This window comes from Malus sylvestris, chromosome 2 (genome assembly GCF_916048215.2).
Source record: "Malus sylvestris chromosome 2, drMalSylv7.2, whole genome shotgun sequence".
NCBI lineage: Eukaryota > Viridiplantae > Streptophyta > Magnoliopsida > Rosales > Rosaceae > Malus > Malus sylvestris.
This window is the reverse complement of record NC_062261.1, coordinates 15,703,987-15,776,075: the sequence shown is the minus strand read 5'-3', so window position 1 is coordinate 15,776,075 and position 72,089 is coordinate 15,703,987. Positions and strand designations below refer to the sequence as shown.

Here is a 72,089-nt window from a genome sequence, read left to right as displayed (position 1 = left end):
TCGAAACCAAGCCCTTCTCATTTTTTCTGTTATCTTCCTCAGCCTTACAATAAGATCTTCGAGGGTCATCTCCTTACGTTTGTGCTTGAGATAATTCTTGAACTCCTTCCAAGAAGGTGACAATTTCTCTATGAAAGACACCACTTGAAAAGACTCATTGATCACCATCCCTTCAACATGAATGTCATGGATGATTTTCTGAAGATCTTTGGTTTGAGAGACAACGGACTTGGAATCCACCATTTTGTAGTCCAAAAATTTGCCCATGACAAATTTCTTTGAACCAGCATCCTCGGTTTTATATTTTTTCTCAAGTGATTCCCAAAGTTCCTTGTGTGTCTTGCATACCACATAGACATCATACAACAAATCATCTTGCATTGAGAATATAATTTATGCGGAGGAAATCATTATGATTCCAGGCATCTATAGCCCTCAAAATTTCTACATGAATATCATATCCTTTTGCACTAGGCACAGTCTCACGCATGACATTAGCCAGATTCAAAGTTGTCAAGTAAAACAACGTTTTCTCATGCCATCTTTTGAAGTCTCCACCCTTTTCTCAGGCTTTTCAGGATAAGGTTTAGTTCTTGATTGTTCCACACTGTTCGAAGATTGTTGGAGAACAATTCAGAAATAAATAAAAATAATAGAAATAACAGAACTTGAAATACTTTATTGACGAAAAATACTTGCTATACAGAATGAAATAACATGAATAAATACAATAATTAAATTGATACTAACTTGATTAACCACAGGTAGAGGCTAGCACAAAAGTTATGTCCTTCGAACAGTATTTTCGTCCCACTCTTGTGCTTGTAGTTCTACAACGTCTGCTCGACTAGGGTACAACTACCTAATTCTATAACCCGCACTAGATTATAGAATTCTAGCGAATTGTTTTGTGTGTTTACTCTCTGGAAATTTTTGTGCGGAAGAGAAAGAGGAAGAAAAAGATGATCCTATTTGGAAATTGTGGTTGCAAATATATAGGTTGTTTCACACCTTTTCAATTACCTGTTGAGCGTATTTGAAAACACATAACTCTTTGTAAGAGCCGTGTCACTTAATCAAACATTTCTTAATTAATATGTTAATTAAAAAACTTAATTCGAAATTAAAATTAATGAACTTGGATTAATTTTTACTTCCTAGGCCCCAAGTGCCCCAAGGCCCTTGTCTTGATTAATTAATATTAATTGTATTAAGCTATATTATACAAAACTAATCCACACAACCATAAGACCCAAGCCTTCAATCCATTTCCAAATTGTCCAAGTTCTAATTACGAGGACAAAGGACTAGACCTATATAAATGGTGATGGGAACTAAAAGTTCCCCAATGTGGGACACTATGAATCTCAAAACTCCAGCAATAATTGAAGTTTCAATAGAAAACGTCCTAATCCAAGGCATAATATGCACCCACCAAGATGTCCCAAAGTCCAAATGAGAAGCACCATAACGAGAAGGTAAAGCGATGGCTGCTTAATGCTTATGGAGGAAAGGACGAGGAACAAGAACAGAAAAAGAAACACTCACACACACCACTTGATCGTACTTTGCAAAAAATTTAGCTCTCACACCGTTATGTAGAGTTTTTAGTTCATGTGTTATAATATAAGCATACAAATCATATTTACGTTTTAAGCTACAATATCTATAAATAAACCCACGTGCTAACATGAATGAATTGGTTACATAAGGTGACGGTAAAATGTCGTACCCAGTGCACAAGGCTCCCGCTTTACGCAAGGTCTGAGAGAGGTGAATGTCGGCTAGCCTTACCCCCATTTATGGAGAGGCTGCTCCCAAGTCTCGAACCCGAGACCTACCGCTCATGGGCGAAGGCACTTGTCATCGCACCAAGTGCGACCTCTGGTTACATAAGGTGACGGTGACCTAGAGAAAACTTTCTTTTTACCTTTCTCCATTTATATGTAGCTTGCATTGCTCTCGTTCTTTTTGGTGCAAATATGCAAAACCCACGTAGCAAGTAAACATCGGTTTCATCATCATCATTATGCAAAAGCAAATACAACCACCAACCCAAAAGAAAGAAAAAAGAATTCCCCGACACCACCGAACCACAAAGTTGAAAGTTCATCCGCACATAGACTAGTGTGCTACTATTACTACTACGGAACTAATCATATATATACACTAGCTTTCATGCATGTGCTCACACGGGTACATAAGATATTTTTTGAATTACGGCATGCTACGTGTGATTTACACATTTTAAATGTATTTATATGCGTGAATTGACTAAAGGAAAGTCAAATAATATCGTTTGTTAAAAAAAAAATCATTTGACAACTAATTTAATTACATTATTATGCGCGTGCGAAATACTTTTTATAACCTTGCATTACACGCCTCTTAAAATATTTTGAACGTGTTTAAAAATAGAGAAAGTAATATTTAATGAACAACTGATTGAATCATATTATTGCTAGCCTATTGTGAGATACTAATAAATAAAATAAAAAACTGCACACAAAAATTAATTATTAAAAATACTGTTAAGTTGACGAAAATACCCTTGCCACATTTAATGCATTATTTTGGATTGCTTTTGAAGTTTTTTGTTTGAGGGGCATTTATGTCCAATTTTTTTTGGTGAAGCATGTGACACCAAAACTCACTGTTCAAAAGCCTGCTAGCTTAATATATATATATATATATATATATATATATATTATTTTATTTATTTATATAGGGACGAATTGGTGGCAATATTTTTTTACACAATTTTGTACATGTTTTTGTGGGTCCTACTTCGTAATGTAGGTTATCGATCCTAATCACCTATCATTTGGTACATCATTCATGTTTATCCTTGCATAAAATTAGACAAACCGAAAACCATTAAGACATTCATTTGCAGTGAAGAAAGTGTATGAATACGGTTCTACCAAGAAACTCACCCTTAATCCAACGATCGTATGGTTTTAAATTTGAGTGATTGTTTGTAGACATGATCTTTGGGGGAAGGCCTAAAAGATGAATAGTTCGGATCATTAAAATATATTACAAAGTAGATCCCACAAAAACCTACATCAAAAGTTAAGTAAAAAAATGGTCCATGAATTCGTCCCTATTTATATATAAATGTTTGTTAAGTTATATGATATGTGCATCTTGTCATACAAGTGAATATGAATGTGACATTAGTACTAATACATCCCATAAATTTAGAGTCTAGTCAATATCACAATGTTGATAATATTCCCACTACCCTTAACCGGAAAGATACTAAATAATTAGAACATAATTAACGAAAAAGAGAATTAGGAAAAAGGACCCCCTTCTCCTACCTAGCATATAATCAAGGACAAATGATATGGTATAATCAAGGCTCCAAAAGTGATTTGGGAAAAAGCTTTAGTTATGCTTATATGCTTTCCCAATTTTTCTTTTGCATGCACAAATTCAAGAGGGATATTCCAACAAGGGTCACATAGCCTAAGATTTCCTCGTTGATAAACGACTCTACCCACTTTTGGATTTTCTCTTTATGCACACTTTGTTTTTACTCGTTAATTTTTTTATTTGATTTGATTTAACGATAACAAAAAATAAGAATAAAGTGTGTCGAAATCAATTCTGTTCTGAATCGCATTTTTGGAGATTGAAGAGAATTGTTGTTTTGGAAAGTTGGTAAAGCAAAACCCAGAAAAGATAAATGAACCCCACAAGAAACCAAAGGCTGCGTTTGGCCAGAAGAGGATCTAAAAAGCCACATCAATTTACAAAAAAGATACATTGGCTAACAAAAGGAAAATACAAAGTTGAGGGGATTGCATATTCCATTTTACAACTCAAAAAAAACCCCATATCCTTTCCTCTTCCTTCATCTCTTCTATTCCCACCCCCAACATTTGCTTAGTCTACCGACCTAGGGCCACAGGGATGTTACAATGGCAACCCCAAAATTTAAAACCCAAAATAAAATTGAAAAAAAAAATAAAAGGATAAAAGTTGGAAACTAATTTGGATTCTTTACGGAATTAGATTTCTCTGGGGTCGACAAAAATAGACATGCCGGGTGGCGACTTAGTCCAGTCACCGACAGAGCCGTCACCGTAGTCTTCCCCTAGCCGCTTGATGCACCACAAATCCTCGGCGCACGACAGACTCTTCCAGTGCGGGATTCCTAACCTAAGCGGCTCCCGGCTCGACACCTCCGTCGCCACAACCCCGCACCCGCGCTCTTTCGCCAAGTTGTGCGCGTGGCCGCACAGCGCCTTCACGAACTTCGCCGCGAGTGGGCCCTCCCCTCCGAGCCCGTACAAGAAGTGGACCCCGAACGGCCTGAAAATGTCCGGCACCGACGGCAGCTGCATCCACGGAAGGGCCCGATCCACCAACCTCGTCGTCTTCGCGAGCATGCGTTTCACGAGCGGCACGCCTTTGACCTCCAACGTGAAAACGTCCTTTGAGTTCCATACGCTGAGGACGGCCCAGGACTCGGGCGGGTCAGCCAAAAAGTGATCCGCGCCGGGCCACGTCTCCGCCGTCACGCTTCCACGCGGCACGGCTAGGAAAGTGCCGAGGCTGAGGCGGTTGCTGAGGACGGAGTCAATGTCGCGGGGGAAGAACTCTGTAGTGGAGAACCGGCGGCGGTAGAGTGCCTCAGAGTCAGAGGGGGACAGGTGGATGACGGTGACGCGGGAGGAGAGCTTGACCCTGTGGGCGTAGACCGGGTTGACGAGGATGGTGGGCGTACGGAACTTGGCGTAGCCGCATTTGTCGACGAAGAGGTTGACGGAGGCTTGGTTGTCGTTCTCGGTGGCCATGTACGAATACTCCGCCCCATTTTCTCGAAACCACTCCTCCACTCTCTGCACTAGCTTTAACCCTATTCCCATCCTCCTGTAACAGAATAAAAATAAATAAATAAATAAATAAATATTTTAAAAATAGGTACACCCGCCATCAATAACACAATGTCACTTTGGAACGTTATAATATGACGTTTTTGTAATCGTGTATCTGGTCTATCTAAGTCGGGTGGGGCGAAAAAATAGGTGGGTGTGTAGAGTGGTAAGTAGTGTACCTGTGAGAAGGAGAGACACGGAGGCCCAAGATGTAGGCGAGTTTGGTGTAAACAGGGAGGGGCTTGAGAGTGACATCATCAGCGGTAACGTTTTTACCATTTCTAGAGAGTTTCTTGCCGCATGTAACGGTTTTGATGCAACCTCTTATCATCCCCACTATCTCCTTGTCTTTGTCCTCCCCCACCAGCTCTGCCACCTACAAAAACTCAAATAATCAGCACCAAATATTTGTAAACTAAGTTAAACCAATCAATTCTTTGTTTAATTTTTGGGAAGAAAAGAAGTTGATGAAATACGGTTGGCCGGTTGTTTGTTATTACATACCAGCATGAGATAGGCAGGAGAGTGGCGGACCCTGCAAATCGGGTCGCCGAGGAGGTCGGTAAATATGGAGAGTCCGCCGCTGGGACCGACCTCGCACCGCCTCTCGACGTTTTGTACCATTTCGCAGTCCTTGCTCGGGTCGAACTCCCTCACCACTAAACTAAAAACCCTTCCGCCGTTATCCTCACCCATATTTAATGATCGAATTGGGGTGCGTATATCAGAACGAAGTCGTGCGGATTAGTTACTCGGCGCACCGGAGTTTTTCATGACGGAGGTGAATGGAAGGGGAAGAAGAAGGTGTGTATTTATATAGGGGGAGTGAGAGAGCGGAAATAACGTGAGTTGTAAGCAAGAAAGTGTAAGCAGAGTAGCTGTATATCTCACCTCCATCATCACAATACCATATATAGGCTTCAGGTTTCTGCGGGCCCCACTTAAAATCCTCCAAAACATTAAAAACAAATCCCCCATAATTTAGAATTACATTTCGGAAAATCCCCACTAATTTAAGGTTAGATTTCGGAAATTAATCTGAAAAACGAAAAGTTGGGAATTTGTTTTTGGAATTGGGATGGAACTCGGAAGAGGAGAGAGAGAGAGAGAGAGAGAGGGCCGTTTTTAGTGCATGATTGTGGAGATACAAGTGCCCTTCCCATTCCCCTTCCCTTTAAATACCTGATTTTTTGGGCTTTTCCTTTCCCCTATTTCCCTCTCTCTCTCTCTCTCTCTCTAGAATTTCATCTCTCCACCATCTCTTTTTTTTTTCGTTCTACTTTTTGGATTTTATTAAATTAACAAAAGGCACAAAAGGCAGAAAGCTTTGTTAAATTCGGTGCTGCTAAGTGCTGTCTGTTTTTATGTCTTTTTATCTCCCCTTTTCTCTTCTGTCCCCGTCCATTTTAGCTTTTCCGTCTCCTCTCCAATACAAAAAAAACACACTAGCACTAGTTCTATACTACATATGATAATATAAAAAATAATAATACTAATAATAACTCGTACTTCATTATTGTCATCCTGTACTTCCTTGTAAACAAAATTTTCATTTTTCTATTTTTAAAGGAAACAAAACTTTGGTGGTTGTTTTTACAAATTTTCATTTCAAAATGATATGGCCAGATAATAAGAGTAATAATGATGTTAAACGTAAAAAAGAATAATGGGGGGGTTAATAAATAAGAAATCCCAAAAAAAACAAAAATCATAACAGATAAAAGAAATAAAAGGGAAAATGGCGGCTTTGGCTGCGCGCAGTCTTGGTTTTGTTTTTTCGAAGTTTTTATCATTTATTTCTTCTGGAAAGGAGGCGTTTGCCATCATCACCCCATTTCTAATCATTATCCCTTCAATTTAATCCCCCTTCTCTCATCCATCCATCCCATCATCATACTTACGTACGTACATACATACATACATGAGTCTAATGTAAGAGAGCTCAATTTAAATAGAAAATTATTATTGGCATTAAAAAAATCTCATTGTACATTCTAAATTTTTATATTTGGAAAGATAAATACACTTATGAAGAGTGTAAAATTAGATTTTTGGAATGCCAATAACACTTTCCTTTAAATAAAAAAATTTATTAATTCGATAATGTGTAAAGTCTTTATATCCTACAAAAACATAAATTATTGTAACAAAATCATCAACTGATCTTCTTTTTAAAGAATAAAAAATAATTTATTATTATACAAAGAGTTATTTACATAATTAAATGCATTATTAGAAAAAAAAAATACCACGAAATAATAGTCCGTCGCATGTAAATCTTTTTCGACGTAACCTGACGAGAGAACAAGCGAATAGAATGAATTGGTTTTTTTTTTTTTTTTTTGGGAAACCGAATGAATTGGTTTTAGATATTCCCAAATCTAATGGAAGTGAAACTTGACGACGTGGCGCATTTGATGCCCTCTGTTTAGGGAGGCAACTTCCTGGATTTTGGGCCGTCGATTGTACTTGCTGACTTACTACTGACGAGAAGTGGATGAGTAGTGCTGCTGCAACTCCTGCAAAAGCGGCTTTCACTTTTAACAACCACATCAATATCATCATCATAACATTTTATATTTTCCAGATGGACGGCTGAGATAGTATCGTTCTACGGGCAGCCATGCGACGCCGTCCTACTCATTGATAGGCAGCCACCATCCTACGCCGATTCTAAAAAGATATTGATATGTGATTTTTGATAATGTGATCATCTCGCAGCCGTTGATTCGATTTTTTTCGAGTAGTGTGCACCGTGGTGGATGGGACGCGGCAGCATCCAAGTGCTGCCGTTTCCAATCCATAGAGAACGTTAGATTGCATGCAACGGTTTCGACAATGATTGGGAATTCAAAAGAAGTGGGCACGTCGCCTAAATTTGGCCAACAAATTAATACATATTGGGTTTATTAATCATTTATATTCAATCATTTTCTCTTAAAACCTAATAAATGGGTTAATAAACCAAAATTATATTTGGACAAACTTGAAAATTGATTCAAGATTTAGGGTTTAGGGAATAATTTTGTATATATACCATGACAGGTATATATTAAGGTCTTTCATAATTTTACATAAGAATCAAACATCTGAACTTGATACTTATCACAGTATTACTATATTAGTGTGAGTTCAATATATTGATATCACACTCATAAGTTCCATGTATTACTATCATACTCAAAATTTTCAGCCTACACTTAGAGTGATTCCTATATGAGTTTATTATATTAGTATCACACTAACTTTTTTTCGAGCTACTGTAAAGGTCTAAGGCATTCCACAATAATTCATGTGAGTTTAATACCTATATATAGGAATCAGACATCTTGAATTTGATTTCTATAACACTACTCCTACACTAGTGTGAGTTCAATATATTTGTACCACACTCATGAGTTTGATATATTAAACTCATGAATTCAATAAATTGGTATCAGACTCAAGTTTTTGACCCACTATAGAAGTGTGATTCTTATATTAGTTCAATATATTGGTATCACGGTCACTTTTTTTTTTTTTGGCTTACTACAAAAGTCCTATGGGCTAAAGGAATAAACTAGTATTGAACTCGTCTTGCATGTTAGAATTAAACTTAAAGACCACTCATTTTATAAGTGAAAGAAATATTGTTAAGTCGAAATACTTAGTGATTATAGAATAACTATTTCAAATTCATTTAGACTACAATGTGGGTACTCAACTTTGGTATAGACAGTGAAGCACATTTCTCTATCCTATTTGGCTCAACTTAAGATTGCGGAGGAAGAAGTTAAAGTGCGGCATAAAAGAACTCTTCAAATTTGTTTTGTTTGCTATAATATTGTTACTTTTGTGATAATGGGCTAAAATTATTGAGCACATTAAAATTAAAAACATGGGAAAGAGGAAAAATGTGAGAAAAGCAAATAATAGACACGCAAGGCATAGAGGTAATATCTTATACACATTATTTTGTACACTATACTTAATTTATACTATAGACATATATAGACATTTTTTTGTAAGTTTTTATAAAGCCAACAACCTTAATAAAAAAACAAAATAGTGGCAGAACCCTAAAATACTTAAGGTAGTGTTATTCATGCACATTTTTTTACTTTTCACATATCACTTTCAATTTTCGGCCACTAAATTGAAAGACTTGAAGAAAATCAAATGACAGAAATTAATAAAGAGTGTGTGAGAGGTAAAAAATGTGTGTAGATAGCACCACTCAATATCTATGGTCAATAAAAATCTCATTAACAATCAATTAAATATCTTAAAGACAATTCAGTTATTTTAATAGTTTGAAAGTCCAAAATACCCTTACTTAATAAAAATCTTAAGAATAAGAAATTATGTTAAGGGCAAATTACTCATTTTAGTAAAAAGTCTTGACCTTGGGTCATTTTGTCTGCAACAACAAACCTCAAGTCGCCCTTGTTTTTCGATTTTTTAACCAATAATTGTAACTTGGTTTTGATTTGTAAATTCCAGTAAAAAGACACGTTGCCCTTGTCTTTCAATTTAAAAGTTTTTTTTTTTGAATAAATTTAAAAGGATTTTATTTTAATTCCTTCTCTTAATATACTCTCTAATCACAAAGCAAATTGCACACACCGAACTTGTGCGAAAGGCTGGCTTTTTTTTTTTTCCAACAAACAATATTATTCACACTATGAGAGTACATAAGTGGGCTAAGCCCTACAATAAGCCAATAAAAATGTGGTTTAAATTTGCTTTTGACGAAAATCGAATCTAATACCTCTCACTTACAAATGAAGAAGAATACCACTAGAAATATATTATTCGATTAAAATAAAAGAAATGGATTATTCGATTAAGATGTAGTGGGTCCCTACTTGTGTGGGTTTGGTTTAGAATATATGTGGGGCTCTAGTTTAGGGTTTGTGGAGAGGAGGTTGGCTTTGAGATTATTAAGGTTGATTTTAGTTTTGGATTTGTCTACCATTGAAAACCATCAATTATTGTTATTAGCACTTTTAAGAAAAATGTTACGATTGCCATAGACTATGAATTATATGCAGAAGGGGTTTCATCCCTTTATAAGCTTGTGACTAGATTATAAAGAGCAATGACTATTTATGTAAAAAACGGTGTGGGACATGATTTTTTGGAGCTGAAGTAAGACGAATTGGAATACGAATACTTTAGAAGTTCGGTTATGGACTCAACAACTCCGATTAAATTGAGCTGCACAAACGGACCAACGGTGCATAGTTGCGGGATTTGCTAATAATCTTTTGGGGCTTCCAAATTTTCGTTTCTCTTAGGAGTTGTCTTAATTGAATTTTGTTTCTAATAGTTTTCTTCATCTTGTTAGGGTAAGGCTTCATGTCTCCTCTAACTTATTGTATCTGTTTTTTTACTCCTCTAACTTATTGTATCTTTTTTTTTCTTTCTTCAAAACATTCACAACAATATTTTTTTTTTTATGATAGTAATATTGGAGTTGCAAGTGACATTGTCATTTTAATTAAAAAATGGCTAGATTTTTCTTCTATATTTTGAAGGATGGATGACGTCAAGTGCAAAAATTAGACTGACTGTAACAACATGCATCTTTTGCTGCTGTAATTGGAAAATTATCGAGTGATTTTTTTAAAAGAATATTATTCATGTGTTAGAATATATGAGAAAATACTAGTTATTTTACTATTTTTAGTGAAATGCTGGGGAGGCTACATTCGTATACTAAAGTTTGTAAATAAAATGAAATTGAAGTTGAAGATTGGATTATTACTAAGTGTTGATTAACGTGCTTATTTTTTATTGGTGACACGTCATTTAGTTTGTAAATTTAGTCTATAAATTTAGTTTACCTAGCATTACTCTTTTATTTTTTATTCTTTTATATGCAAGTTGTGATGGAAAGTTGAATACAACCTCGTGTGAATGGGTAAGTATTCTTTGGCTAGTGCAAAATTAATCCTTCCAGAACCATCAACGACCTCCATGAGACCATGAAGCGGATAGTGGCAACGGGGTTTTGGAAGGAGTAGTCGCACATACACATTAGCTATCAGAGATCCATGAAACGGACACTACAACACAGTATCTGAATCTAAATGTAGAAAACAGAACTAGAAAATGAACACGACGTTACAACGTTTGAATCCAAATGTAAATATAGGAGTCGCACGAGGTGTGAAGTGTGGAGGCATGTGAGTGATGGAAAAAAAAATAGAACCAAGAAACCGACACTGCGTTGAAGTGTCTAAATTCGTGTTGACCTATTCCTAAATTTAAAAAATATGAAAAATGAGGGTGTTAGTTGAAGTGGGTGTCATTCGTAGTGGAATATTTTGTAATTTTTGTTTATTTTAAATGTATTTTAAATAACACCTACATAATTGATGATCTATTTATAATTAACATAAATCTTGTTGGTATATTGTTTGTATTGTAACTTTTATTGATTTTATATAAAATCACTCTTAATGTAAATATATTTTTGTATTAGAAAAAGAAAAAAAAAACTTAAATTTGAGTATGTGCATTAGAGATGGTTAGAATATAACTTGAATGTTACTTTTCTTGTTAGCATATTTCCATGTTGGAGTGGGCTAATGGAAACCCAATGCAAGTTTCAATTTAACGGAAATTCTATGTGTAGGTTTTAAATTTTTCAGTTTGCAAAGGGAGAAATATTATAAACACTCTCGTCCATTATAGACAACTTACCTAAAAGCACATTGCACTACACGATCGAGCTACTATTTGACACTTAATTTATCTAATAACAAATAAGAATTTTAGGCTATCTCCAATGTTTTTGCATAAATTAAAAGTGATAAAGTCATACTTGACTTTAAATTAATTTGGAAAATTATACCATCTCCAATGTACATTTTACTTTAGCTTTTAACTCTTCTTCATTGGAATTGGTTGAACTTAAAGAATTTTTTATTTTAGTTTTATTTTATTTCGAATCATAAAACACTATAACACGTACATTTTATTCCATGACATAAAAATCCGTCTTTGACATTCTCCTTGTTGATTCCACAAAGAAGGAGCATCTGGAGTGATACAAGTCATGCCTTACAAGTAGCAATATCTTCTTCATGAGAAAATTATAGACCTCTTGGCTTCTTTGGTTTCCTAGCTCGAGTATTAGTGTTTTTCATATTGCGTGTGATGAAGCTAATAGGATGAAATGTACTTTGAATGAGAATAAAGTTAAGTTGAGAATTTCTAATATACATCATTAATCTCTAATGTGAAGTATATATAAGGATTACAAGTATTGTTACATGGGTCTTTCGCTGATGTGGGAGAATAAACCTATTTACAAATTTACTAATATATACATACAACTTGCAATAATCCCACTCAAGTTGGAGCAAGGATGTCACGCATGCCCCATTTGTCAGGCGAACTCACTACTAGACACAACCTTAGTAATTAACCATAGAATCATGTTGCACCGAACTAGAGCTAGGAAACCAAAAAAGCCATGAGGAGCAACGTTGGAGCACATATGTCACATATGCCAATCAATATCCACATGTTTTGTACGATTATATTGCCCCGAATTATGAGCAATATCAGTAGTCACCGTTGTTTTCACAATAGCGATTCATAGCACCCTTGGGTTTAAACACAAAATCCCTCACAATTTCTTCAACCACAATAACTCAAATACACCATGAAACATACTACGAAACTCAACTTCTGAAGTTGATCTAGCAACCATTTGTGTTTTTTGCTTCTCAATGTAACCAAATTACCACCCACAAAAGTAAAGTATCCAGATGTAGATCGATGATCAATGACAGAACTTGCCCAATCTACATTTGTATACCTTCTACATTCAAATGAACGTTTTGGAGAAAATCAAGCCTCCGTTAAGAGCCATCTTCAAGTACTTCAAAATACGGCACCTATATAAGCCTCACTAGGTGAGAGCATAAGCTAACTTACCACACTAACTACATAAGCAATCTTAGGTCAAGTGTGAGATAAGTAAATTAATCTCCCCACAAGAATCTGATACCATTTTGTATGAGTAGGAAGTTGATCCGTAAATATGCCCTGATGATGATTTAGCCCAATCGGAGTATCAATAGGTTTGTAATCTAATATACCTGTTTCAGTCAACAAATCAAGAACATGTATTCATTGAGACAAAAAAAAAAAAAAAAATACCATACTTGGATCGTGCAACCTTGATTTCAAATTTATAATTTAGTTCACGTAATTCCTTCGTCTTAAACTCATTAGCTGGGTACTTTTGAAGACATTGTACCTCATCTTGATCAACATGAGTCATTATCATGTCATCAATATAAATAATCAATGCATTTAGCTTGCTAGCCATATGATTTTGAATTTCTCTCAGAGCGTCCCTAAGGTCGTCACAATTCAACAGCCTGCACTGCTCTCATTCTTTAGATGACTCTGATTCATCAAAGTCAAGATGTTAGGGTTTTGTGCATTGATCTCGTGCAGTGTCCAAGGGATCGGAGTTGTGTCAGATACAAATCCTGCTTGCAGAGGTATGATTGATAATTTGGCCTTCATATTTGCTCCGCGTTCATGTTTGAATTAGCAATCTTAGCTGGGATCGAAATGGATGTCCACGTGGTTGGATGTGCACTTGGAGCTATGGTACTCAATTGTCGAAAACAAAAAAGATAAGGACATAAGTTTGCAGAGTAGTCCCGCTAAAATTCTCCAAGACCTTCATTTGCCTTTCGATGTCCATGAAGTTAAGTAGTTCTCTACACGAATACCATGTAGGTTTTTGAAACTCTTCAACAGGCGTTGATCTTTAGTAAGGTCTCCCATATCTGATCCATGATGGGAGGGATTCCAGCAATGAGAGCATCGTTGTTCCTTGGATCAGTTGATGCGTCATGGACTTGATTGCTTGCACCTAGGGTAGCAAAGACATCAAGAAGCGGATTATTTCTTATCATGGCGTTAACTGAACTTTCTTCGACAAACATGATTGTGGTAGAGTAATTTGGTTGGGAGAATATAAGTTCACTCTCATTGAAAGCACCAATTGTTGGAACCAAAAGTGCACTCCACCGTATGTAGAGGATATGCACAAACTCGACTACCTGTAAAAGAACAAACGATAGTAAGATCACCATGGCACTGATGGGTGTTGACCAAAGGTTCTCTGAAGGTCAAGTTAGTGATATATACGAGACTTAAGCAGTAGGCAAGAGAATAGAGTATACGATAATTACCTTAGCAGAGATGTACCCTAGATGGGTGTATTTATACTAGTCGAGAGAAAGACCTTTTAGGATATAGATACCGTATTAAACCAGGAGAATCTAAGAGTATATCTAGGAGTATATCTTGCATTCTTTTATGAATCATTACCTGTAACACACGCCAATCACTAGATTGTAAACATCTCCAAGAATATAGGAAACTTATCTGATCCCAAATTGGATCACGTTTACATATCTTTCGGAACAAGAATGATCAATCCCCGCGAAGTTGGTTTCTTGGTTCTATTTCTTTTTTCCATCACTCACATGCCTCCACACTTCACACCTCACGCAACTCCTATATTTACATTTGGATTCAAAAGCTATAACATTGTGTTCGTTTTCTGGTTTTGTTTTCTACATTTAGATTTAGACACTGTGTTGTAGTCTCCGACAACTAATGTGTACGTGCGACTGCTCCTTTCGGAACCCCATTGCCACCATCCGCTTCATGGTCTCATGGAGGTCATTGATGGTTCTGGAAGGATGAATTTTGCACTAGCCAAAGAATACTTACCCATTCACACGAGGTTGTATTCAACTCTCCATTACAACTTGCATATAAAAAAAAAAGTAATGCTAGGTAAACTAAATTTATAGACTAAATTTACAAACTAAATGACGTGTCACCAATAAAAAATAAGCACATTAATCAACACTTAGTAATAATCCAATCATCAACTTCAATTTCATTTAATTTACAAACTTTAGTCTACAAATGTAGCCTCCCCAACATTTCACTAAAAATAGTAAAATAACTAGTATTTTCTCATATATTCTAACACATGAGTAATATTCTTTTCAAAAAATCACTCGATAATTTTCCAATTACAGCAGCAAAAGATGCATGTTATTACAGTCAGTTTAATTTTTGCACTTGACGTCATCCATCCTTCGAAATATAGAAGAAAAATCTAGCCATTTTTTAATTACAATGACAATGTCACTTGCAACTCCAATATTACTATCATAAAAAAAGAAGTTATTGTTGTGAATGTTTTGAAGAAAGAAAATAAAAAAGAAAGACAAATAAGTTAGAGGAGACATGAAGCCTTACCCTAACAAGATGAAGAAAACTATTTGAAACAAAATTCAATTAAGGCAACTCCTAAGAGAAACGAAAAATTGGAAGCCCCCGAAAGATTATTAGCAAATCCCGCAACTATGCATGGCGGACAAGAATCCCACCAATGAACCTCAACGTGATCAACAATAAAATTTGCAAAACAATCCACCACCTAATTTCTTCGCTATAAATGTGAGGAAGCCGAATATGCATGGAAGATAGAATGGTGCAACAATTTGCCCAATCAACCAATAAACGCCAAGGAGCCTGAGAAGAGCCATTAGAAAGTAAAAGCATTGCCAAATTAGAATCACACTCAATCCAAAGAGAATACCAACTTCTCTCTAAAGCCACATAAAAATCTAGATTTTGCTTGTAGTTAAAGGCAGAACATTTCCACAAGCCACATATACTACAAATCCTAATAGAATGCGTACACATGCGAGAACAAGCTCCAATGGACAATAATATTCAATTTTAATCTTGACATATGGCCACTCATCCTGTCAAAGGTTCCAATTTGGATGTATAGATATCAACTATTCTTTAGTTATCAATTTTGGTTAGAAATATAGTAATTAAATCGTTAAGACAATTGATGCTAACAAATTAACAAAAATGAACTTACGATCTAGAAATATTGAAGAAGAAGAAGATGACGACGACGTGACTATTTGGTAGAATATCAGTCACACACAGCCATAAAATATGAGTTAACTATTAAGATTTGTAGCTAATTAAAAATATTTTAAATGATTTTGAGTTTGATTTTCCTAAATGATTGGTGGTCAAAATAGAAGAAGCATATTACAGTATGTCTTTTGAAAAAAAAAATGTCAATAAATATGTGTGGGATTAGAATAAAGTGACAATGATGTAAATAAATGGGATTCTCTTGCTCTTGAACATTAAATTATCTCTTGTAGCTCAATTAAGTTGATCCTAAGAATCCAACTATACATATATATGTAACCACCATATTATTCTGTCAATGCGATTGTGGAGACTCTATTGGAATATTGGACTGATTTTCATCCTAATAAAAAGTGTTCAAACTTTTGAATTATTGACTAATTAAGTACTTAATCTAAGAATAATTCTTTTTCACAGGATTAATATCTTTTACTTTGAATTTTATATAGAATCTCATTTATTAGTGAACAAACACGAATTGGGCTTTGATCCGATCTCGATAATTTTCATTCCATGATGAAAGAAAAGATCATGAGCATATTATAAATGTAACCATTGTATAAATGTGGACACATGATTCGTGCGAAGTTTTTGGCTTTTGTTGCATATTAAACTCAATTAGTTCCTTGATTAAGCATTATAATTTTGATTAGGTCGATGAATGATGGCAAAACCAATGTTCATTTCAAAACAGATTGTTCAAGTTTCGCCAATCAGCTGTAAATAATAACAAGAGTTAGCTACTAGCAGCTAGGGCATATATAATGCAGGACCACATTGTTGTTTGAAGAGATATAATGCCCTCCTCATGGTTCATGTGCAAACTACAAAATCACTTTGTAAAATATATACTTAATATATTTGATTAAATATTAAGCTAGCTGGTCAAAAAAAGAAGTACATGGGTCTGCGACACGTATCGTGTTTGTATGTTTCACCAAGATGATAAAATATTTGGAGAAAGAAAACAGTTAGGGACAAATATGTCAAGACAAATGCCTCGAAAATATTTGTGTTCAGGGATCTTGTTCCCTTCCATTGTGATCAATCTTAGGCATCCGTACGTGCCTTTTTACCCTATAATTGCATATACAATAGACTTAGGGTTGTGAATCACAACCAATATTGTAGGGCCGGTGCCAAACAAGTCCTATCAGAACTAGATTATGTCTCACCTTGGATATCACATGGGGGAATTGGAGCCGAGAGGGACGAAATCGTGTCAAAATTTTGAAGCTTTAAGTGATATTTAGCAGCATATTAAATTTGTGCAACTAGGCAAATAAGTTCAAAATTAATATTTCCAAATTGTCTTTTGCCCCAATGCGAGCGACCAAATAGCAAAATTGTCATTGGGGTTAAGTAAAAAAAATATAATTAAGACAGTTGGAAAGTAGAATTTGAAGTTGACCCTTGATGCTGTAGTGGAGATGTGGCTCGAGGAATATGGATGTCCTGTTTGCCATGCAGCCTCACTGTCCTCGTTTTATTATTGTGTGCTTGATCATTTGGGTAAATTCTTGGTCAAGTTGGTCAACCTAGCTAGCTAGGGTTTCTTTGGCATCGAGACCTTAAACATTGAGTCCGGCAAAACTGGTTTTCTTGGTCTAAAGATCCATGAAAATGCAAATTTTATAAAGCCATACCTTAAACAGACCCTTGTCCCCTTCTCGTAACATGTGTTTTAGGGTCGGTGACGTGCAAGCTAGAAGCTTGATCTTCTATCTGTAAATATGATGACCTAATATGATCTAGCAAAACCCAAGGAAAAAAAAATTAGTATCTTATAAACTAAGATTTAAGATTTTGTATTAAACCCTAATCATCACCTAAGAAAATTTTGATGAAAAGATTATACCGGTCGCTATACTGATATGGTTTGTCAACACTAACAAAGAGAAAAATTCAGTACGTACTATTGCGATATGTAACAACTCTGTACATATTTGTCGCTCAATATGATAGTAAACTCTGCATTGGTAAAAGATGATGGTCAAATATGACATGCTTAAATAAAAACTATTAAAAATTTACTATAGTTTTCTTTCTCAAGTCATAACTAGTAACACTATTCTTTTGACCTTATCTAAACCTTTGCCTGTCATAATGCCATGTCAATTTGTTTAGGTTGCAGCTTTGGGTGGTGGATCAGATTGATCGCGCGGGTGGGTGGGTGTGTGTGTTGGGGTGCATGTAAGGGTCGGGGTACGTATTTGGATGGCTGAGGAGCTGTAATTAGTTACAAACTATTGACTATAGATATATAAACAAAAGGATTGAAAAATTCTAGACTTAACTTTCAGGCTGTGAGTTGTATCCAAATGTATTATTTAGATTCATAATTTAATAACATAATCATTTATATAGCAGTAATGTTGAGAGCAAATCCCATATCGGGAAAATGAGAGACTTTGTATGTGCTTATAAGAGAATGGCCTACTCCTTTTATTGTCAATTTGTTTTATGGTAGAACTCCAATTCTTTCATGATATCAAAGCATGTTATCCCATATGTAAAGCCCGACGACCACACGTCATCCCATTTGTGTTGTCCACGTACTAAGCTTGAAACACCACACGATGGGGCGTGTTAAGAGCAAATCTCACATCTGGGAAAGGAGGGACCTTACATGTGTTTGTAAGAGATTAAATTACTTTCCTATTACCAATTAGTTTTACAATAGAACTCCAATTCGTTCAAGTATAAGTCTTAGAAGAGAACATTTATGTATATTCACTCAGATTTAGAATTGATTCAAAATTCCTTCCCATTTACCTAGGGTAGATGTGGTTCACTACATTATATAACCTTTTCATCTTCTTACAAGCAAGAGAAATGACAAAATTGTAAAAACAAACACGCAATGCAGCTGCTTTTGCTAACCTCAAGTAATTGAAAGAAACTGAATCGATAGTCTGTCCAATCAAAACGTCTACAGCTGGAGAAGGGGGTTCATTTTGACTAGGGCACAGCAATTCAGAAGCAAAAAATTCCAGATCACTTGATGAATGATAATTATATTATTACTGCACTCTGCCAGTGACAGCTATTATTGTCTTCCTTTCTTTTCAATAACAATAATTGTTTATGCAATAAGTTATATGTGCTCACAGGTGAATCCAAAGTGTGATCCGAAAGACATGCACGCATACATGAGGTATGGCTGTGCCTGTAAATACTACTGTTTCCTTTTATCTTTTGTGCGTTTATCAGCTGACAGGTATAACATTCAAACAAAACGAAACCTACTTCTGAAACGGTAAGCATGGAACATGAGACATTGAGTTGAGACATATCTGTATCTGGATAAGAACAAATATTAAACCTTGCATCCATGCACACCATCACCATCAGCAATACTCGTGCATCATCATCAGTTCCCATGAATGGATAATGGATACTAGACACCCTCATCGTCATCACCACTGTTCATCAACAATGATACTCATGCATGATCACTGCCATGCATGACTATCTATATCCATGCATGGAGATAGTGGGGATGAATGACATGGGGTAGGTGCAAACAAATTTAGTCATAGCTGCTAACTTTCATTTTAATTAACGTTAAGTCTCGATCTACCCATTAATCTAGGGTTTTATCATTGTTTCACCGAAACATGCATAAATTACCCTAAATAAACAAGTAAGTTACATATTTAACTAGCTTTTACACCAAATGATGGGATTTTTAACACATTACTTGTGAAACTTCATGTGGATTTACCCAAATATCCAACCAGTGCTTGACCTTTTGGACAGTATAGTAATGCCCACAAAACAACTACCTAACCTTATATTTAATGGAAAATTGCATTGCTCCAAGAATTGTGTTACTATCTCATGTACATAATTATAAGATACGAAGTATTTTTGAACAGAAAATTGGCGACATTGCCTTGTAGTTCCAACTTGGCAGTCTTTATACTTTGACCTAATTCAAATGGAAAATGAAAACAAATTTTGTGCTTCTTCTTTTAAATTGGTTTGGTGTATAGCTTTATGCCTTGATCCTTAATAATGTCATGCATTGAGTATCATCTGAAAACGAAAAAATAACTACTCACCGAATTAAAAATAGAGATATTGTAAAAAATAGTGTGACAATGAGTTGTAATGGTGTATGGTCCCCTCTATACCAGTTCCCAATATCGGATTATATGCCAAATGTTTCATAAGCTTAGTTAAGCTTAAGTCCTATGTCTTAACTTTGTCTGCAATTATTAGGTTTTGCTCCATCCCCATTCCCCACCCTCAGTCAAGGTGGGTATTATACACCCCATTTGAGGTTTACTGTAGTCATTTTACTTTAATTATTTTGTTGTAAGATTGGGAAACAGTGACTCTGAAAGAGGGAAGAAATATATCCTTTGGAAAACATTAAATTGGGACAAATCCCTTGAGCTGGTGGATTTGTGGGAGGGGTTGGAGGACCCCAAAACCCTAGAAACAGAAAGGAGACTAGGGGTGGACCCCAAGGCTTCTATTTTTCTAATGTTAGTTTGGTGGGAAATTCTTGAAAAAGACACCAAGGACCCATCAAACTAAGGAGACTTGGGACACCATGCATGCCCCTCAATCTAAATTTGGGTTAGATATATGATGATGTTCTTTCACTTTATATTACTTGGTGGGGAATGGGTGGATCTTTGTCTTTTCAGGTCAATGATCATGTCCCTCTATTTAACTTTTCCCTTTCTTTTCAAATTTGACCAAAATGTCTTTAATAGGAAAGGAAGAATTATCTGATACTTTAAATTTTAAAATCATTAAAATTTGGTTAAAATACAAAATCAAGATCTAATTGTTAAATTAACTTCCAGAGCACCAAAGATTTTTGTTGGTAGGAGGAATGTTTACACTTTCTCCTTCCTTTAGTTGTTGAACTGATTATTCTCCACAGTATATTTTTTTTTCATTCTGAATTTTTTTTACTGTTAGATTTTAGCCATTGTTATATCTTTAACTAAGAATCTAAAGACCAAAAAATCTAAAATATACAATATCTTGAAGCATATTAAAAAATCATAAACTGCAATATGCCAGAAAGTTAACTACAAGAGATCATTTATAATGTACATATGATGTTGATGATAACGGAAGTTAAGAATTGTAGATAATGTAACAATGTGCAGAGAAAGTAATCAGCAAAGAAGAAAGAAGAACAACTCTTGAGAGAGAGAAGAAGAGAGAAAGCTAGAGTGTGACCCCTAATTTTACAATTTTAGTAGTGTTAAAAGCATGAATTGATGAAAATGCCCTAGAAGCGAGATTTTTGACTTTCGTTGACCGTCCTTTCGCGACATGTATAAGCTACTATTTTAGCGTATTCTCGAAGTACTCGACGATATGAACGCGTAGGCGCAAGTGGGATCAAATTTGGAGCTACGACTAAGATTTTACGGAATTATGAAACTTGAGGATGTTTTATGAAATTTGAATTTTGGGTAGTTTATTATTTTAATATTGTCTTTAAGCTTTCTGTCCAGTGCGACCCACCCAAGTGGGACTTCCCACTCCTTCCTCCAATCCTGTGCCCTATTCTTTCCACTCCCCGGACAAATCTCTTTCACCTCACTCTCCCAATGGATGACTACCACCTCACCACTCAACTCTCTCTCCTCACTTATCTCTCTTAACTCTCTCTTTCTTCTTCCTCGGCAAGCACCAAGAGGGTGCAATCGCTTGAACCATCACCACTCGTCGTCTCCGGCGAGCCAAACCTTCAAGCTGCCAGCAAATCTCGCCACGTTGATGAAGGTTATCAACATTCCAGCCCAAACTAGAACCAAGGTTAGAACTTGACCACCATATTTTTCGACGAGGACTTCTCGGATTTCAGTGTGGGTGAGTCTCGAAAATAACCCAAAACTTAGTGGATCGTGTTTTGGTTTTTATAGCTTTTTCTAAGGTTTTTGGTAGGAGTTTTGGTGTAGAAACGATGCGGGGGAAAACTCCCCAGTTTTCTGACGAGACTGATGCTCTATGCAGGCCATTTTCGACCATTTTTTGTCACGACTCAACCCCAGATTGGTATAATTTGATTCCCTAACTCCTGAACTTTACTTTGGCTTTTGAATTTTTGATTTTGGTTGAGAAATGAACATAATATAGCCCCTTGAATTTTCCCGGCCAAATCTTTCCTTAGAATCCAGAGATTCGCCAAAGAAGAAGAGAGAAATTAAAAAAAATAAATAAAATTGGGGCCTTAGGCCCAAAGCCCGGCCTAAATCCTTAGCCTAGCCTGGTTCCAATTGGGCCAGAATATTCCTTATATTATCGTTTTCAAAATTTCTCGAGAATCCTCATAGGCTAATTTCGACGTCCCAAGTTCGTTTTTGACACCCATTTAGTGAAATTCTAAAGTTTTAACATAGTTGACCACTGGGGCGTCTTGGTTGACTTTTAGGGTTAACCGTTGATTTTTTTGTAAAATTTGTCGGGACCCTCCTTAGTGTATTTCGATGCCCTGATTTCAAATCCACCATCCGTTTTCCAAAATTCGACCGTTTTAAGATAGTTCCTTTATTAGCCGTACTTGTATGAAAACACGTGATTACATTAGTATGTTATAATTACCTAAATGGTTTTGTTGCTAGGCGAAACGCTTCGCAAAGACTCTTGATGCTACGAGGCGGGTTCGACTCCATGACATGATTTGTTAGTGGGTCTTTTCTTTGATATATATATATATATATATATATAAGTTAGTTTCCTTATATACAATTATTAATAAGTTCTCTATGTGATTGCCATAATTAAATTAACATTCGTAAGAAATGCCTTATTGTTGGGAAATGATGAAATAATCTCACGGGATGCACATGTAAGCTTACTATAAGGGGATGCCTTAATTATATTTATGGTCATGAATAGTATAATATTGGCTAGAATTGTTGAATGGTTGTGGCATGATTATAGTTATGTTATTTGCTTATCATATATTGTTGCACCCGGTGTTATTGCTCACCCAAGGCCAAGGCCAGTCTTTCACGTGTATGTTCACATCTGCACCGCACGTTTTCCTTGGATCTAAGTAGGTGCCAGTCCTGTCGTACATGTTGGAATAGGAAACTTCGACTCGTATTTGACTGCGAATAACACCAGTCTTCACGTGATTGTAGCACTAGAGTGTATATTATGATTACATCCAGTCCTGTCGTACAGGTTGCATTAGGCAACTCTGACTCGTGTGTCAGCATAGATTGATAAGCACATGATATGATATGTTTGCTTAGGCGAGATTATGTGTTATGGGTTGTTATATGTTCATTTACGTAATATTGCGGCGTATGGCAATGTTGTGATTTTGTAGGCTATGGTAGGTATTTTCAAACTATACGTAGTATGTATATTTTGGAAACTATACTGGTTTTACGGTGAGGGGTTATAACATTTTGAAAAGGTTTTTATAAAACTTTATTTTTAGGCCCACTCACCCTTGTTTTTCGCCTTTCCAGGTTTTAGTAGCTGAGCTTTTTATCGACGAGGATTCTTGGCAAATCTTGGTGTAGATGATTACCTTTGATGGTATGATTCTCACTCTATCTTACTTTATGGCTTCTTCACCTTCCAGGTGTCGGCCAACATAGCTCGATTCGAAGTCCAAATGGACATTCTGGGTTGGGGTGTGTTATAGAGAGAGAATATGAATTGTATTTCTATATTACTTAATGAAAATGATCAGTTATTACATTGTTTATATAGCCACACATGGCTTACACTCTAATATATCTATTTTAACATAACTAAATACCTAACAGCCTTTTGATAATAGAGTTAACAAACTAACAGCTACTAACAGCTTTCTTAACAGTCACTTAATAGCTTACATCATCTTACATCATTCATCATCCCCTCTTAATCTCCACTAGGTTTCCCAACTTGAGATTGAAACAATGCTTGACAAAAGTAGGACTGTGAGACCTTTGGTGAGTACATCAGCTGTTTGTTCATCAGTTGGAACATATGTGACTTCCAAATCTCCTTGTTGAACCCTTTTTTTGAATGAAATTGTAATTTGTATCAAGATGTTTAATTCTTGAATGGAACACAGGATTTGCACTTTATGCAATGGCTGACATGTTGTCACAAAATATCACAGGTGGATTAGGTAGAAAAACCTCAAAGTCCTTCAAAATATTCCTCACCCAAGTAATATCAGAAGCTGTATGTGCAAAAGCTTTATATTCAGCCTCAGTAGAGCTTCTAGAAACTGAGCTTTGCTTTTTAGATTGCCAAGAAATAAGGTTGTTACCAAGGAACACAACATATCCAGTCATTGACCTCCTTGTAGTAAGATCAACAGCCTAATCCCAATTAGAAAACGCACTGAGACATGGTTCTACAATGGCTGAATAGACAATACCAGTTTGAATTGTACCCTAAAGATACCTTATAATCCATTTTACTGCCCCAAGGTGTATATTAGTTGGACTTGTCATATATTGGCATACAAAGTTTACTGCAAAAGCAATATCTGGCCTAGTAACGGTCAAATACTGCAACGATCCAACTAAACTTCAATAAAGACTGGGATCTGCAAGTAGCGTTCCTTCTGTTATTAATAATGAACTATGAGGTTTGAAAGGAGTTAGAGCAGGCTTGCATAAATCTATTCTTGCTTTGTGAATGAGATCTTTGATATATTTAGCGTGATTCACAAATATGTCTCTATTGTCTTGATATTGAAATTACAATCCTAGAAAATATGTCAACTTTCCTAGATCCTTCAAGTAACAAACTTCAGACAATTCCTTGATCATTAATTGAATTATTGCAGGATTAGATCCAGTCAAGATTATGTCATCAACATAGAGTAAAAAAATGACAATACCTGAGTGATCACTCATTCTTTGTAAACAGACTTGTATCAGACAATGAGGTAGTGAATCCCATAGCAAGGAGATAACTTATGAATTTTGAATTCCAGACCCTTGGTGCCTGTTTTAGACCATATAAAGATTTTATAAGTTTGCATACATATGTTGGATGTTGTGGATCAACAAATCCCTGAGATTGTTTCATAAAAACCTCTTCATTCAAATCTCTATGCAGAAATGCATTCTTAATGTCCAATTGTTTCAATTCCCAGTGATTCATTGCAGCCGATGCTAAAATAATTCTCACAGTTGTATGTCTAACAATAAGGCTAAAGGTTTCAGAGTAATCTACTCCATGCTTATGAGAAAAACCTTGAACAACCAGCCTAGCTTTGTATATAGACACACTGCCATTTAGATTCTTTTTCACTTTGTACACCCATTTGCTTCCCACAATTGACCTATTTGAAGGTGATGGAACAAGACTCCATGTTCCCTGAGCTTGAAGAGAATCATACTCCGCTTGCATGGCTTGTTGCCATTGAGGTATACTAGAAGCTTTTCTGAATGAAGAAGGTTTTATGCAGTCACTTACTTCAGTAACAAATGAGAAGCCACTAGAGAATGGCTCATCTTTAGTAATTTGTAAGGATTATAACTTAGGGAATGTAGCCAAATAAGCTGCATAATTTTTCTTTATAATAGTTCCACTCTTTAATCTTGTTACCATTTGATGCTGAGAATTTGAATTTGACACTGGAGAATTGATATTTACATTAGTAGAATTTGAAGATATGGGAAGAAGTACCTCAAGTTGTGAGTCATGATGGACAGGCAATAAGGGTGATATATTTGTTATTGTAGTAGAGTGATGGTGATGAGGACGAATATCTGCCATTAATGATGATCCAGATGCTGTTGAAGTACCAGAATTGATATTAGTATACTGCAATTCACCTTCTATTATAGATATGGAACCAGAATCCTGATTTTGAACTGTATTGATTACTGATTAAGACTGATGTACACTTAGAATTGGCATTTGTATCATAATAGGAACTTGTTTATTAGAAACTGAATTACATTGATTACTGTTCTATGGCTTTACTGCATACTTATATGGAAATACTTCTTCATCATGTATAACATGTCTTGACATAATCAATCTTCCAGTTTGTTTCTCATAGCAAATCACCCCATTATAACCAATGAAAAATCCCAATAATATACATTGAATGGATCTAGGTTGAAATTTGTTACTATTGAATGGTCTCAAGAATGGACACACTACAGACCCAAATATCTTGAATTGTTGAACATCAGGATTATGACCAAATACATAATGATAAGGAGATTTCATATTTAGCACCTTGCATGGCATTCTATTAATTAATAAAATAACATATGCACATGCATGATACCAAAACTTTGGAGATAAATTGGCTTGAGACAGTAATGTAACTGCAGTTTCCACAACATGCCTATGATTCCTTTCAGCAAGCCCATTTTTCTATGGGGTGTGAGGGTAAGAAATCATACGAGTAATACCCTTACTTGCTAAGAAATCAACAAATGCTTTGCTTATGTATTCACCTCCACCATCAGATTGCAAACATTTTATAGTGGCATTAAACCGATTCAACACAAAAGCTTGAAACTTGACAAAATTTGAGAAAGAATTTGATTTATTTGTCACGGGAAATATCCACATGAACCTTGAATACTCATCTACAAAGTTTATGTAGTGTCTATAACCTTGTACAGATTGACTTGGAGAATGACCCCATACATCACTATGTATTTTCTTATATAGATAACTAGCTCTATGTTGTCTAACATGAAATGGTTGCCTACTCATCTTTCCTTGAATACAAGAACATATAGTTGGACATGTATCTATACTAACAGATATATTTGATGTCTTCAACATAGCTTGTAAAACCTCATCTGAAGGGTGTCCAAATCGTTGATGCTAAATTGAAGTACTGACCTTCTTGCCAATGAATGCAGCACATTTACTCAACCTTGTACGAAATGAATCTGAAAAAGTGTTGACTGGAATTCTAAACAGATCCCCATCATCACTTATTCCTTGGTATAAAATCTCCCTTGTGGCCTTGTCCTGTATGAAAAACATCACATCATCACATATGAACCAACAACCATTATCCTTGCATATTTTCTTGACAGATAATAAGTTGACAATTATCATTGGCACATGTAAAACATTTTTGAATATTAAAGAGTGGTTTGAAGTAGTAATGGTTGAGGAACCAATGAACCTTTACCATTGCCTATAATGATCTTCTCATCTTCGTTGTATGGTGCAGCTTGATTCAAGTTGATAGCATTGGCAGTCATGTGTTGCACCAGTGTCCATAATCCAAGTTTTAACAGCATTAAAACCACTGTCATTAACTACATTGGTATTTGATTGCCTCATGTTGGTCTGTGTAGATAAAGCAGTAAGAGAAGGTGCTGGTGGATTACCTTGATAGAGAAATTGTTCTTGTGATAGCACTCAAATGCAATATGGCCCTTTTTCAACATATTTGATAGATCATAAAACCTGAAAATTGTCCACAGTTTGGAGCAGTGTGCCCCCTCATTGAACAAATTTAACACTCGGGGTGAGATAGCATTCTTGAAGTTAGTATTGCCATTCTAAGATCCTCATTTTCCAGAATTGTTACTAGATAATTAAGAACTTTTTCCATTTCCAAAGAATGAATTATTTCCATAACTATTTGAGAAATTTCCAGAAAAAGACTTTGAGTTGTTCTTCCCAGAAAAATTGGCTCAATTGCTCCCATTAAATATTCTGTTATTGCTTGAGAAATTACCTATTTGTTGAAATCTGTCCCCATTGCTCACATAACCAGATCCTCCTTGGAAGTTTAAGCCATTGTTATGCCCTTGTGAATTTGAACTCTCTCTATGCTCATAATTCTGATGTCCTCCTTGAAATTTGCTAGAACTTGCCTCATTTCCTTGCACATACATGGAATTGGATAAAGATTGCATTCTTGACTCAATGCTAGCTTTTGCACCCAACAAGTGTGCTCTGAAATCTTTAAATGACATCGTAGAGTCCCTTGCAAGAATCATTGTCTTGATTACCTCAAAATTAGTAGGCAATCCAAATAAGACAGCAATGATATAATTATTATCTTATATATTTTCAACAGCAGAAATTAACTGATCTTTAATCCCCTTGAGTCTGAGCATGAACTTGTCCACATAATCTCCTTCTTTCTATGCAGTGTGGAATTCTGTCTTCAGTTGATTCACATGAACCATTGATATTGAAGCAAATCTTTCTTATAACCAGTTCCAGGCTTCTTATGAACTCTTACATCCAATGACATGCTCTATAGCATCATCGGAAAGAGTAGCGATAAGCAAGATTAATAAAGCAAGATCCTTCTTCACCCAATCTTTGTAAGTCGTAGTAATTTCCTTGGTAATTCCAGTCTTTATATTGATCAAATACTTCGGTGGACATGGTGAATCTCTAGTAAAGAAATTGAACAGCTCATAACCTCTTAAAACAGATTGAAATTGAAAGGTCCACTTCACAAAATTATCTTTTTTAAGCATAACTGTAAGCATTCCTAGCAACCCCTCAATTTTCACAGACTCAGACATTATGATATTTCAAGAATCTTTAAACAAACTGCAAATTATATCCAGCACCCAATTGAACCCAAGATTTATTAGACAATACAATTTGGCTATTGGCCTTATAAAAGTGCAACAATCCAAAATTTATCGAACTCTTCAGAGAAAAATGGCTATCGGCCTTATCCAACTCTCAACTTTACATACTTAATCTTGGCTATCGGCCTTATCAAAAACTCACTACTTCAAAGACTGAATCTTGGCTATCAACCTTGAATTTTAAGCAATAACTTATGAAATATTTCACTTGTACATTGATACAAACAGTGATGTGCATTGTAGAAACCAAAAAAGAAAAGAACCTAATGGTAGTCGAAATCTTAACCCAAATCACAGAATAGAACAAATCTTGCTCGAAGAACTTCCAAGAACCCAGCGGAAGACCGGCACCAAAGACCTTCTGGTGATTGATACCATGATAACAGAAGTGAAGAATTGTAGAGAAAGTAACAATCAACAAAGAAGAAAAAAGAACAACTCTTGAGAGAGAGAGAGAGAGAGAGAGAGAGAGAGAGAGAGAGAGAGAGAGAGAGAGAGAGAGAGAAGAATGGAGAAAGCTAGAGAGAGAATGTGAATTGTATTTCTGTATTACTTAGTCGAAATGATCAGTTATTACATTTTTATATAGCCACACATGGCTTACACTCTAAGATATATGTTTTAACAAAACTAACTACCTAACAACCTTTTGATAACAGAGTTAACAGACTAATAGCTTTCTTAACATACACTTAACATCTTACATCATCTTACATCATTCATCAGTTGAATGAGTATCCATATTCAATACATATGATAAACATGATTAACTGTAGGGTATTGAAGAAAGGCCATTGAACCTGAAATAGACGTGCAATCATATGCAAATTACACCTTATATAAATTGGACTACAATATTAGTTCGCTCTGCATGTATATAGGGCAACACTACACTGAATACACATGCTATATGGTTCTAGATAATTGATTCCCAGTTAACAACTATAAGAATACATGCGCAAGCAGAAGTGATTGCGATGAATACAAATATATATATATGGGTCAAGAAGTATTTTATGGTAGCAGTTTCACCAAATGACAAGTGTGGAGCCTAAAATAATCCCAAAAATTCTAGAGGCAACACGTGGACTTTTATTCAAGAAAGACAAGATTGGCCATAATAAATGGGCAAGCCTCTCAGATGCTCCCACGCCCAGCTCACATCCTTGAAGGAACTCAGTAGCTGAACACAGCTGCTCACAGCTCACCTGCCCTTGGCAAGGAATTAAAGATAAGGATTAATTACCCAAATCCTATCTTTAATACATTCCCAATTGAAGATTGACTCCAATCAAGTAAGTAATCCTAATTTATATCAATTAGGGATAATTACACTATTATCTCAAGATATTATTTCCTATTAAATATCTTAGGAATATTTAGAGAATATCTCTCTATTAAACACTTTAAATACCCCATAAATACCCCATATTCTACCAAATTTTGAGAGCTTTTGCAACCCTACAAAAGACCTAAACACTTTACTCTCTTAGAGAAACTAACTTAGGCATCAGAGATCCGTTGACCTAACCCCCACCACCACCACCATCGTGACCCACTAGGTCACGACACCATTTCCACCCTTGTAGCGCCGTACTCTACCAAACCTTAGGCAGGAGGCCTAGGTCCATTTCCAAGCCCATGGGCACGAGGCCCAGAACTTGGCAGCTGCCACGACAAACCCTAAGCAGGAGGCCAAGCCCAATGAAACAGCAGGTGTTGCACAGCAAACCCAAACTCGAGCCCAGACTGCAGCAGCTGCTGCCAGCCAGATAGCTCAACGGGCCCAAGCCCAAGTCATCTAGCCAGCAGGCCAAGATGTGGTAGCCCAACGGCCATGTAGGCCCAAAGCGAGTAATTGCCGGTCTAACGGGCCCCGCAACCTGCTCCGACAACCTACCATGTGGCCCAATCCATTCTAAGGCCACCTCTAGCAATCCAGATTCCGACCACATGTCTCGCGATTGATTCAAAGTTACTTACACCCCACTTTTATGTAGGAATACCTGTTTGGGCTCAAGCTTTGTACCTGCAGTCCACTATATTTCTACCACACTTGGAGATGCCCATTTTCCAAGCTCTACCAATCCAAATGGCGAGCACCACTTACCTTAGCAGGTCGCCAATTTGACGAACACCCTCACACAACAGACCACCTTGGTGAACCAGCTCATTGAGTGCATCTAGATGCAGCGTGCCCAGATGAGGTGTCCCGAAGCAGGACAAGGGCGGAAGAACGTGACTCATTCCATTGGCATTTTGACAAAGAGCTATTCAGCCCACCATGAACCGTGTGTTCGGGTAGTGTGCACTCTCGTTTGGGCCATCAAGGAAACGTCTTCTCCTGCCTAAATGCACAGAGAAATGTTCATTCCCAACTTGACTCATGAGTCAGTGCGCATTCGAGGTTGGGTCTACATTACGACGAGCATTTAGGACATTCCAGGCGAAGTGTCCACACGAGGCTAGGCCCATAAGGAAATCCTTCTGTGAGGTAGAATAGTAGGCAGCCACATGACACTCAGAGGAGAGCACGAGAGCAGTCCAGCTCGAGCTCCACTGGTAGCCCCTTCCAAAACGATGATAAGCAGCACAAGGTGAACCACGTGCATCGCAACCGCGGCACAGACGAGCAAGACATGCTGAAGAGCAACAGGGACCTGCAGGTCAGCACTGGGGGCAGTTGGAGGCTCCACTGCCCCCACTAGGCACAAATCTAAGAGAAAGTACAAAGGCTCGTAGCAAAGCAGCAGTGCGAATTTTAGCGCATTGACACTACCGACGATGCCCTCCATAGAGACGTGGCTAACCTGAGCAGGTCACCATTTACAGACGAGATAGAGGCAATAGAGCCACCGCAGAAGTTCAACCAGCCATATTTCACCTTATTCAAAGGAGATGAAGATCAGGACAGGCACTTGATGCACTACCGAAGTGTCATGGCCCTCTACACCAACGTTGACACTCTTATGTGCAAGATCTCTGCCACGATGCTCTAAGGCGAGGTGCAAGATTGGTTTCACACCTTGCTGCCACGTTTAATCCGGAATTTCAGCAAATTTTCCTTGGTTTTCACTAAGGAATATTCGTTCTACCGCTTAATAAAAAAGAAGTCTGACCACTTCTTCAACATGAAGAATGACTTGAAGGAGTCACTCCGCATTTGTGTCAAGAGATTTAAGGCAAAGATGGCGAAGATTGTCGAATGCGATAATAACATTGCATACTTAGCTTTCCGAAAGATGCTCCGAGTAGATCACCCATTTTTCGGAGAATTGATTATGGGTGAAAACTTATCCTTGGCAAACTCTTATGCTTTGGCAAAAAAGCACTCCCTCTGGGATGAGGAAAAAAGCTCCCAGAAACCGTGCAAAGACGCAGAATTGACTCAAAAGAAGGAAAGCGATAAATCGCTCAATAACAAAAATAAGCCAGGAAATAAACACAGGGACCGATCCCCAACAAAAGGAGGCATGGCACCCAAGTCGTACACCAAGTTTTCAAGGAGTCGAAGAATAAGTGTTTCGACCCAGTAGTGGCAGCTGAAGTGCAGAAAGACGATTCTACCTCCATCAAATAACAGGCAGGTCAAGAAGATGACGTCAAGGTCAACAATGCCTTGGCAGATGAATTAGGATGGAAACCTGAAGAAGACGTCAATCACATCTTTCTTAACCCTAAGCAGTGGTCAGACCAGGCTGAACACACATCCAAAAAACATCTGAGCGATCCCAGATATGGAGTCCCTCACTACTCTAAAGGAGATCTAAGGTTTGACCTGACGAGCAGCTGTATTCAGCCAATTCATCTCACGACCTACCGATCGATCCAAGCCGGAAGCAGCGGAGGATCTATGTATCTATATGGCGGTATCTGAGTAACAATAATCTTTACCCTCATACGAGAAGAGTTGAAGGCCCATCGACCTGTATTCCATAATTCAAAAGCTCTCATCGATGCAGAAACCAGATACTTGAAAATCAAAATTTTGATTTTGGCGTTAGTTGTTGAAACCCGGAAGCTCAAGTCATACCTTCAGACGTACGCAATCATCGTAATGACGTGATATTCCGCACAATCTAAACGCACGATGTTAAAGGCGCAAAAAATGGTGAACATTCTGATGAACGCAGCAACTCAGCCCAGAAACGCCTCAGAGGCAGTCAAGCACACCGTAGCCGCATCAACCCTACTTGTAGGAGATTTTCGATGCTTGCACATCGACGTATCATCCAACTACCAAGGAAGCAGAGTACGAAGCCCTACTAGCAGGTCTTTGATTGGCAAAATACCTAGCAGGTTTTTGATTAGCGAATGACCTAGCAGGTCTTCAATTCCCAACTGATTACCAACCAAACTTTAGGGGATTACACAACAAAGTATCCAAAGATGGCATGATACCTTCAAAAGGTACAAGAGCAGCTAGCGACGTTTCAGGCATACATACCCACTCAGGTTTCAATAGCAGAAAATACTCATGCAGATGCACTAGCAAGCCTAGGCTCCGCACTAGACCATCGGCTTAGGCACTTCATCTAGTCAAGTACTTGGAAAAGCCAAGCGTAGGTGAGGAATCAACAGTCTAGGTGGCGCAAATTAACATAACCCAGAGTTGGCAAGATCTCATCATCAACTACATAGTCAATGGAACGTTCCTCGCATACAGACTTGAGTCTAGGAAGCTCTTTATGAAGGCATCCTCGTTCGAATATCATTTTCAGGACCACATCTCCACTGCCTATCGCCTCCCGACAACCTGAAGATTCTTAGCTCAATCCACGAAGACTGTCTGTAGAAACCACTCTGGAAGCCGTTCGCTGACGTAAAAAGCTGTTAACGCTGGCTATTACTGACCAACCATGCATTAAGACGCCAAGAAGTATATACAAAGGTGCGACAGCTGCCAGCGCTTCAAGCCTGTGCATGTATTACCTGCCAACGAACTTCACCCGCAGACGAGCTATTGGCCATTCATGTAGTGGGCGATCGACTTGGTAGGACCAATGCCGCTTACCACTGGAGGTAGAGGCATTATGATCGTAGCAACCGATTACTTCACAAAATAGGTTGAAGCCGAACGCATGACTACAACTACCAGACGAACATAGAATGATTCATATGGAAGAACATCATCTGTCGATTTGGCATCCCACACTCCATTGACACCACAATGGTCCACAGTTCGTGGGCAAAGACTTGACGAAGTTCTTCGAACAATATGGCATTAAGCAACGCATGTCCACACCCCGTTATCTGCAGGGTAATGGGCAGACTGAAGCGTCCAACAAGACCATCCTCGACGAGTTCCCCGATGTTCTATGGGCATATCGCACCACCAAAAGACAAGCAACAGGTGAAACTCTATTCTCTCTGGCCTATGGTTCTAAGACGATCATTCTTCCCAACGTCGTAGTGCCAAGCATCAGCACTGTACTGTTGAACTTTGAGCAGAACGAAAAAGAGATGGCTACCAACTTATACCTGGTAGAGAAAGAGCGCGAGAAGGTTATCACCTGCATTGCGGCCTATCGGCAGCAGCTTCTCTCCAACTACAACAAAAGGGCAAAATCCGGCAGTTCCAGCTATAAGACTTAGTCCTCAAAAAAGCCTTCATCACCGCTCGACGGGAAGGCTCCAAAAAGATGGCTCCCATATGGGAAGGTCCATACAAAATCAGCCGAGTAGGTGGAAGAGGCAGCTACACCCTCACCACTATGAGTGACAAAGTAATTGACAAATAATGGAATGCCTACAACCTAAGGAAGTACTATGTGTGACCTCCAACCATTTCTTGGACCCCGTTCAAGACGAAAAAGTTCAAAGACTCAAGCAGCTCAACGAACAAGACATCGCATGCTGAGAATTATCAGTTGTTATGCCATTACTGCCTACGAGGAAGGTTAATAAAAACCTTTATCTTAAGGGAAGATTGCAGGATTTATTCATAAACCTGATGAACAAAATGACCAACTCCTGCGATAAACAGAAGACACCCGCTGCCCGGCATAGATGCTGCAAGACACTTGCTGCCCGGCGGACATGGTGCAAGACACCCGCTACCCTGCATACATGGTGAAAGATGCCCGCTACCCGGCAAACATGGAGTGAGACGTCCGTTGCCCTACGGACATGGCGTAAGATGCCCGATGCCCTGCAGACATGGCATTACCACCCTTGCGACAAGCAAAAGACGCCCTCTGCACTTTCAGACATTGTGTATCAAGAATATCCAGACGTGGATGGGTGGTACGATTGCTTAGTTTCCCCTGATGTCAACGACTATCTGAGCCGGATGACTCCAAGATGGTTCGCCCTCGACGCGCAAATCTTCATGAAGTGGCTTGATTTTAAAGTGTTGCAATACTAGTTAAGCGACCTGCAAGATCAAAGCTACGACTCGGAAGGATATGGCCTATGAGGAGCGATTTCGCCTACACCTCACACCAAAAAACGCTTCCGAGAGCCAAGGATGACACTTGAAGTGGTTACGCAGGTCATCTGCTTCTGTTAGTAACACCTGGCCGACAACTTGATGACAAAAAGCCCAAGGCATCCTGTAAGCCGAAACTTACTTCTACCATAACTACGTGGACTCGCCTGCTTATTTACAAGCATCACTTCCAGCCAACGATCTATGGTTTAAGTTTTGCTGGGATAAAGTCGAGTGTCACGACTATAGCAGCTACGCAGACCTCATCTACTTCTTACGAGAAGCACAAGTCCGCCCAACGACTCTTTAAGTAAAAAATCTCGCAACATGCCCCGGGAGGGCCGAAGTTCAAAAAGCCACTAAAGTCGAGTGTCACGACTATAGTAGCTATGCGGACCTCCTCTACTTCCTACGAGAAGCATGAGTCCGGTTGACGACTCTATAAGTAAAAAATCTTGCAACATGCCCCGGGAGGGCTAAAGTTCACGAAGTTACCTAAAGTCGAGATTCAACTATAGTAGCTACACGAACTCGCCTACCTCCTATGAAGACAACAAGTTCAGCCGCTAGATCTATAAGTTAGAAATCCCGCATTTCTTCCTTTTGCAGGTAAAGCTCTAGAAGTCTCAAAGCCAAAACTGAAGCCTAAAGTGACCGTATGAGTCAATTGCTCATTCGAAGTAGCCAACTCAACTGCACATCCTACGACAAAGTTTTGCAAAACGCCTCAAGCAGGCAAGGCTCCCAAAGCCCCGAAGCTAAAACTAAAACCTAAGTGACGACTTGGGATCAACTACTTCGTTGAGCAACACACCCAACCGCTTGTCCTACGGTAAAGTTTCACAAAAGACACGGAAAACTATAAAGATGAAGCAAAAACAAGGAAAGTTGTTTATTAAATTTCTAGCAAATTGATAAACTGGCTCGAAGGCCAACAAAGTTCAACCAAAGCAGAACAAAAAGGAAAAGAAGAAAATTCCTAAGTCTAAGCAATAAGACTACTTCATGGAAGCCTTCGCAACCATTGGTTCCTCGACTGCCACGCCTTTAACAATCGTGCCATTCCCAGCAACCAAAGCTTCCATCAACTCATCCTTAACCGCCTCTACCTAGATTGCCTGACCCTCAGCTACTCCACCAAAGGCAACCTCAAACGAGAAATCAAGCAGATCAACTGGAGAAATGGAAAAAGTCTCGAAATCTTTCTTGGAAAACTCATAATCCGACGACCTACCTTGAAGATGGTCTACATAGCTAAGCTTGTAGAAATCAGCCTGACAAGAAGCAAGAGCCACTTCGTGACTAGCTTTCTCATTCTTCAACTGAGTATTCTCATTAACAAGCCCAGTGTAAGCACTTTGCAGCTTATCTAGTTCCTTTTTCAAGTTCTCGCTAGTAGACAGTGCACCTTGCAGATCCATTTCTTGGACTTAAGCTTACTAGCAACCTCCTTGAGATGAGACACTTCAGCATGAATAAAGATAAGCTAATCGTCATTGGCAAGACAAGCAGATCGTAGCTCCGAATTGACACGCTCAAAATTCTTGACCACCGAAAAAACACGACCGGCTTCCTTCTCTGTAGCTTCTAACATCGCCTGAGTCATACTAAGCCTAATATTCAAATAAGCGACTACCTTTTGAGTGATCTCCAGCTACAAACAAGTAGGGGGCAGAGACATTAGACCCCTTTAAAACGGCGAGTTCAGATTTGAGCTTCTCAATCTTTTCAGCAACCGAGCAAAGTTGAGCCACTAACGCCATTTCGGCCTCCTTAGCACACTTGACAACATCCTAATGAACGCATATAGACTTAGCTGCCAGGATCAAAGTCTTACACATTGTAGCAATCAGGGATGACTTCATCGAGTAGGCAGGACGCTTCGCAAAGGAATCTGAGCGGATGACAATTTTCTCAACACTGTCAACAAACTTGGCGCATGCATCGACGTCCTCAAGCAAGTTAGCCTTCAGTAGTGCACAAACTTCGGGAAACTCTCCAGCCTCAAACTCGGTGGATCTCTGACAACTACTCGTGCGAGCAGATTTCCCATTCTCAGTCACGATAGAAGGAGAAGCAAGCTAGACGCCATCTTAGTATCATAATCCACTTTCCCACTCTTCATAGCGGCGAGCCTCTCAGAAGCAGAGCCAAACTTAGCTCCCGACGAACGTTTTGATACAAACCTGGACACCGAAGGCACCATCGCTCTTTCGCTGGGCAAGTCTCTCAGCAATGGATGCGGTCACCTTTGAAGCAGCAGGTTTCACAGGCTTAGGCTCAACGATCATCTTCGCCCCCTTAGGGGAAGTTAGATTAATGACAAGCTTCTCGGCAATAGACGAGCTCCCATGAGCAGCAGAAGAAGTTATTGGCTTTTTCTTAACCAAAGGCTCACAAGCAGGTAAAGAAGACCTCTTCTTTCCACCATCATTGGCAGCAAGCTCTACAGCGGCGATCGGGCGAGCCAACGCATTGTCTTTTATCCGCTTTATCTCTTCCCTCATGGGCATGCTACCATTTTCCCGACGAATAAGATTGAGCAGCCAGTGCCACTTATGGTACTCAGCAGGAATGCCTAAGGCGACGTGCACTTTCTTCATATCTGTCGAAGTCCTTAGAGTTGAGCCAAACTCTAAATCTAAAGTAAGAATGATGATCAATAAATTGAAGTCATAGAGCAGCTCAACAAAAAATTCAAATAGGACAAGAATGAAATAGTTCACTTACCACTGATAAAGGTGGTCAGGACATACAGCTCAGGAGAAGAGTCAGACTCCCACTCCTCACTTACCTCCAAGGTGTCTCTCGCCCACTCATGATTGCATTTGCTAGAAGCATCGAGCAGCCTATGACGAGACTTCAGCTGCCCCACACCTTCCTTGTGGCCGATCTCAAAGAAGTACCATAACTCATTTATGGTCAAGCCAAGATAAAAAAAACCTACTCAAGTTTGAGAACCCCACCATCGCACAAACTGCATTTGGGGAACATTGAGCAGACGCACATTTCATGGAGCAAATCACCTCCTAGAAAAGACGTGGCATGGGGTTAGGCCCGCACTTCCTTCTCCTCTTTCTTCCGCGGCCAGCACGCCCCAAGGCAGGCCTAGGCCTCCCAGGTCGCACACGCAGGAGAGTCGGCCCACACCGGTCTCCCTCCCTCTCTTCTCACTTGCATGGGCTTATGCCTAGCAGCCTTGAAGACAAGGCCCAAGCCGGTCTCCCCGCGCCCCAGCGTGCTGATCCTTTCGGCCCAAGCCTAGCCGTCCAACTGGCCCACGCCACTGCGCCACCAAGGAGCCCCGAGGCTCCCATGTCGTGTGTTACCCACACCCATGGCCCTCGCCAAGCCAATTTTTCAAGTCCCAAGACTCCCAAAAAAAATTCAAGAAGAAGAAAATTCAAATTTTTCTTACATTGGTGCGGCACAGAGAAGAACAACGAGAAACGACTATTTGCAAGGGCAAGAAAAGAAGAACGCTAGGGGAGGGGGAATAAAATTTTCCTCTAGTTTCTCTTTCTTATTGGGATAATAATTGTTCTCCAAATTTATTTAATCCCTTGCTTAAGGCAGAGTTTAATAGGTATTGGGAATAATTATTTTCCTTTTCCTAAAAGAAGTCTATCTCCAAATCAAGAAAGAAGATCAAGTTCAAATTGGGAAACAACTTCACAAGCCTAAGTAGCTTGGGATTCCTACACCTACTATCCTTTTCCTGTGTGCAACACAGTAGGTGTGGGGGCATTTGTGGAACCTAAAATAATCCCAAAAATTCTAGAGACAACACGTGGACTTTTATTCAAGAAAGACAAGATTGCCCATAATAAATGGGCATGCTTCTTAGATGCTCCCACGCTTAGCTCACATCCGTGAAGGACTTAGTAACTGAACACAACTGGCCACAGCTCACCTGCCCTTGGCAAGCAATTAAAAATAAGGATTAATTGCCCAAATCCTATCTTTAATACATTCCCATTTGAAGATTGACTCCAATCAAGTAAGTAATCCTAATTTAAATCAATTAGGGATAATTACACTCTTACCTCAAGATATTATTTCTTATTAAATATCTTTGAAATATTTAGAGAATATATCTCCATTAAACACTATATGGCCGGTCATAACCCTATAAATACCCCATATTCTACCAAATTTTGAGAGCTTTTGCAATCCTAAAAAAGCCCTAAACACTTTACTATCTCAGAAAAACTAACTTAGGTATCGGAGATCCATTGATCTAACCCCCTCCACCTCATGGGCCCGTGAGGCTTAGGTCTCTGATCAAAGGTGTTGATTGTTTTGCAGGTGTATTTTTGTCAAGATTGAAGACGACGGAAATTTGTATCGACAACAATGATGACCATTTTGTTGCATAATCGAAAGCAAAATATTCATTTAGCCTACGTAATGAATTAATTTGCATCTTCCAGGTTGCAGGTACATGGATTTTTTTTTTTCCCCATCGTTGATAATATTTTCATGGATCCGTTTTGAATGGATATTTTCCATGTCTGTTGTAAACAACTCTCGAGATCTTTATACACGGCCATAGGTAAATAAATATCATTTACAAGAGTAAGAGCAAGACATTGGCAGTTTGATAAGTGCAAACATTAAATTTTTTTTGGAAAAAAAAATGATGATAAGTTGAGGAATAACCGTACAAGTGACAAGGTTTAGGTAAAAACAATAATAGCATATGCCCCACATTTTGTGTGTGAAAATAATTTTTATTTTTATTTTAAAATAGGAAGGAGAAAGGGAGAAAAAAGGAGTGTGGATTAGAGAGAGAATTTTTTTTTATATATTTTTTTTTTCAAAATTAGAGAATGTTAGGATCACCTTTGGATGAGGTTTTGAAAAAAAAAAACCCTGTAAAATTTAGTTTGTGTGAATTTATTTTACTGCCTATGATTTTGTTTTGTAGTAGAAGACAAAATTATCTTTTTATTCTCTTTTGGTTGACAAAAAAGATTTTATTAATGTAGTTTAGATATATACGCATGGGTGATATATATATTGACATTGAATATGATGGTCTAAATGTCATATGATGGTTTAGTACGTACAAAGTTTAATATGATGCTTTAATACGTATATGATTCATCTGCCACTTAGTACTACGGTTTATTAGTATTTCTTTATACTTGTAAGTGAAAAGTACTAGGTTCGATTCTCGCCTAAGAAGAATTTAAACCATATTATTACTAAATCCATTGTGATGCTAAACCTACCCCTCTCTTTTAGTGTAGATAATATGATTTGTTATTAAAATGAATGTATTATCCACACAACCCATTTTACTTCTGTTCGCTGATCTTCTTCAATTCATCCGATTCGACGGCCGAAAATTAAAAAGATATGTACGAAATAAAATGAAATGTGTGGATATCACACCCCTCTTTAAAAATAAAAATACGTATACGATCCATCTAATGGAACCACCATCGGCCCGAGCAAAACCTTTTCGAAATGTAGCGATAAAGTGACTGCATTTAATAGAAAAACCCTAGCCTCCTGACAGAAGCGAAGCTAGAAAACAGAAGCAAAGGAGATACTATAAGTAATATAAAGAATTTTTTTTCTAGTAAACAGAAAAATTTAATTGACCCACAAAAATGCACCAAAAACGAAACAAAACAAGTTAAACGTAAATACTAGCAAGTAACACACGGTCAACACAATAACATTAAGCTTATGTAGGGTAAGAGATTTCGAAGCCCCAAGTTTGAGACCAAGTTATTAAGAAATATATTACTTTGAACCGTTTGGGACATATGATGTGCTCATGGTTGTGTAATTGTTAATGTATGAACTAAAATTATTGTTTAATGGAGTATAACTCAACAAATCATGGCCATCCATTGTATAAAAAAAGAAGAAGAGTGAATTGTAGCAATGGTCCCTCAACTTTAATCAAATTGAAGCAATGACCCCTCAATTTTAATCAAATTGAAGCAATGATCCCTCAACTAAAAATCCATTATCATTGGTCCCTCAACTTATTAAAATGTATAGCTATAATCATTTTCATCAATTTCGTCAAAATTTTGTCAAAATAAGTTATGTTGGAATAACCATTTATATAATTAGGGTCTCTCAACTCATCAAAGTGTGTAATTATGGTTATTTTTGTCAACCATGTCAAAAAATTTGTCAAAACGAGTTATGTTGAAAGAACTATTGCTACAATTGGGTTAAAGTTGAGGGATCAATGATAATGAATTTTTAGTTGAGGGACCATAGCTGCACGTTTTGATGAGTTGAGAGACCAATAGTAATGAATTTTTAGTTAAGGGACCTTAGCTACAATTTACTCTAAAAAAATTAACAAATTAAAAAAATGGAAAGATGAATTTATGAGAGTTCACTACCACAATAAGAACTGATCATAAAGTATTGCAAAACAACAATCAAATATTGGCGCAAAGTGGTGTCCTTGTAAGGAGCAGAGGTTACAAAGTGGAGTAAAAGATTATCTTGAGGACAATTTGTGGCGAGAAAAGTTGAGGAGGGGCACGTGCCCCCTCTACTGCTTCTTCGGTTTCCCCTGCCTCCAAAGAAGCCAAGAAAAGTGACCATAAAGCGGGAGGAGGAAAGTTACTACTCCTCTCCTTTCCTCCTTTTCCTTTTTCTAGTTGTTACTCCTTTTGAGTTACTCCATTGTGGTGACTAGGATTTAGTATATGTCATGCTTATCTAAAGTTTCTCCATAACTTTTTTAATCCAATCCTTCTGGGAAAATTCTTCTTCTTAATTTTATCTAAACTAGAAATTATTATACACATGCTATGCCTATGCATACACTTAATAAAATTTTGAAAATAAATTTTACGAAAAGCGAAAATAAAAAAAGATCACTAAACATTTTTGATAACAAACCACAAACGATTTTTTTGCTAAAGAAGTTGTTCATATCTTTAGGGACATTTTTTTAATAATTATTTCGTCACTAAAAGTTTATTTTCTTTGGAAGAGAAATATGAAGTAAAAAATGAGGTCAACTTATATGATTACCTAACTATGAGGTTTTGATAAAAACAGTAAAATTATTTTGTGTTTAATTTATTGCCCATAACTTTTATTTTGATTCTTTTTCTTTAGTTTTGTTGACATCGTTAATTTGAATTTTTTTTCCTCTTTAAATTGACAGAGAGTCTTGTTAGTAAGTAAGAAAATGGAGAATTCGAACCCGGAACGCAGTAAGTTGAGAAATACCCTATCCAACATGGCAATCTACAAACTTGAAAATATTGTAAATACATATCCCTTTTTCGGACGGATAAAAAGGAGCAATAGAATGGCTGATTTCCAAGACTCATTCAATTTACTTGAACCAAACATTACCAGTTCAAAGTGTGCGCCAGGTAAATTTTCAGCCAGAATTGGTCAAGAGACGGCTTACTTCAAAAGAGGGTAGGTAATTATATCATCAGATTACACAATCCAGCCTGAAATCAGATTACAAATGCATACACAAGTTTGACGCACACCTGACAAGTAAAACAAGCAAGTCCCGCTGAAATCTAGCAAGTAAAAATTGGAAGTAGAACGGTAAAAATGAACCAAAAAGAAGGAATACAACTGGCAGTCTTACAACAACGCAAACACGGGTAACCCTACATCTGAATTCAACCACCACAATAAAAACTGAGGTAAGATTACAGAGGGTGGGCTCAACCGAGTACAAAACAGAGCGTGATTCGACAAGCATCCAGAACTCAATCTACTGGGTGCGAGTTCTGCTTTCTGCATTTCTGATCGGGTAGAAATAAGGATGGGCCTGCATCAGGTAAATAAGGTTATTTATGTCATTACAACATGATGAGCATAGTGCCCATGCTACAGGGATTAAGAATCCCAGACTGTTCAAAGCACGGCCGCCCTGGAAAGTCCTAAAGTTCTTTCCCAGTTACGAGCATAGTGCCCGTGTTCTGGACTGCCTCTTTCAAAGTGGGGAGTCTGAACCTATTTGTATGGAACTGTTCCAACTTGGTACACCATTACTTTTTCCTCACATGCTTGGTAGACGGGAAAGAACTGTAACATGATAATTGTCTTTGCCCAGTAACGAACAGGAAAAGCATCTCAAAGAGTGATGCTACCTTCAAATGACAAACAATTACGGAACCAATAGAAATTATAAGCTTCTTTCGTTTTCTCTTTTGGTTGGAGGAAAAGATATAAATCTGTTAGCCACACAATCACCAAAAGATTATGCTCTTCATCCCACTGCCAAAATACCTTTTGGTGTTAAACTATGGCTACCAAAAGAAAAAAGAAAAAAGTTTTAAATAACTTCTATTTGTTTGGTAATAGCTTGTCATTGGAAGAAGTAGTACCTCTTCAAATGAATTCCTATCCATTAATGTGAAGGAAACATTATAGCTTCAGTTCCGACCATCTCTCATATGAGGAAGAAGTGAGTGTAACAATATGGAATGTAAGCACAAACAAATTTCTGACTCCCTGTAACGAGTAGAAACAGCCAAGTCCAAATCTGCAAGCTAACTGAATGTAGGCCCTGTGGGGCAGAGACCATGCAGCACTAGCCCCTACTTAAGGGCCGTGCTTTGACTAGTCTAGTTTGAGGAAGAACTAGGATTTTACCATTGCTTCTTTTGCAGTTGGTCTTTCCTGGTGATCATAGTGCAACAACTTGTCTACAAAGTCAAGCGCCTAGAGAAAAAGGCACCAGAAAAAATTTAAACTACGGATACTCAATATAAGTAGTATTAAACACAATGACAAGAATTTACCTCAGGAACTGCTAAGTGCTGATTATCAACATTAATGAATTTTGTCCATGGTTTCCTGCTATGCCTACATCAGAAATTTAAAAAAAAAAAAACAAAAGTCGGCATTGCTGGTAATAGAGGAATAAGAAACAAACTATGAAAAATACCACCTACCTCCCAACTAGAGCTGCAAGGTGTGGGTCTAATTCTATGCGGTACTTGTGCAGATAAGCGTTTAATTCATCTGTCCCAAGTACCTGTTGCAGTAGAAAATGCCAAGACGTAAATTAGATTTCAAATGCTTTTTCTTCTTTTTGAAAACAACACTAAATATGATACAGATAATAGCGTGCGCACACACATTTGTTACACGAATTGAAATACTCCAAAACATACACAACACAAAAATCTTTTTGACGGAGTAGAGCATATGACAAACTATTTTCAGTGTAATAAATACAACAACAAACGACAGAACTGAACTCTCTCATACGAATGAGTACCTTTGCTATTTTGACTAGCTGATCATAGTTATCATGCCCATAGAAGAATGGCTCCTTACGAAATATCTGTACAGCACAAGGCTCAAGAATAAGCATCAGGAGAGAGCATCACATACTTCGACATGGTATCAAATTTTGAACCTCCTTGCCATCCGCCACCCATGGATAAATCAATGTTTTAAAAGGCTCGCCTCAGGACGCACCTAGGCGTCCTCTGAGGCTGGGCGTGAGCGTTGCCGCCTGTGTTTTGAGGGAGTGGGTGGAAGGCGTCGCCGGAGCCGCCTAGGTGCGCCTTAGGGGTTTTTTTTTTTCTTTTTTTCTTTTTTCTTTTTTTTTTTTGAGTACTCCCAAACCCAAATTTTGGGTAGGGTTTTAATTGCCTCATACCTCTTCCTTGCACTATCGTCTCTCTACCTTTTTTTTTAATTTTTATTTTTTTATATAATGGATGTGTGCGCTGTATGCGTGCATTGTTATATGTGTGCTTATTGTGTTTTTCATCCTCTATTATATAAATATATATATATATAAAATAAAATAAAATATATGTATATATATGTGTGTATATATATTTATAATAAATATATGTGCTCAGGATGATTATTGATTAATAATCTTTTTTTTTTTTAATATATGTGTACGCTCAATGTATATATTAAAAAATTTAGGTCATGTGAGGCTTCGCCTCATGCCTAGGCCGGACTATCCCTCGGACACCTCGCCTATGCCTCACGCTTTTAATACATTGGGATAAAAGGCAAGCAGATCAAGATATAGTGTCCATGGATACTAAGAAGAAGAAAAAGTTTATCCTGCACACCTAAAATACTCATTTTGGGACACAAAAAACTATTTCTGATATTTAAGCACCCCCCAGCAGATGCACAAGTGTCAGTTATCAGGGGGTGATACTGGGCCGGGGGCTGACCAGGATACACAACACTTGATATTTCCCGGCCAAAATACCAGCATAAACATAGTCAGAGGAGGAGTATCTGATATATATATATATATATATATAACTTAATAGTTAATAAAACAGAAAGATGGGAATGCTCACCATTCCAGCAAACATACATCCGAGACTCCACAAATCTAAAGAATAATCATAATCTTGCAAATCAACAAGAAGCTCAGGACCTTTGAAATACCTGCAATCAAATGTGAAAGGGGAAAGAGCATAAGACAAATTTGAAGAAAAATTGTATAAACCAAATTTAAAGCAAAAAGGTTTCTCAATGTTCATTCACATTTATAAGCTGTCGTCAAACTATAAACATGAAACAAGACTCTTAATGCTAATGGCAGGTAGCGAATGAAAACTCAATTTAAAGCATAATGTTACATATAATACAAAGTATAAACTAAAAAGTGTCCGCTTCATTTTGCATTATTTGCTTCTTTACTATTGCTCCTCTGTTCCCAAATAAATCACAGGTATGATTTTGCACTATTGTCATACATTTTGCATACCACATCAATCCTAGTCCAGAATACCACCTCAAGTCAGTTAACTTTCAACCCCTCCTTTGTAAAAGAAAAGTAATAACAACTTAATCTCTTATCGATAATAATCCAACTCCTGGTTACATTTCAGCATATATAACTTTACATCATCGTGTGCTTCAGAAATTTACAAAGTACAACATGTTTCAGGCATCTCAAAAACTATAACACGTTAGTTTTGCAGCATGAGATCCTTGATTTACGATTTCCTGTAGTCTGTATTTGAAGTATGCATATAATGTCTTATCATACCCAATCAAAGAATTGAACAGTTCCCTTGCAAATTGCAATATAAAATTGAATGAAGCCCATAAGAGCATTGAGGCACAAGGTTTCAAACATTGTAAGCCCACAATAAAATTAATAAAGTTATGAAAGTTTCAGCTAACATAACAATATATGGAACGCGACAAATCTTATTGTGTTTTGTGAAGTAGAAGATCAAATGAAAATAACCTTGAAGCAACCCGAACATTATATTCCTTCTCAGGATGATAAAACTCGGCAAGGCCCCAATCAATAAGGCGAAGCTTACGCTGCTCATGATCAATCATAACATTATGGGGCTTCACATCTCGATGTATAATACCTTGTGAGTGGCAATAATCCAAAGCCTACAAGGAGATCAGTAAAAGACCGAGTTAGCAGATCTTACAAGCTGGAACTTTACCTTTGAGCTGGAAAATGAAAGTGCACACTTTGAGCATTGAAGACAGAACATAAAACTGCATCAATAACAACCTGGACCTTGTTACCAATTGATTCAACCAGAAACTGAAAAATAATTAAAAGAGATCATAAGAGACCTCCAAAATTTAAATTTCAAGATTGTATAGAATTAAGGCCCAATTGCCTCAAGTATGAAGAGATGAATCTTCCCTTCCTTCTTTTTCTATGGTTGTGTCCTATATAACTCCTGTGAGTTGAGCTGTTCAGTGTCTATTAATAGAAGGGATAAACTAGAAATAAGCATCTGAATGACCTTCTCCTTTAGTATAAGGACAGTGGATTTCAAGATCCAACATAAAGTTCACCAATAAAAAGATCCAACATAAAGAACACTTAACAAAGAAGATTAAAAATGGATGCTGCCCATATCTGAGTCCTACAGGTGGCTCAACCACTACTGTTAAGTAGTAAAACCATAACCGATCAGCATGCCCTTACCATATACTCACATAATCACAAGCAGAAATGTAAACCGCATCATGCAAATTTCATTGAGACTCTTTAGTGTTACTCACTTTGAAGACAATATGCTTTCTCCTGGCTTATTGGGATCATCTACCTCCGTCAATATTTTCTTCCACCCAAATTTGTGGGTGGAGAATAGGGATGGGTATAATCTCGTGAACCCAAAGCGCCATAGTGCAAAGCCCTGCCCTAACGTGGCGGATTTGGGGGAATAAATAGCAACTGAACTGGGGGTGAGATTTCACCTCACATTCAGGGTGAGGATAGGGATGGCAATCCCTGAATCAAATATGCTAATTCCAATGTTTTACTTTTTCTATTTTATGATGTTATATAGTTATACAAATATTGTGTGTAAAGTGAACTATATTTTGTTACGGTTGTAACAATGTATTTCAATTTTATTATCTAATAGCCAAAATATTGTTTTTTAAGGAAAGGGTAGCAGTGAAGAGGGACTAATATTCTCGCGGGGAAGGGTGGGGAATCTCTGTATTCTTTATGGAAACAAGGCAAGTGTGGGGATGAGGATTGAGAATGGAAATAGAGATGCCCAAGCTAGACCATCCCACCGGTTTCCATCCTTGGTGGAGATGCATAAAAGTGAGCATAGTACCTAGGCCATTCCCCAAAAGAACATAAACTAAGTGGCAGTCAGCCGAATAAATCCTTGATCCATACTACAACCCAAAATTATTTCCCATTACCACAAGTTTGCCTGTAATTCAAAAGGTTCACACTTAAGTTATGAAATTGTTTTTTTTTTTTTTTTTTTTTTTTTTTGGCCGAGTGTAAAGTGAGAAACCAAAATTGCATAGAAGAAAAATGCAGTGAAGCTTCTAGTCCCAACCATCACCACAAACCCCAACGAGAAAGAAATCGACCTTTTTTAGGCCTTGAAAAGAAACTGACCTTTCAAACCTTACAAAACTCAGTTTAATTATCACCTCTTTATGGACACATAATCCATGCTTATTCTAAGGGAGTTAAAGTCTCACAACTCATCATTTTAGGAACTGCTGAACCAGAATAGCAAGCTTACCTTGAGAAGTTCATAGATGTAATATCGTATGTCAAAGTCTGAAAGCGTCGGATAAAGGACTTTAAAATCCGTATTATTCACATATTCGAATATAAGACTAGGGGTCTTAGATTGCTGATCTCTGACAATATCAAGCAACTTCACAATATTTGGCCCCCCACAGAGATTCTGCAATATTTTTATCTCCCTCTTAATCTGCATTTCGAACCAAACAGAAAAGTAAGCATCACCGCAGTGATTCAATACAAATCTCTTGTACAGAAGAAAACTTTTACTTCATATGCCAGGGGCAGTCAAAATTGTTTCTTGGGGTTGGTTAAACCTCCAAATTAAAGATCTTTTTCAGTTTCCGGTGAATAGGTTGCACCGACACTTCAGGAAAAAAAATCATGATAGGATTTCACTCATACTCTTCCAATACACTATCCTCATTCATTAAGTATCTAACAAATGAAAGAACACTAACTTTCCACTCAAGGTAACTTAATTCTATGAAAACATCAGCCGTATACAAGTACATAATCCACGATTACGAGAAATATTAAACCGGCATAAATGATAACAAGAACGAAACAAATAGAATTACCCAACTGATAAGAACAACAAAATGTCAAATGTTTTTCACATAAACAGGTAAAAGCAATGCAATTCAGAACTTACCTTCTTCTTTTTAACAGGTTTGAGAATCTTGATAATACATTTTTCGTTATCGGTACAGTGAACCCCTTCAAACACTTCACTGTACTTTCCTCTCCCAACCTTCTTCACCACCTCATAATCATCCTGCTCCCTGTACATTAATCACAATTAATTCAAAATCGTAAAAACATTTATCCATCAGAATTCAATTTTCCCACCAGCCCAAACCAGATTTTCCTCCATTTTCTCACAATCCAAACAAGAAGAAGAGAATTTCATCAGTTTATTACCCCCATTGGACGGTGAGGGACTCGTAGTCCCAGTAGTCCTTGGGTCGGATCACGTTGACATCGGCGTAAGTCCTAGCCTTGGAGGCGGCGCCAGGGCGGCGAATCGATTTACAGATCTTCTGCGCCAGGGTTTCGTGATAAGGATGAAGCGGCCTCGGGGGGTGGTGAAAGGTCGTATGGCGGTGAGGGAGAGGAGTTGATGAGGACGCGATGCAGCGGACAAGAGGCGGCGGGGAAGGGTGGAAGTGGTGGGAGGAGAATGAGAGAGGAGACGGCGGAGGGTGGCGGCGAGCGAGGAAGAGAGAGAGAAGGTTGTGGTGGTGAGAGACGGTGAATTCCAAGGAGGGCCTTATGGCCATCAATCAAATCGCCCAATACAAAAAGTAGCAGAAGGACCGATGCCCCAGTCCTTCTCTGTCTCTATATCCCTTTCTCTCTCATTGTTCCATTTTTGTTTATTCTTTTATAATTTTTTTATTTTTTTAAGAATAATATTTGACTATTCAAAGATGAATATGAACTCTTACTCAAAATTCTTTATGTTTTAATTACAGAACTTGGTACTTATAATCAGAACCGTTCATACTATAAATCACTCTGTAAAAATCATCTCTGCAAAAAATAAATTAAAACTAAGTTCCTACTCATCTTTTGTCACATCCCTGCCCGGGCCCCACCACATTCCAAGCTTGACTTCACCGTAGCACGATATTGTCCTCCTTGGACCCCGACCACGCCCTCAAGATTTTGTTTATGATAACTCACACGAGAACTTCTCAATGAATCACCCATCATGGGAGTGCTCTCGCGCAAACTTGCTTAACTTCGGAGTTCTGATGGAACCCGAAGTCAATGAGCTCCCAAAAGGCTTCGTGCTAGGTAGAGATGTGAATATACATATAAGGCTTACATGATTCACTTCCCTGGGCGATGTGGGATGTTGTATCTTTGAGTAGTCAAGTATTGTTCTTTTTTTAATTTGTTTGAGATTAAGACATTCTTTAAAATATTCATGAAATTGTCAATATGTTCATTGAAATACCTAAGAAATTAAGGATTCATATGGAAATGAGAGTGAAATACAAACTTCACTTTATATCGGCAAGATATAGACAAAATTAAAATAATAAAATGTCAATGATATTTATCGATTTTATAAAAATTTAGCCCAAAACTCATTGAAGATTTCAAAATTTTGAATTTTTTTTGTTTGAGAAATTTTCTCTAATTTCGATTTATGAATGAGTTTTTTTTTAAGAGATTAAATATGAATGAGTTGATATACACATTCCCTTACAAATTTTTAAATTTTAGTTGAAGAAAACCAATGTCAATATCGATCTCTCCATAAATTTGCATATTAATATTTCTACATATTAATATTTTAAATCTCTACTAATTAATAAAACTCCCTTTGTCAACCAAAAGAGGGTGAAAAGATAAATTAGTCTTCTATCACACAAAAAAAATGATGAGCAATAATGTAATTTCACAAGTCCAAATTTTACAGTTTTTTATTGAAGTCTCACCTACATGTGATGTTAAAATACCTCTAATATTTAAAAATAAAAAAAAACAAAAACCAAAAACAAAAACCTCTCACTTCCCCCACGTTCTCTCTCTCTCCCTCTCTCCTTTTTATTTTCTAAAAAAATGTGTTCATACACACAAAGTGTGTAGGCAAATGCTAGTATTAATTATAACAACCATTTTTTTAATAAGAAATACATATTCGATTTGTTTGTGATTAAATTTCACATTTTGACTTTTGTAATTGGGGCTTTGGAACAGTTATTTGTGTATATTTAATAATAGATTGATTGACTAATGACTCAATGATGAGCAATGATGATGGATGAACTACAATATTCTTGTAAATGAAGTATTTAAGGGTTATTTTATGCCTATTCCATATTTTATTGACTACACATTCACATATTTAATACACTCTATATCTATTTTTTTAATCAAAATTTATCCTAATACACTTAACATAATTTTCAATACCACCATCACACCAGATACTGCACTTAAATCCCACATCAAACTCATCCTTGTCAACGAAAGAAAGAAAGAAAAATTCACAATGCTACTTGTTGATGCACAAAATCAGTGAGGACTTTGGTACAACAGAAAGTGTTAAGTTTGGGACCTTCGCTAGATTGCTCCGGTCACTAGTGTGGATAAGTATGTAAATGGATAGAGACAGGGAAGCAAACACAAGATGTACGTGGTTCACCCAGATTGGCTACGTCCACGGAGTATAAGAGATCTCATTAATTGTGACGGGTTTACACAAGTACATAAGTTCAAGCTCTCCTTTAGTGAGTACTAATGAATTATTTAGTACAAATGACATTAGGTAATATTGTGAGAGAATGATTTCTATTTATATAAGAGAGTTTCTAGTTTCATTCTGACATTGACACGTGTCATCCTGTGATTGGCCTCTGATGTCGACACGTGTCGCATTATGATTGGCCTCTAATGTTGACAAGTGTCGCGTTGTGATTGGCTTCTTGGTTGAAGGGAGACTCTTGTGGGTCCTGGGCGGTATAATGTTGACCGGTGCTCAGTAGTTTCGGGGTTGGTCAAGTATGGTACAAATAGTGCTCCCCTAAGTTCTCGAGTGAGGGAAGCTCCTCGGTTGGGGACTTGCAAGATCCAAGTCATTGAGTAATCACGAAACTTCTAAGTACCGAAGTGTGATATCATTTTCACTTGCCTTATCTGTCTCATATGTAGATGTGGCATCTTCTTTGGAAGTACTTTTCCTTCATCCAGGGGTGATATCTTTAACCGATGAAGATGCACAAGGTAATGTATCAATTTCACTTGAAGCTTACTTGTAGTTTCGGGCTTGGTCAAGTGCGATACAAACCCTATAGTAGGAGTCCCCCAAGTCGCTGAGCTAAGAGATTTGCTGAATGAGGTAACAGACAAGGTAAGTGATCAGACTTCCAAGCAAGCAACCTGGATCAGAGGTTCGACTTCGGCTTCCGATTGATTGTTCTCCTTCTCCTTGTGTCGTAAACAGCAACAAGGATAAGGAGAAGCAAATGGAGAAGAGATGATATGAGATACTTTTGCTTTTGAAGAAGTAACTTTCCACAGACTTATTCTTGAACTAGGCTGGAGGGTTTTCTAGTTTCCTCCAGAGTATAAGGCCGACTCAATAATTTGAGGGTCAAAACAAGTCCATCAAATCTATAGTACGTTCGACCCTGATGATATGGGATACTTTTGTTGTTGATAAAGTAGTGGATGTATCGGCACATGTTCTGTTACGCTTGTCTCCACATGCTTCCTTGTATCCTTCTCACTTTCCCTATCTGTTCCTCAAGCAGATGTAGTATCTTCTCTGGAAGCATAAGATGTCGAAGATGAGTACTCGGGAGTAATGCCAAGTAAGTAATCAGGCAAGGGGTTCTAGGCAGTCAGTTTCTGACTGAAAGCTTGATTCCAAGTGCTGACTTATTGTTCTCTTTCTCCTTGTCTTGCAGGTAAGAACAAGGCTAAAGGAAAAGATAGGGAAAAAGCACGATATGGGATACTCTTGCTTTTAACCCTAATGATATGAGATACTCATGCTCTGTTGTGGCTTGTTTGCAGAGGTATTATCGGGGGAAAAAAAAACTGAGTATTTCGAGAGACTCTGCTGAGAGTACCCTCTCAGATGTGAAGAAAAGTTAAGCATTTTTTTTATATTTGCAGGTTTGCCTGGCTGTGGAAGATGAAGGTCGACATATATAGGAATGATCCCAACAGAGAGTGGTAACGTTGTTCATTTACCCTTCTCGGTCATAGCAATGTAGTGGAAACTGCAAGATTCACATGTTTTAACTTTGTCAAAGCACTTTGAAAAAGTGGTCTGTGGTATCTGGAAAGCTGATGTTGCATGTGAAGATTGCAGACAAGCTTTATCCAAGGAAATCTAGCTCTCGAAGTTCGGAGAGCGGTGCCTTTTCGATTTTCGAACAAGCAATCATGTCGGGGATCTAGCTCTCGAGATTCGGAGAACGGTGCCTCTTCGATTTTTAAAAAAGTAATCATGTTGGGAGTCTGACTCTTGAGATTCGGAGAGCGGTGCCTCTTCGATTTTTGAGCAAGTAATTCTGTTAGGAGTATGGCTCTCGAGATTCGGAGAGATATGCCTCTTCAATTTTTGAACAAGTAATCATGTTGGGAGTCTGGCTCTTGAGATTCGGAGGGCGATGCCTCTTCGATTTTTGAGCAAGTAATCATGTTGGGAGTCTGGCTCTCGAGATTCGGAGGGCGGTGCCTCTTCGATTTTTAAGAAAGCAATCCTGGTGGGATTTTGGCTCTCGAGATTCAGGGAGCGGTACCTCTTCGATTTTTGAGCAAGTAATCCTATTGGGAGTGTTTTCTCAATGTGAGTAAAAGTTGGGCATTTTTGCAGTCTGCCTTGCCACAGAGCACGAAGGTTGACACACACAGGGACTTTCTAGTTATCAAGCAGTGGTGCTGTTCCTTTACCCTTATGGGTAATGGTAGGGTAGCTGAACCTTCAAAATTTATGTGTCTAAACTTTGTCAAAGATATTTGGCAAAGTTATCTGTGGTACCCGAGGGGCTGCTGTTGCGTGTGGAAAGTGGTACTTTTTCGGAATCCGGAGAGTGGGGCCTCTTCGATTTTTAAACCAACGGCCCTGTTGTCCTTTCTTTTATTAGGACACCAATTGTGTGCAAGAAGTACATTCAAAGAGTTATTACTTGTAGGAATTTTCCACTTACTTCAGAGATTTATTGCACCTCATTTCTCCTTCATCATTTCTGAGAATGTCTGGCCCATCCAACCTTCGTTTTGACTTGAACTTTGGTGAAGAGGCAGCCATGCCTTCTCAAGACAACATATGGCGCCCATCCTTCTTATCCCCTACTGGTCCTCTTACTGTTGGGGACTCTGTGATGAAGAATGATATGACCACTGCGGTGGTGGCCAGGAACATTCTCACTCCTAAAGATAACAAACTACTTTCCAAACGATCTGATGAGTTGGCTGTTAAGGATTCTCTGGCTCCCAGTGTTCAGTGTGCAGGTTCTGTGTCTAATATGGCCCAACGCCTATTTACTCGAACCCATCAAGTTGAATCATTAGTGGCTGAAGTGATAAGTCTCAAACAAGAGATCAGAGGGCTCAAGCATGAGAATAAACAGTTGCACAGGCTCACATATGACTATGCTACAAACATGAAGAGGAAGCTCGACCAGCTGCAGGAATCTGATGGTCAGATTTTACTTGATCATCAGAGGTTTGTAGGTTTGTTCCAAAGGCATTTATTGCCTTCATCTTCTGGGGATGTATCGCGTAATGAAGCTCCAAATGATCAACCTTCGATGCCTCCTTCTTCTGGGGTTCTGCCTAGTACTGAGGCTCCGATTAATCATCCTCTGGTGCCTCCTCTTTCTGGGGCTCTGCTGACTGCTGAGACTTCTCCGGAGCAACCTTTGTGAAGGCTCCCTCTTGTTTGTTTCTTTTGATTCATGTATATGTACATATTTGTAACTTATCAAAGATCTCAATAAACAAGCTTTGCTTCATTTTAACGTATTTTGTTAAATACACCAAGGCCTTCTTCATTAAGTTCTTTGAATTTTTCCTTTTGTTGAAGCTTGTATGTTGAAGCTTTGTGAGTGAAGCATGTAGGTTGAGGTAGTGCTCCCTTAATTTCCCGAGTGAGGAAAACTTCTCGGTTGGAGACTTGAAAAAATCCAAGTCATTGAATAGTCGTGAGACTTCCGGTATCAAGGTGTAGTAGCATATGATAGGAGTCCCCCAAGTCTCCGGTCGAGGGAGTTGACGAAGGAGGTGTCTTGCTTGTAGCCAAGTTTCCAAAGTAACAAAACTTCACCATTTTCTTTTCTAAGTGGTAACTGAAAACTCCTCCTTCATATATATTCGTTATGAAAGTTGTTAGGCCCAAAGAAGAGGAGGCCTAGGCATTTTTTTTTTTGAATTTTCAAATTTTCGAATTTTTGAATTTTTGAATTTTTGAATTTCCGAATATATATATATATTAAGCTTTATAGGTGAAGCTTTGTAGGTGAAGCTTTTGTTAGGTACCATGAATTGATTTTGCTGCACACTATCTTGATCAAGATAGTGTGAAGCTTTTGAGAATTTGTAGTTATCCTCCATTGATGAAGCTTTTGTTGGTGAAGCTTTGTTGTTGAAGCTTTGTAGGTGAAGCTTTGTAGGTGAAGCTATTGTGGGTGAAGCTATTGTGGGTGAAGCTTTTATAGGTGAAGCTTTAGAGTTGAAGCTTTGTAGGTGAAGCTTTGGAGTTGAAGCTTTTGTTGGGTACCATGAATTGATTTTGCTGCACACTATCTTGATCAAGATAGTGTGAAGCTTTTGAGAATTTGTAGTTGTCCTCCATTGATGAAGCTTTTGTTGGTGAAGCTTTGTTGTTGAAGCTTTGTAGGTGAAGCTTTAGAGTTGAAGCTTTTGTTGGATACCATGAATTGATTTTGCTTCACACTATCTTGATCTAGATAGTGTAAAGCTTTTGAGAATTTGTAGTTGTCCTCCAGTGATGAAGCTTTTGTTGGTGAAGCTTTTATTGGTGAAGCTTTTGTGGTGAAGCTTTGTTGGGTACCACCAATTGATTTTGCTTCACACTATCTTGATCAAGATAGTGTAAAGCTTTTGAGAATTTGTAGTTATCCTCTATTGATGAAGCTTTGTTGAATTTCCTTTTTTTTTTTGGGAAACTAGAAATTTGAAAATGTGGGAGAGACAACATATACAAATTTTACTTCCACACTGTTGAGCAAGAGATTGTAATGCAAGCCACACCTTGTAGTAGTCGAAGGTTTGGATGAACCATATAAATTGAATTTGCTTCGAACAGTCTTGAATTTGCTTTGAAGGTTTGAGAATTGTAGTTGCCCTCCATTGATGAAGCTCTTGTTAACACCATAAATTGGTTTTGCTTCACACTGTCTTGATTAAGAGTGTGTAAAGCTTTTGAGAATTGTGGTTGCCCTCCATTGATGAAGCTTTTGTTGGCACCATAAATTGGTTTTGCTTCACACTTTCTTGATCAAGAGTGTGTGAAGCTTTTGAAAATTATGGTTGCCCTATATTGATGAAGCTCTTGTTGGCACCATAAATTGGTTTTGCTTCACACTGTCTTGATCAAGAGTGTGTGAAGCTTTTGAGAATTGTGGTTGAACTCATTTGATGAAGCTCTTGTTGGCACCATAAATTGGGTTTGCTTCACACTGTCTTGATCAAGACTGTGTGAAGCTTTTAAGAATTGTGGTTGAACTCCTTTGATGAAGCTTTTGTTGGCACCATAAATTGGTTTTGCTTCACACTGTCTTGATCAAAAGTGTGTGAAGCTTTTGAGAATTGTGGTTAAACGCTTTTGATGACGCTCTTGTTGGCACCATAAATTGGTTTTGCTTCACACTGTTTTGATCAAGAGTGTGTGAAGCTTTCTACGAGTTATAGTGTTTGCATTGTTACAGAGAGGAAATGTCTGAAGCAGATGCAAGAGGGCTGAATAGCTTGATCTTCGTATGCCATGCATTGAAGTTGTTGTTGGCTTGCAATAAGACTTTGTTGGTGACTATAACTCTTGTTGGGCATAAGTGCTGCCCTAGTTGAGTTGTCAAGCTTAAAGGTTTTTGATTATTTGTGAATGCTAGGAGTTCACATGTACAAGTTGTATCACTCGTGTTCTAGTAGGTGGAATGAATGGTGAATTGCTTTTATCACTTGGTTGGTGGTATGAAGGTGAGTTCCTTCATCACCTTTCATCACATTTCATCACCTGGTTGGTGGCATGAATGGCAAGTTGCCAAATGATATTAGAGTACGAGTTGTACATTTCATCACCTGGTTGGTGGCATGAAGGAGAGTAACGAGTTGTACATTTCATCACCTGGTTGGTGGCATGAAGATTAGTTCCTTCTTCACCTGGTTGGTGGCATGAGTGGCAAGTTGCCAAATGATATTAGAGTACGGGTTGTACATTTCATCACCTGGTTGGTGGCTTGAATGGCAAGTTGCCAAATGATATTAGAGTACAAGTTGTACATTTCATCGCCTGGTTGGTGGCATGAATTGGGGTACGGGTTGTACATTTCATCACCTGGTTGGTGAGAATAAGAGCAAGGTGTCTAAGCACATTGTAGCAAGTGTCGAATGACACAAAGTATGTTGAACCCTTTCAAAGCACAGTTGGCTTATGTATGAATGTGTTGGAATGTATGATTGAACGAATATACTGTGAATTTGTTCGTTTATTTATATAGTCTTGTTGACATATACTTAGACTTTGTTTCATGTTAAAGCATTGAACCCGAGTGTTTCATTGCTAGGAATGTAAGAGGATTATGACCGAGTTGTCTAAATCACCTCTTTATTGAATTCATGCCAAATAGTCTTCGTTACATAGGATGCCGAACGGCTGAAGCTTAACACTTGTACAATGTGAGTTTACTTGTAATAGTACTTCAAGTGATCAGCGTTCCATGAATGGCCAAGGGTCTTGCCATCGAAGCTTCTAAGCTTGTAGGAGCCAGGGCGACTGATGTCAACAACTTCAAATGGTCAATCCCAGTTCGGACTAAGTGTTCCTTCACTCGGGACTTTGTCGTAGAGTAATCTTTTCTTCAATACCCAGTCCTTAACTTTGAAAGAACGAGGTTTGACCCTTGAGTCATAGTAGTTGGAGATGCGCTGCTTGTAGGCGACATTCCTCAAGTGAGCCTGGTTTCTGTGTTCCTTGACTAGATCTAAGTTGAGGGTAAGTTGTTTGTCATTTTAGCTTTGCACGTAATTCTGGACTCGGAACGTTACTTGCTTAAGCTCAATGGGGATAACTACCTCTGTACCAAAGGCAAGTGAGAATGGGGTTTCTCCTGTTGATGTCCGATACGAAGTGCGGTATAACCAAAGAACTTGGGGTACAAATTCTGGCCAACAACTTTTAGCCTTATCCAAGCTGGTTTTCAAAGTTCGTTTGATTATTTTGTTGATGGCTTCAACTTGTCCATTAGACTGGGGATGAGCTGGGGAGGCAAAACATAAGTTGATATTGAACTTAGAGCAGAGCATCCTGAACTTATTGTTGTCGAATTGTCGCCCGTTGTCAGTGAATATCGCATTAGGAATGCCGAATCTGCAAAGAATGTTCTTCCATACGAAGTTTTCTTTCTATTTTTGCCTCAGTAATGGTTGCCAAGGGTTTTACTTCGGCCCACTTTGTGAAGTAGTCAACTGCAACGATTGCATAACGAACCTTGCCCTTCCCTGCAGGCATTGGGCTGATCAAATCAAGTCCCCATTGGGCGAAGGGCCAAGGACTGATCATAGGAGTGAGCGGCTCGGGAGGGGAGTGAGGAATAGTTGTGTAGCGTTAACACTTATCATATGAGCGGGATATTCTGATGGCATCTTGGTGGAGTGTTGGCCAGTAATATCCTTGGCGAAAAGCCTTGTGTGCTAGGGATCGAGATCCAGGATGATCTCCGCAGACTTATTCATGTATTTCCCGAAGGATAGTTTCCGCCTCTGTAAGCGTAAGGCATCTTAGGTATGGTAGGTTAAAACCCCGCTTGTAGAGTTGGTCATTAATGATCAAGTAACGGGTAGCCTTGTATGGAATCTACTTAGCTTGGACTTTGTCATTTGGAAGGGTGCCATGAGTAAAGAATCTATAAATCGGGATAATCCAGCTATCCCCCTGTTGTAAGTTGCACACTTTCGCAGCCATGGTGCTTGGTGCTGCCAACAATTTGACCTGAATTTTTCCCCAATCTTGTCTTCCACCGCTGAGGCAAGGCGAGCCAAAGCATCTACATGACTGTTTGCCGTTCAAGGAATTTGGGTGATCTCGTAGTGAAAGTGTTTGAGCAACAATTATGTTTGTGCCATATATGCTGCTATGGAGCTATCCTTAGCGTCAAAGTTGTTAGTGACCTGGTTAACCACCAATTGGGAGTCACTGAAGATATCAATTTGTTTAACCCCAATATGTTTGGCCAAACGTAAGTCTGTTAGGAGGGCTTCATATTTGGCCTCATTGTTCGACGCCTTGAATTTGAAACGAAGAGCATACTCCATCGCCACTTTGTCAAGGGTCGTAAAGACTAGTCCTGCTTCACAACCCTTTGGTTAGACGAGCCATCAACATATAAACTTTATGTTGGGGCTGTTGGTTCTATTTTCTGAGCTTCCGAGGGTAATGCAACCACTTATTTAGGCGTAGAAACAATGTCAACAGGATATGTGAAGTCGGCGATGAAGTCTGCCACTGCTTGGCCCTTCTTAGCTGGCTTTGGTTGGTAGGAGATATCAAACTCACCCAATGTTATCGCCCATTTGATTATTCCCGGAAGTGTCAGGACTTTGGAGTATCTGTTAAAGATGATGATTGGTAAGCACGATGATGGAGTGTGCTTGGAAGTAAGGGCGAAGTTTTCGACCAGAAATGACCAATGCTAGAGCAAATTTCTCAATGTTGGAGTATCGTGTCTCCGCATCTTGTAAGGGTTTGCTAGCGTAGTAGACAGGCCGTTCGACATTACCATATTTTTAAATGAGAACGGAACTTACTGCTGAAGCCAATACCGACAGATAGATAATGAGAATGTCACAAACCTCAGGTTTGGAGAGAAAATGGGCTTTACTTATGTAGTCTTTGAGGTTCTTGAATTCCTCAACACATTCATCAGTCTATGTAATGTACTTCTTACTTCCCTTAAGTGCTTTGAAGAAAGGAGCACATCTGTCTGTGACCTTAGAGATGAACCTAGTTAAGGTTGCCACCTTACCAATAAGGCTTTGGATGTCTTTTAAAGTTACCGGTTCCTTCATGTCGATGATTGCTTTGATCTTCTCAAGATTAGCCTTGATGCCTCATTGGCTTATCATGAAGCTTAAGAATTTACCAGAGCCTACGCCGAAGGTAAATTTGTTGGGGTTCAACCATATTCGATACCTCTTCAGAATGGTGAAAGTTTCAGATAGGTTGGTGATGTGTTGGGCAGCATGTTTACTCTTGACTAGCATATCATCAACATAAACTTCCATGCTCTTCCCAATATGTTCGGCGAACATTGAATTGACCAGTATCTGATAAGTCGCTTCTGCACTCTTTAGGTCGAATGGCATGACTTTATAGCAATATAGTCCCCTGTCAGTAGTGAAGGCTGTGTGTTCTTAGTCCAGAGGGTTCATGAGGATTTAGTTGTATCCTGAGTAAGCATCCATGAAGCTTAGGAGTTCACACCCTGCCGTAGAGTCTATAAGTCTGTCTATAAGAGGAAGAGGAAAGTTATCCTTCGGGCATCCTTTGTTTAGGTCGGTGTAATCGACACACATTCTCCACAAGACCTTTTGGAGTAAGAGACTTTCCTTGGTCGGATTCTTCTTAACAAGGACAACATTTGCTACCCATGTTGGATAATTGACTTTGCGAACGAAGCCTATGCCTTTGAGTTTTTCAACTTCTGCCTTCATTGCCTTGTATCATTTAGCGTCATAAGATCTGCGTTTCTATCTCATTGGCTTGGTCTTGGGGTCAATACTTAAGCGATGACAAATGATATCGAGAGAGATGCCTGACATGTCCTCGTATGACCAGGCGAAGAACTCAGTGTTCTCCTGCAAAAAAGAGATCAATGCCAACCGAATGGGTGGTGACAATGTGGTGACAATCTTCACCATGTGATCCAGATAATCTTTTGAGATAGAGACCTTTTCCAACTCTTTGGCGGGTTGTGCTTGCTGGGTGAAAGAGTCATCTCGAGGATCGTCGGGTTGACTGTTGCCACCATGAAGATCTAAGTTGGCTTCGTCTACGCTGGTATTTATGACTTGGTCATGTATAGAAAGGGTTTCTTTGGGCACATGCAGGTGTTGTAGCTTGACCGAAGTGTTGTAACATGATCGTGCACTAAGTTGATATTCTCTGATGTAACCATTGCCCTAGGGGTTGGAAATTTCATTAATAACATATGTGTGGATACCATGGCCTTGAGATCATTGATGCCTATGCATCCGAAGATGACATTGTATGCCGTTGGGCAATTAACCACCAGGAAGTTAGTGGTTTTATGGTAGCTATGTAAGGATCTGTACCAATGGTAAAAGGTAAGTGTATGCTCCCCAAAGGTTGCACGATATCATTGGAGAAGCTTATTAGAGGGGAAATCGAGCGATCGAGCAAGTGTTCAGCTACATTAAGTGCCCTAAAAGTTTTAGCAAACATGATATTGACAGAAGCCTTTGTGTCTACCAAGATTCGTTGTACTTCAAAGTTGGCTATGTGAGCTTCCACGATCAGTGGGTCGTTGTGAGGGTAGATGATACCTCTTTCTTCCTTAGGGTAGAAACATATTAGATCCTAGTTAGGCTTTTGATACTTACCTCCCCTGATGTCTTCCACGTGAAACACATGGTGGCCAGACCTTAAAGCTCGTTCACTATTTTTCATGGCCCTGTTGGAAGATTTAGATATGGGTGTGCCACCACTTATGGAATATATCACATTCACTTGGCGTTGGTTACGGTTACCCCTTGGAGGGTGAAAGATGAATTGATCAAGTTTTCATTCACGTGCCAAAGCTTCAATATGATCACGAAGGGTGATACACTTCTCGCCGTCAGGGTCGTTATGCTCGTGGTAGCAACAAAACGTGTTCGTGTTCTTCATAGGCTTGTAATCCAGGTGCCTCGGCTTTGGCTTTGATATCAGGTGTACTATGTTGGGGTAAATGGTCATGCATGTGGCGTTCAAAGGTGTTTATGCCTCATACCTTGGGGTAGGGGATGTCCTGACACGTGCTTGACCCACTGTGTTGACTGTCTGGGGTCAGGGATTATTATGGTGATACCTTTGGTTATCGTGGTAGTGTCCCTTACTCATTTTACTAAAATGAGACTGGTCATGATGGAAATCTTTCCTTTTGCCCTAAGATTGATATGTCTGTTGACTTGGCAAAGTATTAAGTAAGGCAGGGGGAGACACCGCTACCGTTTGGAAGGTCAAGGTCTTCTCATTTGGTTGGATCTAGCTTCCACTCCCTACTTGTTGATAAGGGGTGGCTGTAGGGGGTTTCCCTTGATATGTCTTTGCCTCGGCGGAGGCATGGTTGTAAGCATATGCCATCACCTCAGAGTAAGTCTTCCAAGTGTTGGCATTGATCATGTACTTAAAGAAACAATCACGTAGGCCTGCCGTGAAGGCCTTGAGAGCGGTCTTGTCATCTACCTTAGCGCAGCGAGAATACTCATGGCTGAAACGACTGGCATACTCTCGTAGTGACTCATCCGGTTTCTGGCGAATAGTGTACAAGTCATCTGCAGAATGCAAACGATCGATCTGAAATGTGTGTTGAGAGACAAACAGTTTCCTCAGTTCCTCATGAGTCTACTGTCTTAGGTGGAAGACAACAATACCAGTTTAGAGCTCTGCCAGAGAGGGTGGAGAGGAAGAGAATATCGCTATTCGTCGGTATGCATCTAATATGCCATGGTGGACTCAAAGAGGTTAAGGTGTTCAATTGGGTCCTCTCTTCCAGTATAGAGTTGTAAACCAAGTTTTTGTTTTGTCTTCGCTTGAAGGAGGGTGTCGAAGATCCTTCTTGTGAGAGGGCCAGGCCTGGGTTGGTTCCAGTCAGGTATCTCGGCCTGACGTTCGGCCTTCAACTTGTTTACTTCCTTAGGGAGCTGTAAGATAAGAGGGTCCTGAATGGAGTCATGTACCACTGGGATTTTCTTTCGTAAGTCTCCATCGCCTCTTAGAAGTAAGAAAGTTTGAGCAAGGGCATGTGATTTTCCCTTGGACTCGCCGTACTGACTTCTAGGGCGAGTCTGTCGGAATACCTCAGAGTCCCATGTATCTTCATGTTCCTCTAGGACCTATCGTTCCTTCCCTAGACTGGCAGCTAGCTTGGGTCGTGAGAGGGAACCGAGTCTTTCAGAAACCCTTGGATCATTGATCTTCGAGCATATGTGGAGAGGATTCTCGTGACGTTGCTTTAAGAAGTCTCAGCAGTCACGATAAACGGCTTTCGATCCTTCCAACCCTTCTGCAAGGAGGTGTCTTCCACCACTTCTCCTGCTTCGGGTCGAAGCAGCTGGGTTAAGAGAAGTCTCATATTAATTAATGTTTTGATGATTAGCTCGCTCTTCATCAGGGATACCCATGTCGAAGGAAGGTGACCCTCTGTGTTGGGGGGCACCCAGATAATGGTTGATGTCCACAGGGGCAACGAGCTCGCGTGTTTGAGTACGCCTAGTTTCGTGGAGCGTCTAAAAAAGTTTCTCATACTGCTCATGGAGGACCTTATTCTTCATTGCTATCTTATTGTTCTGAGCTTCTAGCTCATCGACTTTAGCTTGAAGAGCAACCCTCTTTCCTTCCTTTTTTCGTTGCTTCGCACTAGGTGCAAGAGGGGTGTCATTCTGTGTGCTGTGGCTTCCTTCGCTCCCCATGTTGGAGAGGGATGCCTGGTCAAAAGAAAGTGTACGAATGGTGGAAACCAGCTTGACAAAGCTGAAGAGAGTAGGAATAAGTGTTGTTCTCACAAACGGCGCCAAATGTTGATACACAAAATCAGTGAGGACTTTGGTACAACAGAAAGTGTTAAGTTTGTGACCTTTGCTAGATTGTTCCGGTCACTAGTGTGAATAAGTATGTAAATGGATAGAGACATGGAAGCAAACACAAGATGTACTTGGTTCACCTAGATTGGCTACGTCCATGAAGTATAGGAGATCTCATTAATCGTGAAGGGTTTACACAAGTACATAGGTTCAAGCTCTCCTTTAGTGAGTACTAGTGAATTATTTAGTACAAATGACATTAGGCAATATTGTGAGAGAATGATCTCTATTTATATAAGAGAGTTTCTAGTTTCATTCTGACATTGACACGTGTCGTGCTGTGATTGGCCTCTGATGTCGACACGTGTCGCGTTATGATTGGCCTCTGATGTTGACATGTGTCGCGTTGTGATTGGCCTCCTGGTTGGAGGGAGACTCTTGTGGGTCCTTGGCGGTATAATGTTGACCGGTGCTTAGTAGTTTCGGGGTTGGTCAAGTATGGTACAAACACTACTGATTGTTGAGATGATTTTTTTGTTGTTCATGGATTTTCAATTTCATGCATAACGTTTGTACTATAGGTAGATCATTTCTTTTTGTTCATTCTAAGTTCTAGTTCTCTTTCAATTATAGGGTTCTGTCAATTATAAATTTTAGGTTCCGTATGTAAACAATGGCGGAGCCACTTATAAGGATCAAAGTGGTCCCTGGCTTCTTGTGAGTTAGACCTTGCCTTCACCTTCTCATGTGAAACCATGGCGGCATCGATACATTTGTAGATGGTAGATTTTAGTTGGAAGAGATGAGGTTTTGAGTTCAAAGAAGAAAGCTTTTGTTAATAATAAGTTTTTATGTGGAGTTTATTTAAGAATATATAGGGTGTTAATTAAATAACCTTATCAAATTTAATTATTTTGTTTTTATGTGAACGTGACATAGTTATATTGGGTGGAGTAGTTGTGCCAGCATGAAGGATTTGAGTTCGAAGCTTTATCTCTTACTTTAGATTTGATGAATGTAGAATATTGAATCTCTTAATTATATTAGGCTTATTTTTAGTTTCGCCTCTTGAAACTTAACTTCGATCTCATTTTATCCATGTAACTCAAAAGTTATCACGTTACTCCCTGAAACTCAAAATTTGTTCCACTTTGACTTGTGTGCTCTCTCTTTTCCCTTAAATTCATAGGTCAAATCCTAAAACATATGTGGGATTCAACACCCAATAAGATTATACCACATATGCACTAAATTCGATTATAAATCTCCATTATATGTTAACGACAATTAAAAAATATTAAGTTTAAAAGAAATTGAAGAGGTGAAAAAACTAAAAAAAAATTTGATTAGCCTAGTGCACCCAAATCAAACCCATGTAAGAAATTAACAAGACAATTGGAGAGAACTTTGAGATTTATAGAGATGACTTCTGAGTTTTAGGTGGCAAAATGGGATCAAAATCAAGTTTCATGAGGTAAAGTGGAGCGAATTTTGCATTTCAGGAATTAAAGTGGTGATTTTTAAGTTACAGAGAGCAAAATGAAATTAAAATCGAGTTTCAAGGAACACAGCTACAAATAAGCCATTATATTATGCATCCCCCACACAAGTTATTCATCTAAGCGTCTTGTGCCACATCTTCCTCAAAATTGCTATAGGCACCTGCAACATTCATACACAAGGATTACATATCACACATCAATAGACCTGGTATTTTGGACCCAACTCGTTAACCCGACCCGTTAATAGTAGTATTTGGATGGATGCTTAACGGGTTGGGTTGCTAACGGGTGAACCCATTAACAACCCGTTAAATAACGAGTCACTTTGGGTCAACCCGTTAGCACCTGTTAGTTGATGATGTTTTAGTAATTTCAATAAAGTCTTAATAACAAAAAATAAACTCTATGCAAATAAAATAAAATAATAATAATTGTTAACAGGTGAAACTGGTGACCCATACGAGTTGCGTTCGGATGACCCATTAACTTTACGAGTCGGATTGAACCTGACCTAAATCCGATAAACCCGACCCGTTTACAGGTCTACACATCAACCGAAGTAGAGATCTAATTCTCTAGTTCAAAACATTCAAAATTTAGTTTGGGTGAGCCAAAGAATTCATACTCAAAACTCCTTTAATACTTTGTTCATTAATAAATTTTAACAAGTAGACTGTACCACTATATGGACTAACCCATGCCCAAACCATTCATAATTTTTTTTTTTCTTTTTGCTTATCATCTTGTTTTACTCTTTGTCGCCAATCTCGAACTACTATAGAAAAATATTGTGCACCGTGGGCTGATCTAAGAATCTATTACCTACCCAAATTCGGATTCAACTACACAAAAATATTAGCCATTACCAAAATTTTCAGACTTTCCCTCCTCAATAATCCAACCATTCTCGCATCATATGTAGTCAAAATTTTCATTAGTTTTTGCACATAGCAATGATAAGCATAAAAACAATATTCATCCAATTCGCATTCAGAATCAAAAATCATATTCAATAAACATTCCAAAACATTATTCACATTCAAATTACATTCAACACATTATGATATCAAATTACCAAATAAAAGTAATATTCTGTTGTAAAATCGACAGTGTGTGCAGTGGAATAAAAGAAACAAGACACAAAATTTATGAGGTTCCTCTACAGTCAGTGTGACTGGAGTACGTCCTCGGGGTAGCAGTGATGCTTTCATTATAATTTGGAATAATAAGAGTACAAAGATCACTCTCTCTATTATCTCATGTCCTCTTCCTCTCTTTTCTCTCTTCCTCTTCCTTTTTTTTCTCTTCTTCTTCCGTGCACTTCTTTCTTTTATCTCTCATTCATTTTATAAGCAAAGAGAACACTATTCACTTTACAAATTTTCCACAAATGAATAGTGAAAATACTGTGTATAAATAATAAAAAACTATTCATGTGGGTATCCACATATTATTCACAACACTCCCCCTTGGATGACCACAAGTCTTCGATTGACTCGTTAAAAACTTGATCTGTTTTTGGGTGCTCCCTCTGATGAGTATATCCCCTTGTTGTTAACCTTCCACATGCTTTTTCTTGAACTGGGCTGGAGGGCTTTTTCCTAGACTTGCATCAAAGGTCTGAATTTTACTCCTTTTATCTAGAACTAAATTTGATTCAAGGGTGGTGGACACTTAATCTTGAATCGGACTTATGATTTTTTTAAGGGCCGTCGAGGCTTGATCTTGAATGAAATTGGACCATGAAGAGCTTCACGTGGCAAGTGATCTTCGGCTTTGTCAGGGATGAATCAACACATGTTTATTGCGCTTGTCTCCATATGTTTAAATGTATCATTTTCATTTGCCTTATCTGTTCCCCTTGCATAAATGGTATTTTCCCTGGTTTTCCCTCATGCATGTGTGGCATCTTTTCTTGTAAGATTTGTCTCCTGATGCAGGAGTGGAATGCAACCCTTACATTTGGATGGTTCATCACTTTCTTGATGATTCATCCATGTCTGGCAGCGGAAGTTTGAATGGAGGTTCCGACATATTGCTTTCTTTATCTTTGTCTTTGCAGGTAAGAACAAGAACAAAGGAAAAGACAGGGAGATTGAATGTTATGAGATACTCTTGCTCTCGTCCCTGATGATATGAAATAATCTTGCTCTGGTGTGACTTGTTTTGAAGAGGTATTCTCAGAGAGGAAGAAAACTGAGTATTTCGAGATGCTTTGCTAAAGATGCATTCTCGGAGATACGGATGAGTTAGGTATTCTTGCATGTTTGCCTTGTTATGGAGAACGGAGGTTGACATATATAGAGATTTCCCAATAGCAGGTAGTGGTGTTGTGCATTTACTCTTGTCAACAATTGTGGTGTAATTAGAACAGTAAGATTTACGCGTTTTCAACTTTGTCAAAGATCTTTGACAAAGTTGCATGCGATATCCAAAAAAGTTGAGATTGCATTCTGAAAAATGCCAACGAACTTTATTCAGGAAAATTTGGCTTTTGAAATTCGGAGAGCAGTGCCTCTTCAATCTCTGAACAAGTGGTTTTGTTGCCTCTTCTTTTATAGAGACATTCATTGTGTTCAAGAGTATGCTCAGAAAGTTGCTGCCTATAGAAATTTTCCTCTTCTTGTACTTCTGATATTTTATTTGACCTCCTTTTTTTTTCTTCATCATTTCTGAAAATGGCTTGCTCATATAACATTTGCTTAGATTTGAGTCTTAGGAGTGATACAGATAAGCATCGTCAGGATAATATATGGCGTCCGTCCTTCTTATCTTCTAATGGTCATTTTACAGTTGGGGACTTTGTGATGAAGAATAACATAACTGCTACTGTGGTAGCTAGGAATCTTTTCACTCCAAAGGATAACAGAATCCTTTCAAAATGGTTTAATGACTCATTAGCCCTCAGTGTTCAGTATGCTGACTCTGTTTCCAATATGGGCCAACGCCTACTTGCTCAAACTCGCCAAGTTGAATCATTGATGGCTGAGGTGGCAAGTCTTAAACAATAGATCATAAGGCTCAAGCACGAGAATAAAGTGTTACACGTGCTTGCAAATAATTACTCAACGCAAGAATCCGAAAGTCGGATTCAAAGTGATCACTAGAGGTTCGTTGCTAGATTCCGAAAGCAACTGATGCCTTCCCCTTCTGGTGTTTTGCCAAGTACTGAGGTGTCACATGTTCAATCTTCAATGCCTCCTCATTCTGGGGTACTTCCGAGTACTGAGGCTTCACATGAGCAACCTTTGTAAAGGCTTCATCCTGTTTGTTTGTTTTAACTCATGTGTATGTATATATCTGTAATTTCTCGGAGATATTAATAGATAAGCTTTATTTCATTCAGTGTATTGTGCTAAATACAATAAAGCTTATACTTCACTAAGATGTGGTACTTCTGGACCAATATCAATTTATCTTTACCCTCATGAAGATAAATGATCATTGTTAGTGTCGACATTATTTGAGTATTTAACTCATAATCTTCAATCCATATGATTCTTTAATATCATAAACATTATGGATAAGATTTGTGTTGGCATATTGTTCGATATGCAGTTCGAGACAATATTTCTCTCAACACTTTATAATCTTTCTTAACTCTTCAGGAGTCTCAATTTAATATCATCAACTCTTCAAGAGTTCTAATTTAATGTCATTGACTCTTGCAAGAGATTTTAGTATGTTGCAACAATATCATAATGATAGTACTCACTAAGGCAATTTGTACCATCCATTGGTATTGAATACATATTTTATGCTTTACCTTCGGGGCTTACTTCAAGCAATTTGAATCCTTCAGAGATTTTCTACACTTCATGACACATATTCCTTTGGAATTTATACAGAGCAACTTGCTCCCATGTATAATTGAGGGATTTACTAATGGAGATACGATGTGGGTGACTCAGAACCCTTCATATATAATTCTCCATTCATATGAACTTGTTTACAACCTTGTGTCATATCATGTGAGTGTATTTCACTGTATTACAAATGCCCAATGTAACCTCCTTGGTTCAATATCTTTTGGCTGTTTGTATTATATCCAAATATATAGGTCCATTTTTCCACGTTCTTACAAAATTGTAATGGAATTGCCTTTCTCCATTTTGGCCAATAATTTTGTTAACGAAAAAGAACGAGACTCAATATCAACACAGCTCATTGATAAATTTAGTAGCTACTTATAAAAAAACCCAAAATTACCATTGGTTATCATCAATTTGTGATCCCATATTCTCATGTGCATGCGCATGCATATAAACTTTTCATTTCTTTTTGGATATCCATTACTTCTTTAAGGGCATTACACTATATTTTCCAAGATAGTCATAAATTAGAGAATGTGGATCATAACCTCATCTAGAGCGTTATAGAGCTTGGATTTTAATCTTCACTTTTGGGAGTTGAGTCATTAGAACCTATATGTCTATCATGCTCCATGCATGAGACATCAACATTCCCATGTCCGCGGATTGTCCTTTATGGGACGTGTATCTATGCAACGACTGTCATGCAAAAATTATGCTTCGGGAATGCAATAGTTTAGTAGTGCCATATTCTTCTTCTTTCGAATGGCTGAACCTTTTGAGTCTGAAGGTCTGCCACGCTTCGGGCGTGTAACAAATAATCATTTACTGCCTCACTATATTGTCCAACAAGGACATCAATTCTTGTAGGCACATTTGCAGCAAGTATATGTGATTTCATCACTTTCGTTGCATCATTAAAGGCATCTGGCATTTGATTGATACATCGTTGCATCATTCAATTATTCTTACTTCATTTTCATGTTGATTGCTTTGTGAATCAAAATAAGACAAATTCTCTTCATTCTTCTGGAACTGTCTTTTCTTATCATTCTTCTGGAATGATATTTTCTCATCGTTCTTCTGGAACGATGTTATTTTCTCCCCCTAACGGCGAGAAAATTGTCTTATCAAAATGACAGTCCACAAACCACGCGGTAACCAGTCAAGAGTTCTAAATATTGAATGATAGCAAACCACGCCATAAATATATCCCAAGTCATGGCCCACCCTATAGCAAGCCCACATTCTTATTGGGTTCCCCCATGCCCTAGGCTCACCTGCAGCAAGCCATGTTGCTTGCTAGGCTTCACCTAAGCCTTTGGCCTAATTGGCTAGAAGCCTATGCTACTGGGCTTGCCTAAAACCCCGAAGCCAGCTTCAATTGGGGTTCCCCTCATACCCAGGCCCTCCCTGTGTTGGGCTTATCCCTCATATGCCCCGATTTGGCCCCAACCAGTAGCCCATGCTACTAGGCTCAGCCCAGAACCAGCCCAATGGCTTGCAGCTATATCTGGGCTACACCCATAAACCTTCCCGAGGCCCAATGGCCTGCAGCCATACTGCAGGGCTTAGTCCTGCACCGCAGGCAGCCGACTTTTGGTTGGGCCACAATTTTTTAACCCAATCCCAATTTATGGCATTCACGCATTATAAATCATACCTAATTATTTTATTTGGGGTAATTTGGTTTACGCTAATTAATTTTAATTTAATTATCCCCTGGCCCATCTCCAACCGAAGCTAATATGACATGTCTGTCATTATTTTGCTTCCACGATCGACCAAGTTTGGTCCCGATCTATTGAATTAATTAAAAGTGATCAACAGTCCATTAATCTTTAATCCAAAATTATTGACTTGAATATCACTTTTGGATATTAACGATTCAATAATTTATTTTTCTACTTTGAACAGTTGACGTCCTTTCGTATTCCCGAAGCTCTCACACTTGAGTTCCCGAAATAACTCAAATCTACTGCACTTAAATCAGTACCTTGTATTCTGTGTTCTTGCAGAAACCTTTCTTTTTATGAACTAAACGTTCATAAACTAAATTGAACCTGTATTTTAATTTAGTGCCTTTGAAACCTGAAGTTTTCATAAAACAATACACCCATGAAAACCTGACATTTTTCATGTAAATCACGTCTTAAAACCCGAATGTTCTAACTTTGATGCTTATGGATGTTGTATTTTCCATATCACTATTCATAATCTTGTTCCCTTCATTTAGTGGATTGTCGAACTATCACAAGTTCAATTTTCCTAAGTTAGACATTTCTAAGAGAAAAACCATTTTATGTAGGTACAAGACGCGAATCTCTACTTGACTATCAAGAAGCTAAAAAACCATTAAAGCCAACAATGGCATGGAAGAGCTGAATAAGCCTCCGCCATGATCTTCACGTAAAGACTTATGCCCAAAGCATTACAAATGGAAATACCTTTCGAACGAGGATTCTATTGTTCTTTGGCTCACTCCTACGGATTGTCTAATTATGAACAATATTGCCTGAAGCACACCATGATTACATCCATGAATGAGTATGATTCTGAAGTTTATAAATCTGATCAAATTTTGATTGGAGAATACTTTTCTGGTCCTTCCTTGTTTCTAACTCACTCATGAAGCAGCAACATAAAGTGAAAATTTACCAAATTCTTGGATCTAATTACTACCATAAATGTGAGAAAAAGGTATAGACCCAGCTCCGATTGAAGTCTACCGAACGGTATAGACCTAGTTTGGCTGGAGTCTACCGAATGCCTCAACCCAATTAGGTCAAGACCTACCTAATGGTGATTCCCAATTTCAGCTGGGGCCCACTGAAATGTATGCTCTGCTTCAGCAGAGGCATACCGATCAGACCTCTCCAGCTTCGGCTGGAACCTTCCGAACCTAAGTCTAGGTTTGCCTTTATCACCATCAAATTTCAAGTTTATTTTTAATATCTATGGTAGAATTAGGGCCTGCCAAGGTGTGGCATCACGCCCGAAGTGTGACCCTTGGCACCTAAGACCTAAAACTTCAAGACTAAGGGATATTGTTCCCGCACCTCAACCCTGCAGTATCTACTTCCGTTTCGATGGAATAGATTATTGGTTATGCACCTATATATGCCCATACCAATGTTGTTGAGGAGTACCATTCTAGTAGTCAATATGTGAGACTAATTTTGCTCCACCAAACACCATTGAAATAGTAGAATTTTGATATGAATGGCCTTGTTGGCCGAATCCCCTTAGTAACTCTGATTTACTTTGTGAACATTTTTCTATATTCTTGGATTCAAGTTTGGTGTTTGTTTTTTGTTATGGATAATCTTATCGATATTGTCTTCGAATATGAGTTAATTGAATTATGTTTCTAATACATGTGACCAAATTCAATTAAACACGTGATTAGTACGAA

The 72,089-nt window shown here is 38.3% G+C and overlaps 2 protein-coding genes and 1 long non-coding RNA gene across 4 annotated transcripts; all 3 read right to left on the bottom strand.

Annotated features, from left to right (window-relative positions):
* Positions 1-3,757: 3,757 nt before the first annotated feature.
* Positions 3,758-5,949, bottom strand: LOC126586680 (probable N-acetyltransferase HLS1). Its single transcript, XM_050251609.1, has 3 exons — positions 5,394-5,949; positions 5,069-5,265; positions 3,758-4,884 (listed from the first exon to the last, which is right to left on the bottom strand). The coding sequence occupies exons 1-3, from the start codon at positions 5,583-5,585 to the stop codon at positions 4,020-4,022; spliced, it is 1,254 nt and encodes a 417-aa protein (XP_050107566.1). The 5' UTR covers positions 5,586-5,949; the 3' UTR covers positions 3,758-4,019.
* A 36,298-nt stretch (positions 5,950-42,247) lies between these two features.
* Positions 42,248-49,204, bottom strand: LOC126590174 (casein kinase II subunit alpha-like). 2 transcript variants are annotated; one of them, XM_050255703.1, is made up of 10 exons: positions 48,775-49,202; positions 48,506-48,635; positions 47,846-48,040; positions 46,066-46,223; positions 45,164-45,254; positions 44,104-44,169; positions 43,775-43,857; positions 43,622-43,685; positions 43,473-43,541; positions 42,248-42,645 (listed from the first exon to the last, which is right to left on the bottom strand). In XM_050255703.1, the coding sequence occupies exons 1-10, from the start codon at positions 49,131-49,133 to the stop codon at positions 42,589-42,591; spliced, it is 1,272 nt and encodes a 423-aa protein (XP_050111660.1). In that variant the 5' UTR covers positions 49,134-49,202; the 3' UTR covers positions 42,248-42,588. The 2 variants fall into 2 exon arrangements, with proteins under 2 accessions (XP_050111660.1, XP_050111664.1); XM_050255707.1 differs by lacking the exon at positions 47,846-48,040 and having other exon boundaries at positions 48,775-49,204.
* Positions 42,936-43,466, bottom strand: LOC126590204 (uncharacterized). The gene is made up of 2 exons (XR_007612079.1): positions 43,205-43,466; positions 42,936-43,094 (listed from the first exon to the last, which is right to left on the bottom strand). It is a non-coding gene; the product is annotated as an uncharacterized LOC126590204 (long non-coding RNA).
* Positions 49,205-72,089: the final 22,885 nt, after the last annotated feature.

What these genes read in the sequence shown, in the direction of transcription:
- LOC126586680 (XM_050251609.1), bottom strand. Translation starts at nt 5,585, where the DNA reads ATGGGTGAGGATAACGGCGGAAGGGTTTTTAGTTTAGTGGTGAGGGAG. An exon ending in CTCCTGCCTATCTCATGCTG is followed by an intron (nt 5,266 to 5,393) that starts GTATGTAATAAC and finishes GAGTTTTTGTAG; the next exon opens with GTGGCAGAGCTGGTGGGGGA. An exon ending in CGTGTCTCTCCTTCTCACAG is followed by an intron (nt 4,885 to 5,068) that starts GTACACTACTTA and finishes ATTCTGTTACAG; the next exon opens with GAGGATGGGAATAGGGTTAA.
- LOC126590174 (XM_050255703.1), bottom strand. Translation starts at nt 49,133, where the DNA reads ATGGCCATAAGGCCCTCCTTGGAATTCACCGTCTCTCACCACCACAAC. An exon ending in AACCTGTTAAAAAGAAGAAG is followed by an intron (nt 48,041 to 48,505) that starts GTAAGTTCTGAA and finishes TTCGAAATGCAG; the next exon opens with ATTAAGAGGGAGATAAAAAT. An exon ending in AGCTAGTCAAAATAGCAAAG is followed by an intron (nt 43,858 to 44,103) that starts GTACTCATTCGT and finishes CTACTGCAACAG; the next exon opens with GTACTTGGGACAGATGAATT.